Here is a 70,231-nt window from a genome sequence, read left to right on the forward strand (position 1 = left end):
ACCTAGAGGGGGGGGTGAATAGGTGATCCTGTAAAAACTTAACTTATAGCCACAAAAACTTGTTAGAGGTTAGCACAATAATTGCCAAGTGGCTAAAGAGAAGATCTTGCACAATACGACAATCACAGAGAATTCAACACAGAGGAGACACGGTGATTTATCCCGTGGTTCGGCCAAGTACAAAACTTGCCTACTCCACGTTGTGGCGTCCCAACGGACGAGGGTTGCAATCAACCCCTCTCAAGCGGTCCAAAGACCCACTTGAATACCACAGTATTTTGCCTTGCTTATCTTTATCCCACTTGCGAGGAATCTCCACAAATTGGAGTCTCTCGCCCTTACACTTAAGATTCACAAAGAAGCACGGAGTAAGGGAGGGAAGCAACACACACAAATCCACAGCGAAACGCGCACACACACGGCCAAGATTCGAGCTCAAAGACTATCTCACAGTTTCTCACAAGAACAGAGCTCGAATCACTTAGAATCACAAACGGATGCGCAAAGACTGAGTGTGGATGATCAAGTATGCTCAAAGGTTGCTTGGTGTTCTCCTCCATGCGCCTAGGGGTCCCTTTTATAGCCCCAAGGCAGCTAGGAGCCGTTGAGAACAAATCTGGAAGGCCATCTTTGCCTTCTGTCGTCGGGCGCACCGGACAGTCCGGTGCACACCGGACAGTGTCCGGTGCCCGATTCCTTTCCTTAAATGGCGAAGCCGACCGTTGCCGACCGTTGCAGATCTGGCGCATCGGACAGTCCGGTGCACACCGGACAGTCCGGTGCTTCCTTCCGACCGTTGGCCAGACCACGTGTCGCGCGCAGATTCCGCGGCCGACCGTTGGCTCGGCCGACCGTTGGCTCACCGGACAGTCCGGTGCACACCGGACAGTCCGGTGAATTTTAGCCGAAGTCGCCGGAGAAAAACCCGAGAGCGGCTGGTTTGCTCCGCGCTGGTCTGGCGCACCGGACACTGTCCGGTGCACACCGGACAGTCCGGTGCCCCAGCCCGAAGCAGCCCTCCACTCCTCTTCTTCTTCCTGTTTTCTAACACTTAGACAAGAATATTAGTACACAAAACCAATGTACTAAGACTTAGAAACATACCTTTGCTCTTGATTTGCACTTTGTTCATCCATTGCATAAATTCACATTTTAAGCACTTGAGTTGGCACTCAATCACCAAAATACTTAGAAATGGCCCAAGGGCACATTTCCCTTTCAATCTCCCCCTTTTTGGTGATTTATGCCAACACAACATAAAGCAACTAGAACAAGTGCGAAATCACTTCAAATAAAATTCAAATTGATTTTGACTCAATTTTGGCATATATGGATCATCCTTTGCCACCACTTGGTTTGTTTTTGGAAATCAAACTCAAATCTCTATCTCTATGTCAAACACACATATTGAGGCATAAAGAGAGTCATTCCTAAAGAGATTGATCAAAGATTTCAAAAACTCCTCCTATTTCCCATAATCAACATTTCTCCCCATACGAAGCCAACTTTTGACAAGAGAGACAATAAAAGAGTTTAACAAAACAAAAACTCTAATCGACTATTTTCAAAATCTCTCAAGTGGTAGCTGATCCATTTATTGCTTTGGCCTTTATTTTCTCCCCCTTTGGCATCAAGCACCAAAACGGAATCAATCTTGGCCCTTTAACCCCATTGCCTCACCAAAGTCTTCAATTAAGAGTACAAAGGCAATAAGATCTTAGAGATGAACTTGGAATAAGTTACCCTCTCATCGGAGTGCAGTGGAAGTCTTGCATGGTCCAAGTTCACCTTTCCCTTTCAATTCACCTTCGAGACTAAATCAAGCAAACTCAAGCAACTGGTTAGTCTCAAAGGGTCAAGTTGTAACACATCTCCCCCTAAACATGTGCATCACTTTGCAACGGACTTGTGAGGTCCAGGGAGTGTTGGTACAACTTGAGCACCACAATAAGCAACAAAATGCAGAATGAACCTGATCAAATGCATAAACACATGTATGCTACAATTCAATCCAAGTTCCGCGAATCTAAGACATTTAGCTCACTACGCAACCTGCAAAAGGTCTTCTCATCTAGAGGCTTAGTGAAGATATCGGCTAGCTGGTTCTCGGTGCTAACATGAAACACTTCGATATCTCCTTTTTGCTGGTGGTCTCTCAAAAAGTGATGCCGGATGTCTATGTGCTTTGTGCGGCTGTGTTCAACAGGATTTTCCGCCATGCGGATAGCACTCTCATTATCACATAGGAGTGGGACTTTGCTCAGATTGTAGCCAAAGTCCCGGAGGGTTTGCCTCATCCAAAGTAGTTGCGCGCAACACTGTCCTGCGGCAACATACTCGGCCTCAGCGGTGGATAGGGCAACGGATGTTTGTTTCTTAGAGTTCCATGGCACCAGGGACCTTCCTAAGAATTGGCACGTCCCCGATGTACTCTTCCTATCGACCTTACATCCAGCATAGTCGGAGTCTGAGTATCCAACTAAGTCAAAGGTAGACCCCTTTGGATACCAGAGCCCGAAGCAAGGCGTAGCAACCAAATATCTAAGAATTCGCTTCACCGCCACTAAGTGACACTCCTTAGGATCGGATTGAAATCTAGCACACATGCATACGCTAAGCATAATATCCGGTCTACTAGCACATAAGTAAAGCAAAGACCCTATCATTGACCGGTATGCTTTTTGATCAACGGACTTACCTCCTTTGTTGAGGTCGGTGTGTCCGTCGGTCCCCATCGGAGTCTTTGCGGGCTTGGCGTCCTTCATCCCAAACCGCTTTAGCAGATCTTGCGTGTACTTCGTTTGGGAGATGAAGGTGTCGTCCTTGAGTTGCTTCACTTGGAACCCAAGGAAGTAGTTCAACTCGCCCATCATCGACATCTCGAATTTCTGCGTCATCACCCTGCTAAATTCTTCACAAGACTTTTGGTTAGTAGAACCAAATATTATGTCATCGACATAAATTTGGCACACAAACAAATCACCATCACATGTCTTTGTAAAAAGAGTTGGATCGGCCTTCCCAACCTTGAAAGCATTAGCAAGTAAAAAGTCTCTAAGGCATTCATACCATGCTCTTGGGGCTTGCTTAAGTCCATAGAGCGCCTTAGAGAGCTTACACACATGGTCGGGGTACCGTTCATCCTCGAAGCCAGGGGGTTGCTCCACGTACACTTCCTCCTTGATTGGCCCGTTGAGGAAAGCGCTCTTCACATCCATTTGGTACAACCTGAAAGAATGGTGAGCGGCATATGCTAGCAAGATACGAATGGACTCTAGCCTAGCCACAGAAGCGAAAGTCTCCTCAAAGTCCAAACCTGCGACTTGGGCATAACCTTTTGCCACAAGTCGAGCCTTGTTCCTCGTCACCACCCCGTGCTCGTCCTGTTTGTTGCGGAACACCAACTTGGTTCCCACAACATTTTGCTTCGGACGAGGCACCAGTGTCCAAACTTCATTGCGCTTGAAGTTGTTGAGCTCCTCCTGCATGGCCAATACCCAATCCGGATCTAGCAAGGCCTCCTCTACCCTGAAAGGCTCAATAGAAGAGACAAAGGAGTAATGCTCACAAAAATTAACTAATCGAGATCGAGTAGTTACTCCCTTGCTAATGTCACCCAGAATTTGATCGACGGGATGATCCCTTTGAATCATCGCTCGAACTTGGGTTGGAGGTGCCGGTTGCGCTTCTTCCTCCATCACTTGATCATCTTGTGCTCCCCCTTGATCAAGCGCCTCCACTTGAGGTACCTGTTCGTCATCTTCGGTTGGGGGATGCACCATAGTTGAGGAAGAAGGTTGATCTCGTTCATCTTGTTCCTGTGGCCGTACTTCTCCAATCGCCATTGTCCGTATAGCGGCCGTCGGAACATCTTCTTCATCTACATCATCACAATCAACAACTTGCTCTCTTGGAGAGCCATTAGTCTCATCAAATACAACGTCGCTAGAGACTTCAACCAAACCCGATGATTTGTTGAAGACTCTATACGCCTTTGTATTTGAGTCATAACCTAATAAAAACCCTTCTACAGCTTTGGGAGCAAACTTAGAATTTCTACCCTTCTTCACTAGAATGTAGCATTTACTCCCAAATACACGAAAGTACGATACATTGGGTTTGTTACCGGTTAGTAGCTCATACGACGTCTTCTTGAGGAGGCGATGAAGGTAGACCCTGTTGATGGCGTGGCAAGCAGTGTTAACGGCTTCCGTCCAAAAGCACTCGGGGGTCTTGAACTCTCCTAGCATCGTCCTCGCCATATCGATGAGCGTCCTGTTCTTCCTCTCTACCACACCATTTTGCTGTGGTGTGTAGGGAGCGGAGAACTCGTGCTTGATCCCTTCCTCTTCAAGGAACTCCTCCACTTGAAGGTTCTTGAACTCGGATCCGTTGTCGCTCCTTATCTTCTTCACTTTGAGCTCAAACTCATTTTGAGCTCTCCTGAGGAAGCGTTTGAGAGTCCCTTGGGTTTCGGACTTTTCCTGCAAAAAGAACACCCAAGTGAAGCGGGAAAAGTCGTCAACAATAACTAAACCATACTTACTTCCTCCTATGCTCAGATAGGCGACGGGTCCAAAAAGGTCCATATGCAGCATCTCCAAGGGTCTTGATGTCGTCATCACATTTTTGGTGTGATGAGAGCCTCCCACCTGTTTCCCTGCTTGACAAGCTGCACAAGGTCTATCTTTTTCGAAATGCACGTTAGTCAAACCTATTACGTGTTCCCCCTTTAGAAGCTTGTGAAGGTTCTTCATCCCCACATGTGCTAAGCGGCGATGCCACAGCCAGCCCATGCTAGTCTTAGCTATTAAGCATGCATCTAGACCGGCCTCTTCTTTTGCAAAATCAACTAAATAAAGTTTGCCGTCTAATACACCCTTAAAAGCTAGTGAACCATCACTTCTTCTAAAGACAGACACATCTACATTTGTAAATAGACAGTTATATCCCATATTGCATAATTGACTCACAGATAGCAGATTATATCCAAGAGACTCAACTAAAAACACATTAGATATGGAGTGCTCATTAGAAATTGCAATTTTACCTAAACCTTTTACCTTGCCTTGATTCCCATCACCGAATATAATTGAATCTTGGGAATCTTTATTCTTGACGTAGGAGGTGAACATCTTCTTCTCCCCCGTCATATGGTTTGTGCATCCGCTGTCGATAATCCAGCTTGAACCCCCGGATGCATAAACCTGCAAGGCAAATTTAGGCTTGGGACTTAGGTACCCAACTCTTGTTGGGTCCTACAAGGTTAGTCACAATTTCCTTAGGGACCCAAATGCAAGTTTTATCACCTTTGCATTTTGCCCCTAACTTCCTAGCAATTACTTTTCTATCCTTTCTACAAATTGCAAATGAAGCATTCAAAGCACAATAAATTGTAGAGGGTTCATTCACTACTTTTCTATGAACATTTGCAACATTTCTTTTAGGAACAACATTTCTCCTAGTAACATTTCTATCATACACATAAGAAGAACTAGGAGCAAACATGGCATGAGAATCATAAACATATGAATCAAAAGCATCATAACTTCTATTTCTAGTTTGTCTTTTATCATGATACAGAAAGGCATGGTTCCTTTTAGCACTAGTAGCCATAGGGGCCTTCCCTTTCTCCTTGGCGGGAATGGGAGCCTTATGGCTTGTTAAGTTCTTGGCTTCCCTCTTGAAGCCAAGTCCATCCTTAATTGAGGGGTGTCTACCAACGGTGTAGGCATCCCTAGCAAATTTTAGTTTTTCAAAATCACTTTTGCTAGTCTTAAGTTGAGCATTAAGACTAGCCACTTCATCATTTAGTTTTGAAATTGAAACTAAGTGTTCACTACAAGCATTAACATCAAAATCCTTACACCTAGTGCAAATTGTAATATTTTCAACACAAGAGTTACTTGCTACTTCTAGTTTAGCAGTTAAAACATTAATTTCACCTTTTAAAGAAGAAATGGTTTCATTACAAGTAGAAAGTTCACAAGAAAGTATTCCATTTCTTTTAACTTCTAGAGCAAGTGAATTTTGAGCACTAACAAATTTATCATGCTCTTCATATAAAAGGTCTTCTTGTTTCTCTAAGATTCTATCCTTTTCATTTAAGGCATCAATCAGCTCATTAATCTTAGCTATCTTAGTTCTATCCAATCCCTTGAATAAACTAGAGTAATCAATTTCATCCTCACTAGATTCATCATCACTAGAAGAATCATAAGTATTAGCATTACGAGTGATTACCTTCTTTTCCCTTGCCATGAGGCAAGTGTGATGCTCGTTGGGGAAGAGAGCCGATTTGTTGAAGGCAGTGGCGGCGAGTCCCTCATTGTCGGAGTCGGAGGAGGAGCAATCCGAATCCCACTCCTTGCCGAGATGCGCCTCGCCCTTGGCCTTCTTGTAATTCTTCTTCTTTTCCCTCTTGTTTCCCTGTTCCTGGTCACTGTCGTTATCGGGGCAGTTAGCGATAAAATGACCAATCTTACCGCACTTGAAGCATGAGCGCTTCCCCTTTGTCTTGTTCTTGCTTGGCTGCCCCTTGTGACCCTTCAACACCGTCTTGAATCTTTTGATGATAAGAGCCATCTCTTCATCATTGAGCCCGGCCGCCTCAACTTGCGCCACCTTGCTAGGTAGCGACTCCTTGCTCCTTGTTGCCTTTAGAGCAATGGGTTGAGACTCGTGGATTGGACCGTTCAACGCGTCGTCGACGTATCTTGCCTCCTTGATCATCATCCGCCCGCTCACGAATTTTCCAAGTACTTCTTCGGGCGTCATCATCGTGTACCTGGGATTCTCACGAATATTGTTCACGAGATGAGGATCAAGAACGGTAAATGACCTGAGCATTAGGCGGACGACGTCGTGATCCGTCCAACGCGTGCTTCCGTAGCTCCTTATCTTGTTGATAAGGGTCTTGAGCCGGTTGTAAGTTTGAGTTGGCTCTTCTCCCCTTATCATGGCGAATCGTCCAAGCTCGCCCTCCACCAACTCCATTTTGGTGAGCATGGTGATGTCGTTCCCCTCGTGAGAGATCTTGAGGGTGTCCCATATCTGCTTGGCATTGTCCAAGCCGCTCACCTTATTGTACTCTTCCCTGCACAAGGATGCTAAGAGAACAGTAGTAGCTTGTGCATTTTTATGAATTTGTTCATTGATAAACATAGGGCTATCCGAGCTATCAAATTTCATTCCATTCTCTACAATCTCCCATATGCTTGGATGGAGAGAGAATAAATGACTACGCATTTTGTGACTCCAAAATCCGTAGTCCTCCCCATCAAAGTGTGGAGGTTTACCAAGAGGAATGGAAAGCAAATGCGAATTCGAACTATGTGGAATACGAGAATAATCAAATGAAAAGTTCGAATTGACCGTCTTCCTATAGTCGTTGTCGTCGTCCTTTTGGGAAGAAGAGGACTCATCGCTGTCGTAGTAGACGATCTCCTTGATGCGTCTTGTCTTCTTCTTCTTCCCATCTTTTCGCTTGTGGCCTGAGCCCGAGTTGTTGGACTTGTCATCCCTTGGCTCGTTGACGAAAGACTCCTTCTCCTTGTCGTTGATCACAATTCCCTTCCCCTTAGGATCCATCTCTTCGGGCGGTTAGTCCCTTCCTTGAAGAGAACGGCTCTGATACCAATTGAGAGCACCTAGAGGGGGGGTGAATAGGTGATCCTGTAAAAACTTAACTTATAGCCACAAAAACTTGTTAGAGGTTAGCACAATAATTGCCAAGTGGCTAAAGAGAAGATCTTGCACAATACGACAATCACAGAGAATTCAACACAGAGGAGACACGGTGATTTATCCCGTGGTTCGGCCAAGTACAAAACTTGCCTACTCCACGTTGTGGCGTCCCAACGGACGAGGGTTGCAATCAACCCCTCTCAAGCGGTCCAAAGACCCACTTGAATACCACAGTATTTTGCCTTGCTTATCTTTATCCCACTTGCGAGGAATCTCCACAAATTGGAGTCTCTCGCCCTTACACTTAAGATTCACAAAGAAGCATGGAGTAAGGGAGGGAAGCAACACACACAAATCCACAGCGAAACGCGCACACACACGGCCAAGATTCGAGCTCAAAGACTATCTCACAGTTTCTCACAAGAACAGAGCTCGAATCACTTAGAATCACAAACGGATGCGCAAAGACTGAGTGTGGATGATCAAGTATGCTCAAAGGTTGCTTGGTGTTCTCCTCCATGCGCCTAGGGGTCCCTTTTATAGCCCCAAGGCAGCTAGGAGCCGTTGAGAACAAATCTGGAAGGCCATCTTTGCCTTCTGTCGTCGGGCGCACCGGACAGTCCGGTGCACACCGGACAGTGTCCGGTGCCCGATTCCTTTCCTTAAATGGCGAAGCCGACCGTTGCCGACCGTTGCAGATCTGGCGCACCGGACAGTCCGGTGCACACCGGACAGTCCGGTGCTTCCTTCCGACCGTTGGCCAGACCACGTGTCGCGCGCAGATTCCGCGGCCGACCGTTGGCTCGGCCGACCGTTGGCTCACCGGACAGTCCGGTGCACACCGGACAGTCCGGTGAATTTTAGCCGAAGTCGCCGGAGAAAAACCCGAGAGCGGCTGGTTTGCTCCGCGCTGGTCTGGCGCACCGGACACTGTCCGGTGCACACCGGACAGTCTGGTGCCCCAGCCCGAAGCAGCCCTCCACTCCTCTTCTTCTTCCTGTTTTCTAACACTTAGACAAGAATATTAGTACACAAAACCAATGTACTAAGACTTAGAAACATACCTTTGCTCTTGATTTGCACTTTGTTCATCCATTGCATAAATTCACATTTTAAGCACTTGAGTTGGCACTCAATCACCAAAATACTTAGAAATGGCCCAAGGGCACATTTCCCTTTCACCTATATATATATTACGGGTATGTGGATACGGTATAATATTTTCATACTCACGAGAAAAAAAATCATCTAATGAGAATTAAACCCGTATTAGTATAGGGTTTTTTATCCACGGGCACGCGAGTAAAATATGCCTAGGCCTGCTAATGGCAAAAAAAATCGAACCCACGCCCACCTATACCCAAATCTAATAACTTTGATATCTATTCCACACCAATCCAATAATATTATTGACCCTAAACCAACCCGTAATTGGGTGGAAACCCCGTGGTTTCAGCTTATTGTCTCACATCAAGCCAACTGCATACACATACACTGATACACAGTGACAATTTTATAGGTAGTTTCAATGACATACAAAAACATAGTCCACGACATACAAAAACAGTGACAATAATATTATACAATGATACAAAAACAAGTTTGGTCGATGAACATTTAGGTCTCGAGAGAATAACAAAAAACATCTGTTAAAGATCCTTAATGAACAATTATCTTTTTGGCAAGAAACATAAACTAGCAGCTATGGAAAGAGTCTCTAATCAAGCTCGAAGCTAGCAACAATGGAAGGGCACATCTAGGTAACATCAGAAGCCCACGAACGACGCATAAATCTCCCTAGAAGTGAAAACAAAAGAACCTTGTGTGGAAGTGTCTAATTAGCGTCGGGTGTCAGCAGGGGCCAGGGGAGCTCCGTCCGCCGAGGCGAAGACTTGGAGAGAGGGGAGTGCCGGCCGCCGGGGAAGGAAGTAGGATGCGACAGTCCGTGCACGGGTGAAGACTTAGAGAGTTAGGGTTGAGTTGGTTATATTGGGATTTGGGACTAAATTGGGAGTCGACTCGAATACAGTCTTAAGGTCTACGAATTGGTGAAGACCCATAGAAGCCCACGCATATGCAAACCCATCTACACTCATGGGTACCAACCATTTCGACCCACAATACAAAATAAACCCACCCAACTCAACCCATTCACAATTAAAAACCATCACAACCCACCAAAACAAAATCATTTCTTAAACCCACCTAAAATACCCACTTACACCCACCTCGTTTGCAGGCCTAAATATGCTCGTTACCATCCCTCTTAGCTTTCTATGCTATCTTAAGAGCACTCTAGGTCTCTATATCAGCAAGCTTCCACTTATAAATGCTCTCTGTCTATATTACCTTATCCTTCTCCCAATAGGGACACAATTCGGTTGTTGGACCGTCCAACACTACACTGTCGGACCATAGCACATGGTCCGATGAGTGTGCAAAGAGTTCTCTAAAGGCCTTGCACAACATCTAAAGATACATTCTCGTTATGTAGAAACACAGTAACACAAGATAATACCATCGAACGGTACGACATCTTAAGAAAATAGGCCATTAGACAGAATGAATACATTATTCCACACACATATAGGATCTAAGGATCATTGGACCGGTCTGACTCCTGGCCCGATGGTCCCGTTTGACGCCACAAAAAGTAAACTTTAGCAATTTCTATGCTGCGATTTCTCTAAGCTAAGTCCCAACTTTAATAAACGTCAAAAAAGACATGGCAGAGACTAGTATATATAAGTGACCTTTCTTAAACCCTCTGTTTTTTGAAATAGTTTGTCTTGAGCTAAATATTTTTTAAGAAAATACACAATGAGAGATGAGTTTATGGTAAATTTAATAGATGTTTTAAGATGAATTGAGCATTGAACACTCCCCATATTTAAAATAACAAGACTTCCCCGAACTTCGACAAGACAAACGATAAAACAACACACATTCATACGTGATTAGAAACGAATATTAAATCTAGTTGCTTCTCAAATTTAATCCCAAGTTAAGATTCTTCTTACGCTTTTGGATGGTTATCTTAACTAGATTATACAAACCCTAGGTGTGAAGCATAATTTAAATATCAACATAATACAATGAATGCAATTTTTACAACACGAGCTTGTGATCAGGAGAAGTTGCTATGATTGAAGAATAAGAGACCATATGGCAGGGTCTCAACTCTGGTTTTTCTCTGGAAAAAAGTTAGAGTCTTGCCAAACATTTTTTAAACAACTTATCGTAAAAAACACCTAAAAGATAGAGAAGTTTTTGTACTACGAAGAAGAGGCCACAAACACTGGCACTGACTCTGACACTTTAATACAGGGAAACAACTCTGGCTTTACAATAAGTCGTTTCTGTCAAACGATTTGTGAAATGGCTTCGGCTAACAAAAAAGCAGTTTTTAGAAAAAGGCAGAGCCATAGTTGTTTTTGACAAGACGACTTGCCAAACGGACCCTAAGGGTATGTACAACCTAATTAAATGTGAGATTTTTTTAAGTGATCTCTAGGGGGTTAAGTGAAAAAATTCAAGAGACGATCTTCGTCTCTTCACGCCTCTCTATACAAGTTGTCTATTGATTGCATTAATTATCAGGAGACTCTGAGTTGTATCATACGATCTCGTAACTGTCTCTTGTATCTAGAAAATCGTTTGAAGGTCTTTAGGTTGTACACGTCCTAAGGGCATGAGGTGTCTCTTGAGGGGTCTATAATGGGCTAAGTGAACAAAAAAAAAATCAAGAGATGAGTTTTTCGCGAAGAACCTATCTCTACACTACTCTCTATACATAATCTGTGTGTTTGGTTGACTGCTGCTCGCATGCATCTGCACCCGTGGGTCAGGTTACAGATGCAGGATCGTCAAATACAGATATTGACTAGTTCCAGCCAGGCCCACACCATACACCCGTATCTCGCGTACGCGTGCGCCCAGGCTGGACACAGTCGGTCGCTACATGCAGCATGCAAAACGAGAATACATTTTGGATTGTTTTTTATTATATCTTTTAATTTAAAAGATTTGATCAACTAACTAATTTTATATTAGTGTTTTTAAGACTTTGGTGGACAAAACTAGGCCAATCATACTATATAATATTAGAGATTTATTTATACACTCACGTCTCAGTGCAAACAACCAAACAAAGTCGGTGTCTAATATGCACAAGCATGTACAAACAACCAAACAAAACCGCTTGCATGGACTCATCCTGATTCTAACGATACTGGCTAGACTCATACCGGACTGGCTAGACTCATACTGCAACCAAACACATGGAATATGTCTTGACCGCGTTTATTATCTAGAGGCTCAAGGTTGAATCATACAATATGTTAACTATCTCTTGTATTTAGAAAACCATTCTAAGTGTTTAGAGTTGTACATGCCCTAAGGTGGAGAGACACTAAACGGTTCTCTAAGCAGAAAGAGATAACTAAAATACTCTATTATACAATGGAGTGTATATAAATATAGCCTATTAATAAATACAGAAGTAGATGTGTTTGTGCAGCATCAATCGATAGAAAGAGACAACGAATTCGTACAGTAAAAGTGAGACATTTGTTACTACTTGAGCTACGAACTAGAGACGTCTCTTCACGAAGAGACGACTCGACGATGTACAAATATTTCTTTAAACATCCTAAAAACATTTATATTAAACATCACTTTACATGTCCTAAGCTTGTCTCTCAATGTACAAATGCACGGGATCACACGTTGCAAAAGGTGAGAAGGGCAGCAGGGTCCACTGGGGAAAGCACTGCACACTACCGGAAGGCCAGGGCCGGACGGAAAGCTTCGTGTCGCTCAGCGCTCAAAAGGCGGCAATGGCGGTGACTCGAGACGAGAGCGTTGGAGCGGATAAGCCTTATCTGTTATCTTCGTCCGATTAGTACGGACGGATCGGCCATATTATCGGCCACGGGCTACGTGCACCACGAACAATGGCGACCATGCCGATTCTTCCTACTGCCAGTAACTGCTCTGCTGTCAGTATATGTGTTAATCGTCAAGAACGACGGCTATCTGCGGCGTGATTTTCCCTTTCACGTCCGATTTCGAGTTTTAGGAAGCTATAACTATTTAAAAACTCATTGAAAAGATAAACTAAACTCCTTATTCATTTTATTCGCTCAATATAACTGTTACAGTATGTTAATAGTTGTCTTTAAGAAGCTTTTAAAGACTTTCTTGCGAGCCAAGCGGAGCTGTTTTTTTTTCATTCTCCTCCCTCGTTTAGCCGAGCCGAATCCCCCCACTCATTATATACCCCTTGACGGAGCCTCCCTCCGAAATCCGCCTCTCTTGTCATCATCGGCCTGCCGCCTGCCCGCCTGCTCCTCCTGCCCCATTAACGCCGCCGGCTGCCGTGCCGCCGCGTCCTGCTCCCCGCCACCGCGTTCCTCGCCCGAAGCACCGCCGCGGCCTCGCGCCACCGCCCAGAAACCATCTCCGGGCCTCGTTCGACCGAAGCGCCTTGTGTCATATCTCCGCGACCTAGCCGCCGCCCGCCGCCGACGCTGCCGTCGTCGTCATCCTCGCTGGCGGTGCTGTACCTGCGTGCAGCGCAGATCCATCCGAGCTCGGATTGATTTCTTCCTTTGCTGGTAAGGAACCTATTGTCTTTTGCTTGCACGGCTTGTTCTTTCCTTGTTCGGCAATTGGATCAGGAGTACTTGACAAGCCAAATCCGAACCTCTCTTTCCGAGAAGGATTCTCAAACCCGTCCATTTGTTTTTCTTTTGTTGTGGCGGATTCGTGCGCACCTACCAGTTTAGTTTATGTTCCAAAATGATTCGTCCGACCCTTCTTCCCGGGGTTAAAATTGCATCAATTTGCATATCTGTTTAAAGCTAGCATTTCATACCTGGCTTTGAAGAAATCTCTCTCGTATAGCTTAGTGCTCCATGTGGTTACTTTTTGAAACCTACTAGTATCCGCATTCGAATTGTGACGTATGTTCCGTGTTATTTCAAGGCGGTGCTTTGTTCTTGGTTCTCGTATAGCTTTAGTGTGTATAGTTAAATGCATCACGATGCATATGGAATATAATACACGCCACGTAATTCACCGGCACGCCTAAATTTAGATGAAACTCTTGTGGAAACGTGCTTAAAATCCATAATATGGTAAGCTCACACACATCCAACCTAGCGGCTTGTTTATTTATAGAGTTTCACAGCTTCTGTTGGTCAAGCACAACATTCACATTCAATATCAATTCTTGCTGTGCATATCTATTAGGATCAGTCATGAACCGCAAAACAGAACTGGAACTGTAGGAAATGATCTCTTTGAGCTTCATTTGTAGGTACTTGATGTAATTAAGATGTGTTTTAACTTAGAAAAGACTCGCTGAAGCTTTACCTGTATATAAAAATGATGGTCATGTCACATATGGGACCAGAGCTAATTAGAAATTTCCACGGAGCTGGTGGACAAACTATTCATCGTTTCCTGATTAGAGTACAGTAGATGCAGTTATCAAAAAGAGTAGACCCAGTGCTGGATGCTCCCACATGAATGGGGTCTGGTGAAGGGATAAACCAAGGCAAGTCTTTCCCTGCAAACGAGCTGCTAATAACTTAGTGAGACAGTTCTCACCACTGCACTAGACCTGCCCTTCTAGTAGGTGCAATTATCACTGGGTTATTTTACTTTTTGTTGATAACTAAATGTTTAAATGATGATCTTTTTAGTGTGTTTAGTTCCATGGAATATACCAAGTGTTGTGGCTACCCCACCCTTGCTGCAGTCCTCATCAGTACCCCCACCTATTGTTGTTTTTCAATGATGCTCCTTTGGAAGAAGCTCCACAACCACCAAAATATCAACATGTGACCACAAACATATATTGGAGATTAGGGCGTACACCTTGAGCCTATCTCATACTTTCCTTTGTTATTCATATCTGCTCTTTTGGTCTTCCCCAGCCGTTTGTCTGAATATAATTTTTTTAAGGATCTGTGGTAATAACTGGTAATCTGTTCAGGACCTGCCAGCTTGCCGAATCCCATGTTTTGCAAGTTTTTTTAGAACTCGAACAGTATTCTATTTTCTTCCCGAGGCAATTTCGAGCTGGCAATAATAGTTCTAACCTTGAACAAGGAGCCAAGTCTTGGAGTCAATATTTTATGCTGCCATGCACATTTCATATAAGGTAGTGGTTCCATTTCCTTGCTGACATAAGTTTCCTTATCTCTGATAGCTAGATTATTGGATAACTTGTCGATGGCACAAAAAGTAGCACGCGGATAACCATAACAAAGGGGACAGAAACAAAGCACAAAAGTTGTAGGCCCCAGTACAAAAGGGATAGAATCAATGACTGCTGCTGACGCACACTACACTACTAGGTACTAAAATATTAGAATCATCACTGCTGACTCGGTCTACTAGGAAAGACGATGGATTCTTGGGTAAAAGCGCAACCAGCATAGACTCTCATGGACATTTGCCTATTAACACGTTTTGGAGATTTACCTAACATCTGCTTCAGTTGTCACACTTGTTCAATGTATTCGGACAGACTCTCTAGGACCGGGATGGTGTGGTGTGCGCCTAAAAGCTGCTTACTACGTGGACCCCTCTATTTAGTTCGATCGTTATTGCCTATTGTCTCTACTAGCTTCGTCTCTGCCTCATAAATCAGCATATATTAAAAAGTAGAAATGTGGTTGGTGATTCGCTTCGTTGCTTCCAGTCTTCTTGAGCTCTGCTCTGGCATGTTGCTTTATCAATTGTATGTATTCCTACTGACGTCCTTTGCTTTCTCCGTCTTTTGCAGTACTGTCATAACCGAACTAAAACAGTTTCTGAGAGGAAGCATCGCGATTGCCATGGAAGCTGGGAGAATGGATCAGCCATTTATGGCTGCTATCAATAGCCAGCCTTTCGTGGAGGATATTGAGCCAGTGAAGAAAGCCAGTGGGGACATGCCTGCGACAACAGGAAGCGGATGCTTCGAATGCAACATCTGCCTTGATTTTGCATCAGAACCAGTGGTTACTTTCTGTGGTCATCTCTACTGCTGGCCTTGTATCTACGAGTGGCTGCGCCCTGGGGTGGAGTCAGCTGCCAGCGACAACAGCAGTTCGGCAAGGCGGCAATGTCCTGTATGCAAGGCAACACTCTCAACGGACACCCTTGTGCCACTATACGGCCGTGGAGGCAACTCAAAGAAGTCACTTGATGGCATGGCCATCCCGCGCCGCCCCATGGTACACCGGGAGACTGTTGAGGAGCAACAGAATGCACAGAGCAATGTCAATGACCAGCACTACCACCAGAGCATGGAAGACAACTCTCAGCGCCAGCCATTGCTGCAAGCGCACCACCATCCCATTCCCACTGGGTTTGACTTCATCTACCCTCCAGCACCAGTAGGGCGTGGCTTGATCCACTCAACTGCCGGAGGGGTGCTCGGAGGGATGGCAGAGATTGTGCTTCCCTTGGCGCTCCGTGGCCAGATGCCAGCGAGCTTGTACTACACGAATCCATACCATGCTGCGACGCAGAACGTGAACCCCAGGCTGAGGCGGCATCAGATGGAAATCGAGAGGTCCCTGCACCAGATCTGGTTCTTCCTCTGTGTGTTTGTGGTGCTGTGCCTGCTCTTGTTCTGAGACAAGACTATTCTATACACCTCTTTGTAGATATTGAAAGTGGGAGGGGGATACTAATGGATGATGCGTATAGTAAACAGGGTAATGGTCTGTGTCGACAGGCATGTGCTTAAGCATGCTGATGTAGAGTTGTAATATGATGAGACACGGAGGTGAAATGCATATTTCATTCTTCTCTATCACTGTCGGCCTGTTAGGTTGCCTACCTGACATCTTCATGTTAGGTTTAGCATCATCTGTTGTGTATTGGTTGGTGTCACTGCCAAGGGCCTTTTGATTTGTATATAAATAGAAAATGATGGTTTGTCTACCAATTTCTGCTCTGTATCCTCTTTAATCCCTGTTCCAAGATTGACACAGCAATTTTGTCCATGCATTTGACGCTGACGCTGATCAGAGTCAATATTGATTGCTTCTGTATGTGATCCATGCATCTGACGATGATCGCCCATAATTGCGTCAAAGCTAAGGACCCTTTGTTTGAAGGATTTTTTTAGGATTCACTGAGGGCCCTTTGTTTGAAGGATTTTTTAAGGATTCATTTTCTACAGGAAAATTCCTGCGTGAGTTTTTGAAACATATGATTCAATCTTATTAAATCCTTTGAAATTTCTATGGATTGCTTTTTTCCATTCAAGCTTTGGAGAAAAATAACAAGAGGTATAGACCCCCCTTTGAAATACAGGATTAGTAAAATGAAGGAATAGAAAAAACATAGGAATGGAGTTGCATGACAATTATTACAATCCTACATGAATTAAAAATACAGAAAAAAACTTCTAAATAGAGTGTTTAGATGCAATATCAGGAATTAGAGGAGAGAGAAACACAAATGAAAGTTTCTAAGAGGTTGGACCTCTTGTTAGAAATCCTTCAAAATATCACTACAATGAATAATCCCGTAGGAATTTTATAGAATTTGTAGGAACTCAATCATTTATTCCAAAGGTCCATAGGAAAAAAAATTCTATATCATTCCAGTCCTCTAAAATTCCTCTACCTTTTCTTTGTTCCAAGGGGGCCCTAACCTCTTGGAAACTTTCCTATAACTGTTATCTCTCTATTCAAATTCCTGCACACCATCCAAAGGCTAGGTGATTTTTTTTCCACATTCTTAATTCCTGTAAGATTGTAATTCACAGCTAACTCTAATTCTTTGTTTTTCTGGGCCAACAGGGAAGAACAAAAGGAAATATCAACTTGAATGCTTAAGGTACTATGGACGACCACGCTGTTCAGAACCCGAGACTGGCAATGATCTGATGCATGATCAGTAATATAAATTGACGACCAAGCTATATGCATAAAATTGTGCATAGAAACGTCGAACCATGTGTTTGCCGTCTCTACAAGTGCTTGCAAGCTTCGTACACGGCCCTAGTACAGCGCCCGTCACTTCTTTATTAGCTTGCACGCCAGAAATAAAATCCCAGTATATTTAGATGGACAACTCATTGATCAGCATACTTAAAACTTTTATCTATCTTCATCTTTATATAAACTTTATTCTGCAAATAGTGCAGTCTATAGTTTAAAATAATGATTTGTACGACTATATGGGTAAGTTTTTGGAGGCGGTCCAACAGACCCACTTCATATACTAAATAATTCAGTTGTTGTACCAGTCGAGAAAAAGAACATAGAGAATTAGAGAGTGAGAAAAAAGAGGAGGGGAAAGGTATACTGCTGCTGTTGCGCTAGATCAACCAAACACTGGCAACCTGTCTCATCACATGCAAAACAGGAACACAATCCAGTACAAACTCCTACCGTCTTGATCGCGGCATGAACGGCGACTTGCGCGATGGCTTCCGGACGATGAAAGACGACACGCATGAGCGCGGCCAGTTGGGCCTACATAGCATAGCATAGGCAAACCAACACGATGAGTCAATGAGCGTGAAGAACCGATGACAATTCGTGAGGCTATCACTACGCTAATCGGCTAATGACGGGGTGCGGATGGAGAGGCTGCAGCCGAAACTCGCCACCGTGTATCTATGGGAGAGCGCGGCGAGTCGGACGGCCTCTTTGAACTGAAGTCCTCCGTCCTGTTCCGAACTCTCGCCGTCGCCGAGGGAGCAGCTAGTAGCAGCACGCGGCATCCTCCGGTCAGATCCACGGATGCTCTTGAGCCGGCCAGATGCGCCAATTGGGACGCAAACGCAGGGGATCGGCAGGAGGAGCCGACTGCTGCACTTCGGATCGACAACAGCCGGTCGTCGTGTCATGTCTGAGCCGGATGCAGCTTCTCAGGATGTGGATGGGCAACACTAAGTGTGTTAGAGTGGGCCGTAGGCCGTGTTTAGTATTCTAATCTAGTGTCATGGGTTCTTTTAGAGTCTGTAATAGCCTGTTAAGCGAGGGGATAAATACGTTGTACTTAGCCAGTTGGCAGGAATTACGAACAGAATAATCCACAGAACAGAATCGTAACAAACTTACCCTGGTTGTTGCGTTTTGTTGGCACTCCGACGAGCTCACGTCCCGGCGGTGGCGCGCCGGCGGCCACGGGTCGTCTCAGTTGGTATCAGAGGAGTGATCCTCGAAGGTTTCCGTGACGGCGCCGTCCACCAAACCATCCGTGCAGACGCGTCTGCTGCTGGAGACAATGGAGGTCGCGGAGCAGAAGTGCGAGGAGCGCTGGGATCGGATGATGAAGATCCTGGAGCGTTTGGGCGACAAGGTGGAGGCGATGGAGATTGGGCAGCAACGTCTTCAACGTCAAGCAGAGGCGATGGAGGCGGGACAACAGCGTCTTCATCACCAAGTTGAGGCTGCTGCAACATCTGCGAGGAAGGCGGAAGAGGAACGAACCATTTTAGCGCGCCAAGTGGATGAAACCAGGAAGGCAGTGTCGCGCCTTCGTTTGGAGTGGATGGCGAAGGAGATGGAAGGTATGGAAACTGAGTCTGAGAGGGAAGGGCGTAACCAAAGGCGGTCTGAGGGTGGTGATCGGGAGTATGGTGAGCAGGAGTTTCGTGTGGATGATCAGCCGGAAGGAAGTAGAGAGCGTCGTGAGCATCGGGGTGGAAATATGAGGAACCGGGTGAATGATCCACAAGGAGGGAGAATAGATTATCGGCCTTCAGATTTGCCGAAGATGGCATTTCCCAAATTTCAGGGTGCTGAACCTAAGGTTTGGTTCGATAAGTGCTTGGAGTATTACCATATTTACCAGGTGCCTGATTTTTTGTGGCCGTCCTCAGCCTCTCTGCACATGGAAGGAAATGCAGCACGGTGGGTGCGGGAATACAAGAGAAGTCAAGGATTGGGAAATTGGGTCCAGTTTACTCAGGCAGTACAGGAGAAGTTTGGGGCAGAAGAGGATTCCCAAGCAATGAGGGGTTTGTTGCAGCTGACGCAGAGGTCCAGTTTAGAGGAGTACATTCATGCTTTTGAAGAGGCCAAGTATGCTAATACCTTACACAACCCTGGGTTGGGAGAAACTTTCTTTGTTTCTCGGTTTGTGAAAGGCTTGAAGGGGGAATTGCAGGGACATGTGTTGGCACAATTACCTCGAACACTGGATCGGGCGATACTTCTGGCGCAGATTCAGTAGGAAGTGGTGGAGATGAACAAGGCCAAATTTCAGAGGAACTATTTAGGTGGCAAAGTAATGGTGAACACAGTGAAAGGAGATCCTAGAGGAGTAACTGGCCCTACTGATTTGGCTAAGGAGAGGCAGCTGAGAGAGTTTCGGAGGCTAAACGGTTTATGTTTTGGTTGTGGAGAGAAGTACGAGCCAGGACATCAAGCTAAATGCCTTAAAAGAGGTGGAGCACAATTACATAATCTGACTGTAGAGGATATGGGGTTGGTGTTGTCAGATGAGACGTTGCAACAGCTGGATCAGGAAGATAAGGAAGTGGAGGAAGCATATAAGCTGTCTATAAATGCTATCAGTGGAACTGACCGTGAGAATTGTATGAGAGTTCGGGCACTGATCCAGAATCAAGTGTTGGTGATGTTGGTAGACTCTGGCAGCTCCTCAAGTTTTGTCAGTCAGAGGATGGTAGATCAGTTGGCTTTATCAACTGAAGTTGTTTCACCGGTAAGAGTTAAGGTGGCAAATGGTGAGTTCATGTTGAGTTCAAAAAGGGTGGCAGCGCTGGAGTGGTGGGCAGAAGGGCACACTTATGCCAGTAACATGAGAGTACTGGATTTAGAAGCCTATGATGCTATATTGGGGTATGATTGGCTAAAGAGCCATAGTCCTATGGAGTGTGATTGGGACAACAAGGTGCTGACATTCTGGGATAAAGGGGTCAGAGTGCAGCTGAAGGGGGATGGTGTAGGAAGTACAGAGGTATTGCAAGTGTCAGCGGTTCAGCTGAGCAGGTGGATGAAGGGAAATGAAGTGTGGGCTTTTGTGATGCTCGAAGCAATACAGGAGGAAGGTGCTGAAAAGGAACAGGAGCCGCTGAGGCAGATACTTAAGGAGTTTGAAGATGTGTTTGCTGTGCCCACTGGACTGCCTCCGGTTAGAATGTATGACCATCATATACCATTGCTCCCAGGGTCTATTCCGGTGAATTCCAGGCCTTATAGGTATTCACCTTTCCACAAGATAGAAATTGAAAGGCAAGTGACAGAGTTATTAACTGCAGGGCTGATAGTACCCAGTGCCAGTCCATTTGCATCTCCTGTATTACTGGTTCAGAAGAAAGATGACAACTGGAGGTTTTGTATCGATTATAGAAGGTTGAACTTCATGACCATCAAGAACCGATTTCCCATGCCCTTGGTGGATGAGATTCTGGATGAGTTGGCAGGAACTCAGTTTTTCGCAAGTCTAGACATGACTGCGGGGTATCATCAGATTCGGATGGCAGAGGAGGATGAGGGTAAAACTGCGTTCAAAACTCATCATGGTCATTACCAATTCCGAGTTATGCCTTTTGGCTTGACAAATGCACCAGCGACATTCCAGTGTGCCATGAACACAGTGCTAGAACCATTTCTACGGAAGTTTGTTATGGTATTCTTGGATGATATATTGATCTACAGTCCGAGTCTGGAGGAGCACTACAAACATATCAGGAGGGTATTGTCCAAGCTCAGAGAACAGAAGTTTTTCTTGAAGCATAAGAAGTGTGTATTTGCGAAGAAAGAGCTGAAATATCTTGGACATATTATATCCAGTGAAGGGGTTGCGACGGACCCTGCAAAGACAGCTGCTATGCTGGCATGGCCTAGACCATAGAATATCACTGAGTTAAGAGGATTTCTGGGGCTTACAGGGTACTACAGGAAGTTTGTGTGTGGGTATGGAGTTTTGGCACGACCCCTCACTCAGCTGTTGCAAAAACAGCATGGTTTCAAGTGGAATGATGAAGCTCAAGCAGCATTTGAGGCCCTAAAGAAAGCTATGACGACTACTCCTGTCTTGGCCCTACCACGATTTGATCTTCCTTTTGTGGTAGAGACAGATGCATGTGACACCGGAATGGGGGCTGTGCTCATGCAACAAGGAAAGCCCATAGCTTATATCAGCAAGGCTTTAGGAGAGAGGAATAGACACTTATCTATCTATGATAAAGAGTTTTTAGCCTTAATTCTTGCTGTGGAGAAATGGAGGCCATATCTGCAACGGTGTCCTTTTGTTATCAAGACTGATCATAAGTCACTTACATTTTTAGGAGAGCAGCAACTTCAGTCTGAGCTACAAAGGAAAGCTATGGCGAGATTAATGGGCCTTCAGTTTCAGATCGTTTACAAGAAAGGGGTAGAGAATCGAGTAGCTGATGCTTTATCCAGGGTGGGGGCTATGATGGAGTTGGCTGTTCTTTCTGAAGTGCAACCAGTGTGGATTCAAGAGATTTTGAATTCCTATGAGACAGATGTTGAAGCCCAAGAGTTAATTACTCAGCTGCTGGTGCATAGTCCAAATGAACAAGGGTTTAGCTTGCAGCAAGGTATTGTCAGGAAAGGTGACCGAATCTGGATAGGGTCCAACTCTGCTCTTAGAACCAAACTGATAGCAGCTTTACATGACAGTGCCATGGGGGGCATTCTGGCATACATGCAACTTATCAGAGAGTCAAGAAACTTTTCTGGTGGAAGGGACTTAAGGTGGATGTGACTCAATTTGTGCAACAGTGCCTGACCTGTCAACAGGCGAAACCAGAAAGGACTCATCCAGCAGGTCTGTTACAGCCTCTTCCTATTCCACATGGCATTTGGGCAGATGTCACAATGGACTTTATCGAAGGGCTGCCAAAGTCTGAAGGTTATGACACCATCATGGTAGTAGTGGACAGATTCACCAAATATGGGCATTTTCTTCCACTCAAGCACCCTTTCACTGCCCAGGGTGTGGCTCAAATATTTTTGGATCAGGTGGTGAAGTTACATGGACCTCCCAAGTCCATTGTGTCAGACAGAGACAAGATTTTCATTAGCTCTTTTTGGAAGCACCTGTTTCAACTTATGGATGTCAAGTTGCTGTTTTCCACTGCCTATCATCCACAGACTGATGGTCAAAGTGAACGGGTGAATCAATGTTTGGAGACATATCTAAGATGTGCAGTAAATGCTCAGCCGGCTAAATGGAAGTTGTGGTTAGCATTGGCAGAATTTTGGTACAATACTACTTACCATACTAGTCTGGGTTGTACGCCTTTCAAAGCACTATATGGATATGATGCCCCGATGTTGGCGTTACCTCAATCTGGTGTTCCGGAGGAGGGGTCAGTAACCGATTGGCTGGCTGACAGGGTTGCTTTCTCAACTCATCTCAAAGAACAACTCGCTCGAGCTCAAAATCGGATGAAACAAATGGCTGATCGGGGAAGGACAGCAAGAGAGTTTCAGGTTGGGGAGATGGTGCTGCTCAAGCTTCAGCCATATGCTCAAAAGACTGTGGTGAACCGTCCTTGCCCAAAGTTGGCCTTCAAGTTTTTTGGTCCTTTCAGAGTGTTGGCTAAGATTGGTGCGACAGCTTACAAATTGGATCTTCCAGCCGATGCTCAAGTTCATCCGATGTTTCACGTTTCACAGCTGAAACCTTATTATCCATCGTATACTCCAGTTTTTACTTCTTTGCCTTCATTGGTGGACCTCTCAAGGACTGGCATTGTTCCTGAAGAAATCCTGGATCGACGTCTAGTGCGCAAAGGCAATCAAGCTGTTCCACAGGTTCTTATTCGCTGGTCTGGTGTGCCAGTGGAATCAGCAACTTGGGAAGATTACTATGTGTTGAAGAACCGTTTTCCAGATGCCATCGCTTGGGGACAAGCGGATTCTGAGGCCTGGGGAATTGTCATGTCTGAGCCGGATGCAGCTTCCCAGGATGTGGATGGGCAACAGTAAGTGTGCTAGAGTGGGCCGTGGGCCGTGTTTAGTATTCTAATCTGGTGTCATGGGTTCTTTTAGAGTCTGTAATAGCCTGTTAAGCGAGGGGATAAATACGTTGTACTTGACCAGTTGGCAGGAATTACGAACAGAATAATCCACAGAACAGAATCGTAACAAACTTACCCTGGTTGTTGCGTTTTGCTGGCCGACGAGCTCATGTCCCGGCGGTGGCGCGCCGGCGGCCACGGGTCGTCTCACGCCGGCGATCCAGCGCGTAGGATCGGGCGGCGAGGTGGAACCGTCGAAGACGGGTCATCAAGACGGGAGACGTGTTCAGCGTAGGGACTAGGGAGGCATTGCCTATGACCACTGGGGGCGGTGGGGCCACACATTACATACTAGACCCACATGTCAGTGGAGTCCATGAAAAATAGGGGTACGCCACTTCCGTGAGTCCCAGGCGGCCACCAATTGCGGCACCGTCGCGAGCCGATCTGTCTCTCACTTCCATCTCGCCTCCGCGGCGCGAAACCCTAGGTTCGCGACGCCATGCCGGCCTCTGGGTCGCCCCGTGATGGTCGAGGCGCCGAGGAGGATGAGGCGGCGCGCAGCGGCAGCAAGTCGCTAGACGCTGAATGCAACGACCGCTCAAAGGGGAGCCGGAACCGGGACCACCGCGGCAAGTCCAAGCGGCGAGAGGAGGAGGAGAGCGAGTCCTCCGGAGAGGACTCCAGCGAGCGACGGAAACGGCGTAGAAAGGAGAAAGAGCGCCGGCACAGGCGCCGGCGCCGCAGCAACAGTGAGAGCTCGGGCTCGTCGTCAGAGTCGGAGTCCGAGTCGTCGTACTCGGGGTCCAGCGTGGAGTCTGAGAGCGAGTCGGAGTTGGATTCGGAGGAGGAGAGGCGGAGGCGGCGGCGCAAGAGGAGGAAGGAAAGGGAGGATGAGGAGAGAAGGCGGAGGAAGAAGGAGAAGGAGAGGAGAAAGAGGAAGGAGAAGGAGAAGGAGAGGGAGAGGAGGAAGAAGAGGAAGGAGGGGAAGAAGAATTTGGGGAAGAAGGGCGCTGTGACCAACTCGTGGGGGAAATATGGCATCATCCGTGAGCTCGATATGTGGTGAGTAGCTTCATTCCTAGTTTCAGGGTTTGGCATAAGACAAGAATTGTATGAGTTTTCAGTTGTGATTTGTTGTTTTTATGCTAGGAGATATAGTTCAATCTGAAATAAGGGAATGCCATCTCTAATTCATGTAGTTTACTGAAAGCGAAGTTCAAACATAATCAGAAATCTTCCATTGGATTTGAATGCGTGAAACAGTAGCCTTATCACTGCAATGTTAGTCTGGTAACATATTATATTGCTCCTATTCTACTAGCTTTGAAGCAAAGTCTGCAAGCTCACCTTTAGAAGTTCATAGTATGGTACAATTAGAAAACTGTAGTTATGTTTCACCATCCAGTTCACTTTTAAGCAGTACTATACTAATACTGAGGGCATGTTACTTGGGACTTTGCTAGTTTAACCCAACCTTGCAGCACCATCGTGTAGTATCTTTCACTAAACGGGATGAGGCTGGACTCTAAATAATTAATGATATGAAGTATTAATGGTATTTCTACTACATTTCTTTGATTTTACTTTGCAATGTGCCAATGTGTTTTGTAGGAGCAAGCGGCCAGAGTTCACTGCATGGCTATCAGAAGTCAAGCAGGTATATTCTTTCTGTTATTCTGTATGTGTCGAATTGTTGATACACAGTAAGGGAGACAGAGGTCTATGTAGGTCCACTGTCCACAACATTGTTAATCTATTATTTTTTGTTAATGTGAACCCAGGTTAATTTGGAGGCATTGTCAAATTGGGAAGAGAAGCAAATGTTCAAGGAGTAAGTTACTCTACTCATGAAATTGCTTCGATAATTACAGACCTTGTGGTGAACCGAGAAAAGAAATAGCTACTGTATCATTGATGTTCCAAGGTGTCTAACATATGGTGTTTGTATCTCAGATTCATGGAGGATCACAATACAGCCACGTTTCCATCAAAAAAGTAAAGGCTCTTGTATTTTGGCAGTTTGGCTATAACTTTTATTAGATGACAGTTCAGGAAAAATGATTTATGATTTCTTTCATTGTGCTCTCTTTCAGATATTATAATTTAGATGCTTACCATCACAAAGCAATGGAGAAAGAGAAAAAGAAGGGTTTAAAAATGATTGTGACAGAACGCACTGTATTTAATGATGAGGAACAGCGACGGTACGTATGAAATTGTTCTGAAAAAAACATTTTTTGGTTTCCACAGTATTGTCCATATTTCTTTTCTTAAACCATGGGGCATCAATAAAATTATTAGTGCCTTTTCTAGAGGTATCAGTTTATGGTTTGTTGGCTACTATCTTTACACTAACCTTTTGCTTGATTTATGAAGAGAATGATATGAAACTCTTGTATTTTAATTGGGTTTGGAGTTTTTGTGCCTAGAGTAGTTTCTTTTTAACCTTTTTATTTGAAAAAAAACATGCAGACTAGAATTGTTGAAGGAGCGTGAGCGCCGAAAGGAGGAAGAAGTGGAAGCTTTAAAACGCTCTATGCAAGCTGGACTGGTTAGATTATTTTGGTGTATCTTTTTTCAGTTCTGCTTTTATCTTTTAATCATCATTTAAAATTCTAGAATGCTCATGGATTATGTTTTATTCCCTTGCTGAAAGGTTTTTCTATTATTAGTTTTAAGATATTGGCCCAGTATTAAGTAGATATAGGCTATATATGTAGTTTTTCTAGTGGCGTGCATAAATTTAGCCAAAGAGCATAGCTATTCATCATGGGAATTGGGAAGTACTATGCAATGGACAAAGAATGCAATGTGTTTGAAGTGATAGATTTTTACTGGTCAGGACATAACAGCCCTTTCTTTAAATATGTATATGAAGACTTTGTATTTGACATATATTATTTGTGTGTGCCACCAAGTTTGATTTCACTGGTAGCTCAATCCGGCGTGTACAAACGTACATTTTTAAGATCTTCTATTGTATCATAGTCTCTTATGTATTTCCATTCCTACCTGAAATAAATATAGGGGCAAGTAGTGCTTTGGACCTTATGTGGAATATACTTGAGTCCATGGTACCACAAGTTTATTTTCTTTTTCATATTAGGTCCTTGTGTTTTTTTTGTAATACTACTAATACATGTTCTAGTAAATATAATGTGCATTTTTTATCTTTCTGTAGATTTTCTTAGATAATATCCCCATCATAGTATTTTTTGTGTATACATTACGGAAGGAATAAGCCATGGCATGGTAATTGAAAGCAGAATATTTTTCTTTATGTCATCTAATATGTGTCTGTCTTCTGTGTTCTGCTCATTATTAGGCTCAAGACATGAAGGAGCAGGCCCGTCTACGCGAAGAAATGAACTACCAATACAGGTTGGGCAATTTTCAGGTAGGTTCACTCTTCCTAAACTTTGCAAGCTTTGGAATTAGAAGTTGATGGTTCAACACACATTTCTCTGACTCCAACCAAACATTTCCCGATATCAGGCTGCAGCTGCAATCCAGAAAAGATTGGATCCTGATGCTCCCTTGCAGTAGCCGGTTCGTGGATAGCCCAATTCCCTGCAGTTATTCCTTGGCTTTCCTGGACACTGTAGGACGACGAGCATACCTTAGCATATTGAACGGCTGCTAGCTACTACGATGTTTTTTTTATATAGTGTGCCAGATGCTACTTTTGTATTGTATCGGCAGAATTTTGAATTCCAGTTATTCAGACTCAGTTGTTTGTTTCCCATGTTCGAACTACCATCGTCATTCATCACATGCGTCGTGCTCTTCTGTTGCATTATTTTTCGACCTGCCCTACCGGTCGTCCCCCTCGCCGCAGAAACGGGTGCTGGATCATCTCCAATAAGTTCTATATTTTAGTCCTAAAAAATAAAGTAATACCTGATTTGAAGTGTTCTATCAATAAAAACGTTTGCAGCTCCAACAGTCCTATGATTTAAAGACAGTCCTATGATTTAATCCTATACCATGCTATTAGAAAAATAAAAGGTTATATGGAGTCCTAAATTTAAAGACAGTCCTATAATTATTTGATGATGAATTTTTGTGAGAGGTAACTCTGTAGAGCAGGTTTATGGCATTAGCGTCTTATATTTCAAATACAACTTCGTTTAAGATTTTTGTTGGAGGTGCTCTTAGACGTATTGTCATGATATATCAAGATCCGTCTATACTTTTTCTTTTTTGCTTACCGTGAGACAATCAAATACTAAAAACTTCTTGCGTTCGAAACATTCTATTATTCTTCTCGTGTCAATAATTTCTGTGTGATTGTCTGAACTTTGGACACCTATAACTATAAGCACCCGATCCATGTGTTTTTGTCCTAATTTTAAGTCCGGGCAGATCAATGTTTTTTATGGCTACTTTGGAAACCTCATTTTACTAACGATTTTTATTTTCTCAAGGTAGGAAAATAGGAATCATTGGAAAAATGAAGTTCCTAAACTAGCAATTAGAGCTAGTTTGATAGGCAACAACTGCTATGCAAGCAGTCTTTATGTGCAAGCGTGCAAGCAAACCATCTGATCTATTAGATCGTGATCCAACCGTAAGTCACATTTAACACTTAAACACTTCCACCATCAGCTCAATAATCTTTATAAAAAACCTCTAACAAATCATGATTGTATATATGGTTGGATCGTAATCTAATGAATCAAATGGTTTGCTTGCACGTTTGTACAGAAACACTGCTTGCATAGCAGTCGTTGCCAGTTTGATAACCCCATTTCCATTTTACCAAGGGAAAATGATTTTATAGGAAAATAAAAATTCCTTGAAAAAATAGGATTACCAAACCTTAATAAGTACCTTTTTCTGAATTTTTCCTAGTGTCGATTGTTTCAGCGCTGCCGGTTAGGAAGCAGGCTAACAACTAAAATTTAGCGGTAGTCGGTGTTATAGATGAACATCCTGATTTCAGAGCCTAGCCGCCTAGATAAGGTGAGGGATCAGGAACCAAAGTAGGCTCAACGATGATAAAGTGATGCGGGCCCTATGTTGCATCTACAAAGATGTGGAAATTGTTTGTAAAAAAAATTCGGTGTGCGGTGAATATCCATTCCAGACTAGAGAGTTTGTTGGCACGGAAGATTTCTTTCTGTGGCTACAACAACTCGAAGAGGATCACACAGCGAACGAACAGAAGCAAAAAACACTAGGAACACACACATGCAGATCTTCACACATGATGTATATCCAAAATAAATAAGTAGATCCAACAAACAGAAACCACAAGCGCAAATCTACCACAGTCCACAACTCAGAAAACCACGCAGCAGCAGAGCAACAACGCCTAGGGCCTTTTAGCGCTTGATGCTGCTCCTGACCTTGCTCCACGCCTTCTTGCACGACTCGCCGGCCGCCTTGATGCCCTTCATCGCCGCGGTCTTGAGGTGCTTCAGCTCCTTGGTCCGCTCCTTCACCTGCTGGTCGAAGCCGCCCATCTCCTTGCTCTCCTCCTCCGCTCTCTCTCTCTCTCTCTCTCAAGATGCGAAGGAAAAAATGAAAGGCGGCGGTGGTGCTGAATAAGTCGCGTCGCGCGTTTGGATCGCAGCGAACGGGTGGCAACGAGGAGACCACTACATATAAAGGAAGCGCGGTGCGGAGTGGTCGCGAACTCGGGGGCTGATCTGTAAAGCTCTGGAAATGAGTTGTGCGGCCGCGTCGGCGGTTGACGTTTGAATCACGCGATTGGAGGATGGAGGGTGCTGCGTGCGAGCCGGTCATTATACGGAGTATACCAAGGGGCGAGGACTGAGGCGGAGTTACATGTCTGTGGGCCTGTGTGGTATGGCGCATGCCCTGCTAATTGTTCTAGATAGAGATGGCAACAGGTATCCTAATCCGATGAGTATTTACTTTATTAAGACTAGTTTAGGAACAATATTTTTTCAAGTGATTTTATTTTCTACTCTTAAAAAATGGGGTTCTCAAACTAGCCTTAGAGTATATATGTGAGCTAAATATTTATCCAATTCATCCAATGAGTAAACGGATATTAGAACATTTCGCCTTCACCTGTACTCATTAATTCGTTGGTATTATAAAATATCCAGTACAAACTTAACCCAAAAACATAAACTTAGACTTCAGTCATCCATCTTTTTTACTATTTAACAACCTTTTGGACTATAGTGTTATAGAAGGCTTAACGACTATTTGATGACCATATAATGAAATATGTAATGTGCTATGTAGTACTATCCTAGTGTTGCTATTTTATCCAAAAAATTTTAGTGTTACTGAATGAATGGTTAAATGATGCTAGATATTTTCTAATGGTATTTAGATGGATGTTTAATCTTTGTGTATACGGATGACTTGACGGGATTTTTTTGTGGTGGGTATAGATATGAAGTAGTGATATTGAGTGGGTATTTACTCATTGTTTTCTGTACCCCAGGCCAACTGTAAACTGTCCTTTCTAGCCTTCTGGATTATGTTACATTACGACTTACGAGAGAGAAAAAGGTTTCTTCCGGAAGGAAAGAGAAAAAAAGGGCAGCGATCGATGCTAGATTCAGTTACGTTACGAGGAAAAAAAGGTTTCTTCTGGAAAGAAAAAGGCACCGATCGATGCCGCTGCTTCTTTAAATATGAAAGGAAGCGCGTATACTGGTGTCCTGTGGGACTTTCGGCGGATCCGTGTGGTTAGCTAGGTTTGGGCCTGGGCAAAGAATCCATTTCCCCAACCGAAAGGAACATTGGGTTCCTTCCTATTGGCTGGGGCTGTTGTTTATGTTCGATCATCACAGAATTTAATAGCAGCCTGGAGCTGGGACGAACTCCGGGGGTGTCAACGCGCCATTTTGACAGCTCGTGCTGGGCACGGTGGATCCAGCACGAAAAAACGAGCCATTGATATCACAAACAAGCTGTTCCGACGAATCGAAATGCTTACACCAAACATGAGTTCACATCACACGCGACCAAAAAAAAAACAAATTGAGCACACGGCGACTACGAGTCTTTCTTCTGCGCCTTCCTCTTCATCCGGCTGAACGGGCCGACCGTCCGGTCCATGATGTACATGTAAATGACCTGGCTCCAGGACCTGTACGACTCGAGGCCGTCGTAGTACTCCGGCGCCATCTCCTTCACCCTGTGCAGCCGGGTGCCCGGGATCCTGGGGAAGTCGTGGTGCTCGTTGTGGTACCCCACGTGCCACGCCACCAGGTTCAGGGGCCCGTAGTACGAGTAGGTCTCCTGCTCGGGGCTGAACACGTAGTGCTCCGAGATGAAGTGGCCCGCCATGGGGTGCATGCCGCCGCCGACGAACGTGGAGAGGACAAGGTAGGCCAGCGACCTCCAGCCGCACAGGTACACGAGCCCGGCGTCGAGGCCGACCTGGGCCGCCAGGTTGGTCAGCTCCCACAGGCCCGGAGGCTTCGGCTTCAGGAACAGCGGCCGCAGAGCGTAGAAGAAGAGCTGGAGCACGACCCACGCGGACTTGCCGGCGGCGCTCCTCACGGCGCGCGCCTCCGCCTGGCTCGGGATGTCCATGTCCACGCCGTCCACGCCCTGGAACCGGTGGTGCTCCAGGTGGTACTTCTGGAACGTGATGGACATGGGCACACCGATGGGGAGGTTCGCGAAGATGCCCAGCCAGCGGTTCAGGGATGGGGTCGCGAAGGCAAGGTTGTGGCTCAGCTCGTGGATGGCCAGGAACAGGTTGTGGTTTAGAAACGACCCGAAGAAGTAGGACACCGTCAGTAGCTTCAGCCAGCTGGCGTCACGGAGGAATGTAGCAGTCCATAGCTGAAGCGACACGACCAAACCAATCTGCAACAACAGGTGAAATAACCATCAAAGAATTGACAAGTCATGGCTTCTGGCTGTACTAAATAATTAAATTGGCCAAACAAGTTTCTAAGCTTAAATTCCCAGGAGATTCCATTAGGAATTCGGACTATACCGTGTCATACAGGTATGGGCAAACAACTTCAGCAAACGCAATAGAACATATACCAATGCTACCAATGCAAATAAGAGTACAACTTATTGCTCCAAAAAGAAAAGAACTTCAGCCTATGGACAAGGATGGTAGCCCTCCTGATTTTTTTTTCTTACAAGGCCATGAGATGTGCGGATGTGCCACATGAAGGCAAAAATCCTTTACTAGGTGCTCTGGTGTAACGGTGAGAGCTGTCTCACCGCATCAACAGGTCACGGGTTCCGGGTTTGAAGCAGCCTCTTCGCATTCGCGGGGAAGGCTTAGGGCATGTTTGTTTACCCCCATGGATTATATAATCTGGATTATTTTTGGAGGATTATATAATCTGGATTATATAATCTGGATTATATAATCTGAGTAGTCCTGTTTGTTTACCCAGATTATTTGAGTTGTTAATAGGATTCTTTTGTATGAGGAAGACAAGAATGCCCTCTATATTTGTACTAGGTTGAAACTCATATATGAAAAAAATAATTCAATTGATATTGGCAAATATTGCATTAGCAATATTATCACGGAAGGCATTCATGTCACCTTCTTCATCCTCAAATTGACTAGTACTAGGCGCAAAAACGATTCGGTGGATTATAATGGCAATGGTGGGTAATTTCTAGAAAACTTGAAAGGGTAGTGGGGAAGTGGGAAAAAATAATCTAAAATAAGCACCTCCTCACTTGCTTATGGATTATCATAATCCAAGGGGTTAGATTATATAATCTGGGCAAATAAGCTGGACTGTTTGTTTGACTCTTAGGATTATTTAATCCAGATTATATAATCTGAGGGGTAAACAAACAAGCCCTTACCTCGGCTTATCTCTTCACCAGACCCCCACACATGTGGGAGCCCCTGCGTCTGCGCCTTTAGCAAGGAATGAAAACGAGATACTCTGATTCAAATGACTGCTCAGATATGGTGCAGGGCACAGTAATTCAGTAAGGATGTGTTAGTGTGCTTTGCAGGTTCAGGCTGTATTCAAGGTTTCAGATAATTCATCTTTTGATAATGTTCTCGCATATTGGCATTAAAGTCTGAGTCGATTTACATTCCTCATTAATGACCGATTGGCCTCAATATGAAAATGAATAATACGGTAAAGATATGACTGTGTCTTGTGGTTGATTTACAGTTCATAATTCCTATGGTTCTTCCCACAATCTCAACATGATAGAGGGTACCAAAGATATGATTGCCGTCTTGTGGTTGATCTGAAATTACTGTCCCAAATGTGTCATACAAAACCGAGGGTGCATTAAGATCAGTAGCAAGATATGCCGTGGCCAAAGTTGTTGGGATTTGCCTACTCTTCAAGGAAGTAGCACCCAATAACTAGTTACGGCTTAGAAAAATTAATCTTTATCGATTCTTAATGCCGCTGAAGTTATAATATTGAAACAACCAGTAAGGTTTAATGATGTCTTGAAAGAAAATGCCGGTAGCCAATAAGAAGCAGCAACTGCCATTTCAGGCACCCTTTAGGGCCCGTTCGGATGCATTGGATTTACACCCGGAACTATTCCAGCTAATCCATGTTAATACAAAATTACAAATAAACATATCATTCCATCTGTAACGGTTGGAACCGTTCCATAGTAAATGAACATGGCCAGGCTTAAAGTTACAGCTGGAAGCCTGGAACTAATTCAGAGCCAACAAGAAAGGTTCAGCATAGCACAATAAAGTGGGCAGCTTATGCCACCTAGCAGTATGCCATTAGGCTCATTATGGCTTGATGAAACAATTTAACGGAGGAAGTACCTGATTTGACTGTATTATTTGGTTACTAATTCATCTTGTTTGCGCCATAAAACCCAATCTTAACAGTTTTGCAGACATCAAATTTGCAGTGTCATAAGGAATATTAACCAGTTAGTTGACGACAAGGCAAACAAATTTACAAAACAAGCAAGTAACAGAAGAAAACTGGAAAGTCCAAAGAAGAGTGCTGCAATCTCCCTAACAAAAAAAAAAGGAAAAAAGAAAAGTATATCTGCAATCGCTTTGTCATAGTGGTGGTTCCAGAATATTTCTAGCAACGTAAGCACCATAGCCTGCACAATGTCAAACTAACCTCGCACAGAAACCGTAAAAAACAGCACATCGACCCCGAATTCAGATATGCGTAGCACTTAACTAATATCGCAGCTCTAGCTTCTAGGGATACCAAACTTTAATGGATCCAAACCGACTTGCATCTGCTCAGCAAACGCCAAACGTCGTAAAAGGGAACAGCGTGAGTCAAACTTTCTGGCGAGCTAAATCCTGGATCCTCTATTCCGCATTCCACACACAGAATCACAGGAGAGAGAAATTAACAGACGCAAAGAGCAAGCCGCAAAGAAAGCAGATCACGGCACCTTGAGGAAGGCCCACGGATCCGGGCCGAAGAGCTCCTTGATCTGCGGGTACTTGGCCAGGATCTCCCGGCGGCGCGACGCGTGCGGCTCGTCCGTGTACGACCAGAAGAAGTCCGTCGCCATCACCCCTTCCTCCGCCTCCATCCCAGCGACCATTGCTCCCTCCCACACCCTGGGCCCTGCGCGAACGGGCGGTCGTTAGCGGACGCAGCCCGATGGCACGGGGTGGCGCTGGAGCCCGAATGCGGGTAGGTGGATTCGTCGGCTCCTTTTCACGCGAACCGGCGGGGCGAATCCTGTGTGCTATCTTTGATGAAAGTATCTACCGGCTATGGCCTATGGGTGGGCGAGGCGTGGAGGCGTGCAGCGGCGGAGGGTGTGGTGTGGGCGAATTTGTCTATTTCGGGGAATCCGGAGGTGACGACGAACATGAACGTGCAGAGAACGTGACGCGGAGCTGGCACTATGGGGTCCACATGTCATCGAAGGCGATGACCATGGGCCAGGGATAGTTTGAGCCTGAATGCAGGTTGATCAGATCGGATCGACATTTGTTGGGCCATGGGCCCATGGCCCATGAAGAAAAGGAACATGAGATGGAAATAGGAAAAAACTTCAGTTTAACCTATACAACTATTGCGGTTGTTCGTTTTTCCTGCTTTATCTACAAAATCACTAACTGTTTTGAGGGATCGAAGTGTGTGTGTTTTGGAAGTCACCGTCTTGAGTTTCTTGGCAACATATTTTGCCACGGGTGTCCTTCTCTTTTTTTTTCTCTTTTTTGAAAGGAAATGTACATATCTTTTCAGTTCCACGCCTTTGCTAACTTGCATTGCATAGCACACATTGTTGAAAACCGGCTTGGATCGATAAGACAACAAGGTGACGGACATGCCAAACCATTCTGAGTTTGCACGTTCACATGGAAAGCACAGGGTCACAGCACCAGACGCATTCAAACAGATCCATCATCCTGACAACTTTTTTTTTGTCACGAACCCTGCATTCTGTTAAGTAACCCTAGTTAGGGTTATGTGGGCAAATACCTGCTTTGCCCCTGAGGGGTCTCACATCTCTATATAAGGAACATGTACATCCCCTCATAATACAGTGATCAGAAAGAGGCCAGAGGCCCAACCCTATATCATGTGTCTCGTGCGTTTCCTCTGTCGTGCTTATGGGAAGGGAGACGGGTTCTCTACAGCTTCTCGCGCCTCTACTGCTGACGGGAGGGAAGGGAGCGGATCTGGTGATCCGTGGTAACGTAGTTCTCAACACGTTATCAGCACGCTCTACTTCGACGTTGCTGCGGGATCAGGTCTGCATCAACTCTTCGTCAAGCCGGCAGGTCTCTTGGCCTTGCCGAACTGTCCTACGCGACAGGCTTCGTTCCCGTTTATCGAACCAGGAATCACGGTATGAAATCTTGAGTGGATCTACAATTTACTGTTCATCGCGTATATTGCCTACGAGCCTGTGTGCATGCTGTTGGTCGGAGCAGAGCACCATTTGATGGTTGACTGGTCTCGGTTCATGCGCCGAGATGACGCGCTGCAGTTCACGAGAAGGCCTGGAGCCACACCGCTGCCTTGTGAAAATCAAAGGCCTGGAGCCGTGCATGCCGGCACCTCCTCCAGAATAGCAGGCTTTGACGTTTTCCTTGCATGGCTGTTCACGTTTCCTTGGAACCGCATGCACCAGCCCCGCAACGTCCGCTCCCACCACGACTACCTCCACATGCACAAACGGCCACATGCCACCCCGCAAGCCGCATGAACAAATGGATGGGCTATTTACGTGAAGGCACCTCACGCATGCACAAACGGATGCGCTAATAAAGTTTCGCATGCTCGTTTGTTTGTTGCTTCATTATCGTGTTTCTTACCACCAAACATACATTTAAATAAATTCTTTATCTTAATTAATTATTCTTTGGCACGAATAATTAGTAGAAAAATGCATGCTTAGATATGAGAAAATGCATATATGCATCTGATCTGCTTATACTCATGCATTAATTCTAGTATTATTTTTCTGCTTTATTTCTCGTAATAGATAATTGGCAGAAATTATTAAAATATGTGAAGGCTATACTGTGCATACTCAAATCGCTCTAAATTTCTGTGTTGCGTTGAGCTTTTTGAACTCACATCGAGCGATTAAATTGTATGGTGGGTACCTAGACATGCCGATCGGACTAAATTAATAATCGGCTGAGCTTTGGCATTGGCTGCGCCCTGGCAACACGATGCAGTATTTGTGTCGTACGAACTTGGCTGCGTCATGTGATTGCTATATAGCACTCTCGTTTAATCGGACAGCTCCCGTTGAGTCGAACCGCCATCGCGGAGTCGCGTATTTTTCGCATGCCCTGTAGGCACTGTCTGTTTGCCGTGATCATCGAGCCACGATTGCGCCTATTGCGCACGTTGCATGGATTTATCGTGTACCCCAATTACCGAGCAATAATTTTGCCTGTTGTACTTATTACGAAGGCTTGTTGTGTTGTCGTAGCCCTGATGGTCGCACACACGTTGACGCCAGATACGCTAGAGCTTGTACTCGCGTGGATTGTGGTGGGTTGTTCAAGCCCCTAAAGTCACATTATGTGCAACCTTCGTAAACAATTTTGTTTAGCTCTATATTTTATTTGCTTGTGTTGTGTGGCATCATATATTTATTTATATTGCCAAATGGCCATAACAACTATATCAAGCTCTATAGTGCTTGAATAATCTGGGAAATTAAATTGAAATACAACAAAACATGGACAAGTTAATTCTCTCCTCTCTCCTCATGCATAAAGTTTTACCCGAAGTAACCCGAATATATATAATATAATGCATGAAAGCCTTTTTGGCATAGAAGATATCACAAATTGGGATTTTATTAGTAAGCAATAAGACCTTATCAGATGAATAAATGCTAGAATCTCAGTCATACATTGCTCAACCAGATGTTGGCACATTGCTATTTGTCGCTGAACGGCATGAAGCGAACTTTGAGATAAATAGCTAGTACCTTAGCAACACGAAGTTGCGAGTACATCGAAAGGTAATTCTGAGAATTTTTTCACAATGTTTGTGTGAAAAACCATTGTGTGTTCCCGTCGAACCAATTTACTCGTCCTATCTAGGACCTCTATGCTTGTGTTGCATACACCTCTCAGAATTGTAAATACTTATAGTCACTGAATTGACTCGGGATAGTCCTTTGACAAGTTTGGTATACACTATAAGCTAAATGGTAAAGGTCGGTCCTGAATGGACATATACCTGGGGTTTATGTAGCCGAACTACACTGAATTTCACCCATTGGCATGCTTACCATTATCTACCTCTGATCTACCAGAAGTGAGAAGAGTAGACAAATAACTATGAAATCCCACATCACCACAGAGCTTGAAGTGTAATTGGACATTAACATGTCCTTGGTCCTCGGAGCCAGAAGAGTCATATGTCTTGACCACTAGACTACTAGTGGTGATAATTTGTGATAGAAATATGAAGGTCTTGTAGAGACATGTTGTACCCTCTCTACCCCTGATGATTTCTTCGTATGAGAGCAGTACTATCTGTTGTTGAAGACGGATCCTAGGCGGATACCAGTATTGTTTCGTTCTTGCCAAGCAGTTATCATCATTTGCTTCATCAAAAGATAGTTATATGGTGATTTTTCCCAGATAAAAATAAATTCTTGGCCTTGTCTGTTCTATTCCAAAGCTTCTCTTTTTGCCGAACAACGAAGAGATCGAAATAATGCTTTATAGAACAATTTGGTATATAATACGAGGAGAAATGTTTGCCTTGCTGGCAACACCACAAATAATTAATTATTGTTATAAGTTCTCTCTCAAAATTATTATACCTAAAAATGTTGCATTAACCGATACCCAATTTCAGAACGGTATGAGTAATTGGGTAAACCATGGGCAATAATAAAATGAGCTGGACTATACATCTCTGCATATAAAAATCTTTGCTTGGCAGCATTGGCCTGATGCCGTGCACTTCACTACCAATATAAACACACACATTTTTCCTATGTGCTTAAAAGCACAATGCAACCAGTGAATGTCTTTGTGAGCGTTAGACCTAGATGGTCATTTTACTTGTTGATCTGAAGTCAACTACTGGCTCCAAACGACGAATGGTATGCATGAGCCCCTGAAGGACCCTTATGGATAAAATAGTGTTGTGCATATCAGTCTAAATCTTAATGATTGACTATGCATTTGGTAGTAATAACAATAAGTTTGCAGAATTGTAACCATGAAGCAACTTGTTGTTGCGTGTCTCGCTGGATGTTGAGACTAACCCTTCATGTTGAAGGACAAATATGTAGTATTCATGCCACTACATTAATCTAAGTCCAAAGCTCACTGCATAAAACACCTATCTATAATGTGCGTAAAGATTTTCCAAATTAATCACCACAATAGCATACATCGGCCACAACTGGATAATTGTGGTTGGGGATATTATCTGTATGCTTTTAGAACATCTCGGCATTAGGGGAGGAATGCCCATATAATGTAATGCCTCAATATTCTATTAAACGCATAAAAGCCAAACTGAACCTGTCGTTCGGTGTGTACTCCTGTGTATATGGAGTTTGCCAGAAATCGTTGAGGAGTAACCATATTGGTCTGAATGTTTCTACCTGATGTAGATGTGGATATACCCGGGATTAATATCATATCCACATTTGACTTATTGGCATTTGATCTATTCTCGGGGACGCCTGCGAATATGATCCATCAGCCTTAGTCAAAGCATATAAACTGATTGCATATTCACGTGGTCTGTGATAACTCTCCTCCGATTAATTCACCCTGCTGGTGATTTGCCTCACGAAGAGGTTCATCTTGATGATGAAGTTCCTAGCAATGCGCGCAATATCATTGTGCTGGGAATACGGAACAATGAATCTTTCGTTTTGGGAAATGACGAAGATCATTATTAAATGTGGGAGACAAATATGTCGACACCTATCTTGCCCCTCTAGATTGCAAATGGATCCAAAACAAAGTCCTAGGCATGAGTGCTTTAAGCTCTCTTATCGGGTCATTGATAAATGCAATCGAGGCTGAACCAATAATCGCAAAATGAAAGTCACGAGCTTGAAGTTCGGACATTTATGGGCACTATTGAAATAACGTGTGGTGAATGCGATGGTTCAAGTGGTCTTGTGAGAGACCCATCCCACATATGTGTTCAATAAACAATGTTCCGCTATATGATATAATCTGGCAAATGGCATGAATTAAAATATGCAGTTAATAGGATTCTGAAGATCCGTCATGAGATCCTAGGAGGACTCGTATCTTTGAATTGTAAATATGCAACATATAAATCTCGTACTGAATAATACATTCCTGACGAATGAGCACTCTCATATATAGAGAGAATATCTCATAGATGAGATTATAGTTCCTTGATGGAACCTTTCCAGAAGAAACAAAGTCTGTGTTGAACACCAAAGTTTGATAATCCCTATAAAGGGATAAAGACCCATACAGACCCAAAAAGGAATAAGATGAGATACCAAAGGACTTGAAGTTCACCAAATAAGCACATGTGCATTCCATGAGTTTTACTCATGGTAATTTCCACTAGATGTGGAATTACGGTATCCTCTAAAGCCCTGATGGCAGAAACCTATAAGGTTTAGGTGTTACTGGCAAAATATCCCCATTATGCCAGAATGACAGACTATAACGATATATCTAATCGATGAAAAATCCCTGCTGGATTATAATCTTTGATGGACTTTTGTTATACCATCATAGATGTTCCAAAGGATGAACGCCTGGAGCGATGTGTCATATTTAGAATATGTACTATTGCAACTACATTATCCCCTAAGTCCTATTGAAGGACATGTTATTTGCTTTGCACAACTATGTATAAAATTGTGGTGTAAGGTAGAAAATGATAGCATCTCAACCTCATCCATTCTTGTTATTCCAGATGAACAATGAGACATATATCTTGAAGAATATGCTTGAGTTATGAGGGATAACGACTTTGACAGATGTCATCGTCAGGGGTGTGAATGCTTATATTGATCACAATCGTGAGACAATAAATGTCATATTCTATGCCCTGAAGGCGTGAGTTTGATGATCAATATGTGAACCTTTATGGAACTTTCTATCAAATATATAGATCCAGTCGATCGAACACCATCAGTCAAAGTGGCTTATTTATATTGATACGTGCACTTACCTCGTATATCCTAGAAGTGAGTAGAGGTAAAGTTCCTGAAATAGTCCTTGCAAGGATATGCAATCCGTTTGCTAAATCTTTATGTGCATATACTTCTAGAAGAAGATGTTTTGCCTTATTGATACGGTTTTGCAAGGATCAGGGGGAGCACATTTCTAAAGTTAGCCCTTGTAGAAGATTCGATAGAATCTAGATACCAAAGGATCGAAATCTGTCCCGATGATAGAATTTAGACCCCAAAGGATCGAAATATGTCCCGATGACAGTTGTTGTACTCTTTTTTCCCTTGGTGAGTTTTCTTGAAGTTTCTCACATGAGGTTTTTAACGAGGCAACAAAGTGCAAATGCAATTTGTATCACCATGCACTCTTTCTCCATATTTTTCCCACTGGGTTTTTCGGAGTTTTAACGAGGCATGTGTTGGTCGCGGTATTCGCCCAAGGGGGAGTGTTAAGTAACCCTAGTTAGGGTTATGTGGGCAAATACCTGCTTTGCCCCTGAGGGGTCTCACATCTCTATATAAGGAACCTGTACATCCCCTCATAATACAGTGATCAGAAAGAGGCCAGAGGCCCAACCCTATATCATGTGTCTCGTGCGTTTCCTCTGTCGTGCTTATGGGAAGGGAGACGGGTTCTCTACAGCTTCTCGCGCCTCTACTGCTGACGGGAGGGAAGGGAGCGGATCTGGTGATCCGTGGTAACGTAGTTCTCAACACATATCGACGCCAAAAACACATCCACACACACACACACGAGCGAAGCAGACGCCACGATCGGGTTTCGAGCCTCCAAGGGCCGCTGGACCCGGGAGCAAGCAGCGAACGAACGCTCTCTCCTTTGGAGACAGCGCCTGTCTGTGTGTACCTGGTGGCTGGCACTCTGTGCCCGCTCACAGACTCAACTCATCCTCATGAGCATCACACATGTTCGATGCCTACGTACTATGATGGCCATGAACCACCTCCTCACACTAGCTACGACTACGATAAGATAAAAACCAAACCATACGAAGGTTGCCTGCATCTGCATACAGGGAAAACAAAAAAAAAAACACTCTGGACTGACTGATTCCTCGTTTTGCAACGGGCCCACAGGGCAGTGTCCGGGGCCGATAAAACGTGGGCCCCAGTCGCCGCGGTGGGTCCCTCCCTCGTCCTAGACCTAGAGAGACGGCTGGAAGTTGAGGCGCGAGGTGTAGGTGGCCTTGGGCGTCCAGTTCCTGGGGATCACGTCGCGGGCCGTGAGCGTCTTCCGCGCGGACAGCGTGGTGAGCCTCACGGAGAAGGGGCCCACGAGCGGGCCCCGCACCAGGCACCAGGTTGCCCCCCACACGTGCCGCATGTCCAGCCACTCCACCGAGTTGGCCTGCAAACAAGAAATGTAACTTTTGTAAGCAAGAGCAGCAGCGAGCAGTTTGTTGTTAACTAGTTAGTTAAACCAACCCCGGCGTCCACCTGCAGTCAAAAGCTTAGCGTCTGAAACTTTTTACAAAGGCAACAAAAAGCCAGCGGCACGTCTCCAAGACCAAGAAGTCACATGGGATTCCTTGGCATCTTTGGATTCCCCAGCCCAACGACGACCACAACCACAAGCGTGCCGGCCACAGGGAACAGCATCGCTGTCAGACATAACGGCTGGCCACCGTGAAGTGAAAGCACTCACTAGTGCAACGCAAAAGCAGGCAGGCGACTGCGTGAGAGCCCACCGTGAAGTCCAGCACGCCTTGCTGCCTGGCCACGCGTGGCTCTGGCTCTGGACTTCCCGGCCTGTTCCACTTCCAGATAAGGTGCTGCCTTTCATTGTGTGACGGCCTTTAGCAGTAGAATGGGTAAACAACACCAAAGACTAGTTTAGAAGCAACAAAACCGAATTAGATTCAAGGAGCTAGAATCCCTTTTTATTCAAAGATATTTTTTTAGCTGCCAGGTCTTACGGTCGGCCTCTCGCCTCTCATCTCCAGATCCATCAGATCTACCGTGACAGAGAGGACAGGATAGCGGCAACAGGCAATGCTATTGACACAAGTACTGAAAGCAAGCAACTCTGGAGCACGCACGTTCGATGTCTCCACAAGCAACTCTGGAGTAGCAGCCCCTCTTTTCCTACCGACCGCTTTGCTGCGTGCCACTCTGCTCTAAATTGTATATCAGTTCGGACCTTTTTAGTTCCAAACAACAAGTTGAAGCAGACAGATTCTAACTGTCATAATTTAGAACAGTTTTATAATTACCGTTCGCTTCTAATTTCACGTCGTAGACCTAGATAAATTTACCTGTTATTTCTATCCGCTTGAACTTTTGGATTGGAAAACTTTTGGGTTGGACTTGTTACCTGCTTTATCTGCATGGATCCTATGTCGCCCTCGCCGTCCTCGAACTCGACGAGCAGCGAGAGCCAGAAGTTAGTCGAGCCCTCGTTCACACGGAACGCGATGTTCTTCCCGCCGTACTTGCAGGCCGTCCTGGTATGTATGCATACAGGGGCAAACGACACTGCACCGGTCAGTTTCAGAAACAAGAAACAAAAAAAAAATGAAACAGAGAGTCTAACTCCAGCGCCAGGCAGCCAAATTTATTAATCGGGTTCCTTTTTGCTAGTATTGGCATCTGCTTGCAATCTATAGTAGTGTAGTCAGCCCTTCCCGCCCCCTTCCCGTCCACTGCAGAGATTCATCAGGACTCAGGAGATGTTTACAAACTCTGACCGAGGTTTACTTGAGGCAGCGGCGCGCGCGCGTTTAACCCACCCAGCAGAGCAGGGGTCTCAGACTGCCAGACAGCTGGGGCTGCATTCCCTTCCCTCCCATTTAACCATGCCTGGACAATTGAATTCACTACTACTGCACCCCCCTCCCCCTCAGGAATCAGGATCATAGTACTACTCCTACAGAGGTATACTAGTACTAAATCATAGCACCAGCCAGCGACGTTTTTCAGCACAGCATCGGGATTTACATCTACAGAGGCAGTGTTACTGCTGCTGCTGCTACTGCTATGTACCAGTGCGCGGTGCGGTGCGGTGCTCACCTCCTGTACACGACGGACAGCTGGCCCCGGTCGCGCAGCCGGCCGCCGGCCCCGGCGACGGCCATCCTGCTGAACGCGGCGCCGCTGAGGTCGAAGTGGGTGCGGCCGAACGCGCACAGCCCGCCGGGGCACTCGTCCGTGACGACCACCGTGACGGCACGGCGCGAGCACACGCCGCGGTCCAGGCACCTGACCTTGTAGCAGGCGCCGCAGCCCTCGCCGTCCTTGAACAGCACGGGGCTCACCGACCCCACCCGCGCCTTCATCGGCACCACGTCCACCAGCGTCCCGTACCCGCACGCGCCGCCTGAGAGACAGTAGAATTATTTATTTATTATCATCAGACGCACGGCTTCGGTCTCATCAACTTTTTTTCTAAAAAAAAAGAAAGGCGAAAGAAAACTGAATGACACGTGCACGGCTTCGGTGGAGGAATGACTGGCCCAAAAAAAAACTGAATGCTGCATTTATATATTGTCAAAGATTTTAGCGACGGTACCGAACGAAGACTGCATGGAGCTGTTGGATGGAAGGTCGGCGGGGTGCGAGCACAGGAACTGGCTGGCGGGAACACGAATCCTAAAGCGACGGGGCAGACAGGCGCTTGACTTCACTTGACAGCCGTACTGGGGCGCGGGCCCAGGGCCCCAGGCCCACCGAAATTGGCTCCGCGGTTCATGGGATGCGCAGAGAGAGGTCCCGCCAAAAGATGTCGCAACGGGAGGAATTGTTTATTATTCGTCTCCTTCTTGTACATTATTACTACTAGTTTACTACCACAAAAAAAAAAACATTTTCTTCCAGACGCGGTAAAGGAAATCTACTAAGAGTATATTGCGATAGTAGTAGATAGAGTAACAGCTGAAAAATCCTACTAATAATAAACTCAGCGAACGAATTAAGAATGGCAGTGTCGTTGTACAGCACTCCCTCAAGTATTCTGCTCGTATACATACTACCCCCAGACCAGAGTCCCGGAGCCCAGTAAGACCGGCATGATAGTGAGTTGAGGAGCAGAGCTGAGAGCGCTCACCGTCGCTGCCGTCGCCCTCTGCCTCGCCGTACCACGTCGCAGTGGCCGGCCGCCACTCCGCGTCGACGCCCGCCTTCTTGGCCGACTCGCCGCCGCCGAACAGCAATGTGGCCGAGACAGGGGGCGCGGGCAGCAGGGCGCAGAGGAGGAAGAGAGCGAGAGCGAGAGCGCGAGAGGAAGCCATTGAGGGATTGGGTCTGCTCTGGCTCCTTCCTCGCCCCCGTCCCCTTCCTTCGCTCTTCTTCTTCTTCCCCTAGCTGGAGGCTGGACTGGACTGGTGGTACTGAGGCTGCTGCTCTCGGAGCCGGAGGCGGAGTCGTAGTGGTACTTTGGTAGGCTTCTTTTTGGGGCTCACTCTTTTATGGCTTCGAGAAATCCCAAGCCCCAATGCTTTGCTTGCCCCAGTCAGAGGCAGAGTAGTATGTACAAATGGCAAGACGGCCAGATTTATAGCGGAAAAGCTATAGATGAAATAAATACTATAACAATCAGGAATGCAGGGTCCGCTGTCACTTGGCCGCAACTGGTTAGTCAGTGGACTCTTGTGCTATTGCAACGGCACGGTGCAATACACCCATGTTCTGCCTCGCTTGACCGTTGCCGTTGCACAGTGACAAGATTAACCTGTGGTGTACCTAACGGAAAAGCCTGTGCAGTTACCATGCCAGATACCCTGTCACGTGGTGGTGGACTGGTGGGAGACAGCGAGGCTGGACTGGATGGAGTGGGATCGCGGTCACGCTGCGTGGTCGCGTGGATATGGAGTTGTTGTCGACTCCTGGGCTGCTCGAGTGGTCGTGGTGTCTGGCTGCCACTGGCGCTAACCGGGCCGAATTTACAACCAAAAAAAAGCGAAAAAACCAAACAAGATACGATAGGTCTTTGAGCTTTCAAAAGTCAAAATATTGATTCTGTCCCTTAAAAGGTCTCAGCTAAAAAGCCAGATAAATCTCTTTCTCATGCCTATATCTATAATCTATAATCTATAATCTATAATATACTTAAAGCACCAGTTTCAACGGTCGTCATGCGTCATTTTTTTTACAAATAACCCCTCACAGCCATTTCAAATTAATCCGCTGCACGTCTATAGATGCCAAACGACGCCCGGCACGGGCTAGATACACGCGGGCCACAACTATGGCACAGGCACGTCATGCCGGCATGCTAACTGTGTCGGGCCAGCCCGTTAGCTCGTCGATCCATTTAATTAAATCAGCATAACGACGCCCGACACGGGCTAGATGCACGCGAGCCACAACTATGGCACAGGCACGTCATGTCGGCCTGCTAACTATGTCGGGCCAGCTCGTTAGCCCGTCGATCCATTTAATTAAATCAGCGTAAAATATTAAAAAATGGTGCAGGAGGTGGGGTTCGAAACTCATGCCCTAATAGAAGAGGGGTGGGAGACACTGGGTGAAACTGTCTAACCAATAAAACATCACGTTAAGATATTTTTAATATTGAATATAAATTGTATATAGGTATATACTTTTTTTGTAAAATAAAAAAATAATCGTGTCGGACTGGGCCAGCACTACGGGCCGAGGCTATAGCTCAAGCACGTCACGACGTTCTTGGCTTGTCGGCGTTTCGAGACCGGGGGGTCCCCAAGCCGACGAGTGAGTGTGCCGCGTGCCCCAGCCCAGATGGGTCGAGCGCGTGGGCGAGCGCGAAGGGGGGAAAGCGAGGTGGCCGGAGACGGACGTGAGAGAGGTGGAAATCCCGCGGCCTTCGTGTTCGTCCCGCGCCCAGGTCGGGTGCGCTTGCAGTAGGGGGTTACAAGCGTCCACGCGGGTGAGGGAAGCGAGCGGCCCCAAGAGAGCGCCTGTCCCCGTCCTCGCTCCCGCGCGGCCAACCTCTCCTAAGAAGGCCCTGGTCCTTCCTTTCATAGGCGTAAGGAGAGGATCCAGGTGTACAATGGGGGTGTAGCAGAGTGCTACGTGTCTAGCGGGGGGAGAGCTAGTGCCCTAAGTACATGCCAATGTGGCAGCCGGAGAGATCTTGGCACCCTGCTGGCGTGATGTCGTGGCTGTCGGAGGAGCAACGGAGCCTGGCGGAGGGACAGCTGTTGGAACGGTTGTGTCCTTGCTGACGTCGCCCTGCTTCCGTAAGAGAGCTGAGAGCCGCCGTCGTCACGGGGCTAGTGGGGCGCCATCATTGCCTATCTGGCGGAGCTAGCCAGATGGGACGCTGGTCTTGTTCTTTGCGGCCCGAGTCGGCTCGGGGTAGGGTGATGATGGCGCTTCCTGTCGACGTGGCTGGCCTGTGCCCTAGGTTGGGCGACGTGGAGGCTCCTCCGAAGCCGGGGTCGAGTCTGTCTTCCATGGCCGAGGCCGAGTCCGAGCCCCTGGGTTGGGCGAGGCGGAGGTCGTCCGCAGAGGCCGAGTCCGATTCCCTGGGTCGGGCGAGGCGGAGGTCGTCTTCCGGGGCTTAGCCCGAGTCCGAGCCCTGGGTCGGGCGGAGCGGAGTTCGCCGTCTTCCGGGGCTTAGCCCGAGTCCGAGCCCTGGGTCGGGCGGAGCGGAGTTCGCCGTCTTCCGGGGCTTAGCCCGAGTCCGAGCCCTGGGTCGGGCGGAGTGGAGTTCGCCGTCTTCCGGGGCTTAGCCCGAGTCCGAGCCCTGGGTCGGGCGGAGCGGAGTTCGCCGTCTTCCGGGGCTTAGCCTGAGTCCGAGCCCTGGGTCGGGCGGAGCGGAGTTCGCCGTCTTCCGGGGCTTAGCCCGAGTCCGAGCCCTGGGTCGGGCGGAGCTTCCTATGGTGCCTTTGGCAGGGCCTGGCTTCCTGAAAGGGAAATAGGCTTTAAACCTTTTCCTAAATGATTTTGGTGGTTGAATGTCCAACACAAACAATTGGACTAATTAGTTTGCTCTAGATTACATGTTCTACAGGTGCCAAAGATTCAACTCAAAACCAATAAAAAGAACAAGACAAGGTTCAAAAGGAAGGAGCAAAGAGAAACCGAAGTGCTCCCTGGTATGGCGCACCGGACTGTCCGGTGTGCCACCGGACAGTGTCCGGTGCACCACCGGACCATGTCCGGTGCACCAGGGAGGATTGCCTTCAAACTCTTCACCTTCGGGTTTCTCAGGCGCAGCCCACTATAATTCACCGGACTGTCCGGTGCACCACCGGACAGTGTCCGGTGCTCCAGAGTGAAGCGGCTCTGAACTGGCCAGCTTCGGGAAAATGGGAGGTCGCTCCGCTAAAATTCACCGGACTGTCCGGTGTACACCGGACTGTCCGGTGTGCCAGCGGAGCAACGGTCATCTGCGCGCAACGGTCGACTCTGCAAAGTGTACAGTTGAATTCAGAGTGTCAGAGCAGAAGTCAGAGGGGCACCGGACTGTCCGGTGCTGCACCGGACTGTCCGGTGCCACATGAGGACAAAGCTTCCAACGGTCGACCAGCTCCAATCTCAACGGATAGGATGACGTGGCCGGCGCACCGGACATGTCCGATGTGCACCGGACTGTCCGGTGCGCCCATCGCCAGCAGCTTCTCCAACGGCTACAAAATTGGATGGTGGCTATAAATACCACCACAACCGGCCATGTTGGGCCCATGCTTCGTTGCGCCGAAGGTCTTGTGTGAAGAAGCAGCTTCGGCTGAAATCGTCCCCAGGAAATGGCCGAAGGTTCCTTTTTATAGAGCTTCGGCGTTGCAAACCGACATAAAGATAGAATGACCTTTTTATCCATAGAGGTCTAACATAATGTTGTAAACTTTTGTAAAGGGCATAATTGTAATTCGTCACAGGCTGCGTCCTGTGTCTATAAATAGATGAACAGTACCCCCGTACTGTTCACGCGGACTTGGCATTTGCTTTTGCGTCACGCTCGTACTTTTCACCTTCTCTCAGGACCGAAGGTACATTTGTAATTTGAAATCATTTCTGTTTTTCCATGTTAATAAAATAGAAATGAATCTATGATGATGCTTATATTATATTTCATGCTTTATGTGAGTCCTTCGTCATTACCTGTTATGTTTACGAAGGTATGTCTTTCATGACCTTCGTCCGAGACTCATTATTTCCCGAAGGGACATAATGCTTCGAAGGACGAAGGACTTTAACACTTACCACTTTTTATGTTGCCTTGTTCTTAATTCTTAGCATTTGAGAACAAGTCCCCAACAGGCCACTTCAAGGTGTGGGAGTCCAAGCAACATTCCAAGTCATCTAGTTGACATACTCAAGCCCTCCCAACCACCTATATTCATTGATACATCCTATACACAAGATCTAGCCCACTACAACCAACACAAGTGCCACAAAAGAGAGAGCGAGCAATTGAGAGCTACTCAATTGAGTTTAGGCCTAGTGCCTTGTGAGATACATTGAGAGATAGTGTGTGCTTCATCCTTGTGTTCATTTGCGCGTGGAGTTTTGACTCCCATTCAAACTTCCTCCAAAGTGTTGGAGGCTTGTAAAAGCTAGCAAGAGACACCAAAGAGTGTGGTGGTCCTTGCGGGATCGAGAGTGATCCTTGAGAAGAAGAAGAGCTCACCGATCCTTGTGTGATCGGTGGAGAGAGGGAAAGGGTTGAAAAAGACCCGTCCTTGAGTGGACTCCTCAACGGGGACTAGGCCTTCGAGGGCCGAACCTCGGTAAAACAAATCACCCGTGTTCATTGTGTTTCTTGCTTGTGATTTGTTTGCTTTCCCTTCTCTAAGTTTTCTTGCGCCATTCTCCACTAACATCTTTTGATGTTGCTTCAAGTTTAATTCTCTTTTGGTGGAGCAACCCTTCGCAAGAAAGGACTTTACTTATTGCTCTTCTCATCTAAGCCTTCTTGCTTTACTATCCATATATCTAGTAGTTGTATTGTTTATCAATTCCGCATTATTTCATAGCAACTTTGGTTACAAGCAAAGGACTTAGTTCTTATACTCCGATAATCATATTTCTTGTTCTAACCACTAATCAAAGGATCTAGTTGGGGATAAAGTTTTAATCTACAGGCCTCGCCTATTCACCCCCCCCCTCTAGGCGACTTTCAATTGGTATCAGAGCTAGGCACTTCATCTTGAGTCTAACAACTCGAAGTGATGGCTCGTAGAAGATCCCAAAAGAACAAGAAGACTCCTTCATCGAACGCAACTCAACAGGAGGTAACTCTTGAAGTATTATTTGATGATTGTTCTAATTATGACTCATGGTCCTCTAGTGTGATAAATGCTTTTAGAACCATAGATCCACGATTAGAACAAATTATAGACAAGAGTATTTTTCCCTCTAATTTCAATGGAAAAATTAATTCCGAGGAGGATCAAAGATGTTATCGCTTAAACTATCTAGCTTTTGACATCTTAACTAAATCTCTTAGTAAAGAAGATTATCGTGCCTTCATATCAAATCATGACGAATCAATCCATGATGCGCATGATATTTGGACTAGAATTAGAAGCAAATTTGATGAGTCCTATTATGATAGTCCATTTTGTGCTTCTACTTCCTTTGGTATTTGTGATACTAACCCTTGCAAGGAAGAAGAAGAAAATGAACGATGGAGACCAAACGATGAATCCACCTCTCCAAAAGGTTTAACTTCCCATTTCGATTCCCACATGTGTTGTGTGGCTAATGAAAATGATAACGGAAGCACAAATGAGGATGAGGAGGAAGAAAGAAGCTTTGTGCATCTCTACGCTCGCCTAAGCCAAGAAGATAAGGTGGTCATGCTCAAACTTCTAGAAAGAGCGAGACAGCAAAGCGAAGCTCGTCAAAGGCTAGAAGATATTCTCTCCATGAAAATGCTACACTTTGACGAGTTGACTAAAGAACATGAGGAGCTAAAGTGCTCTCATGTTGATTTGGTCCAAAGGTATGAAACTATTTCAATTGAGCAAGATAACGCTTTACATTGTATTGCTCAATTAGTAAATAGGAATACCTTGCTTAAGGACCAAGTAGAAAAGCTAAAAGTTGAAAATCTAGCTTTTCAAGAAAAATATGATATGCTCCTATGCTCTCATGAAAATCTTAGAGATGATCATATCATATTAAACATTGCTCATGAGGTTGTGATAGAAAACTTAAAATCTCAACAACCTCACTCATGCACATGTATTCAAATTGATACTATATTACCATGTGCTAATGCTTGTTGTCCGTCGACAAGCAAATCTTCTTTTGAGCTAGAACTTGCAGGAACAAATGATGATACATATCAAAAGCTCAAGGAAGAAAATGAGAGGCTAAAAATGAGCTTGACACAACTAAAAGGGAAGTGCATTGCTCAACCTTCTCAAGATAACCGTGATCACATGGTGAAGAAGCTTGAGACGGGAACAACCGTGGCATGCACTACATCCCTCGAAGAAAATGTCAAGGATTTGAGGATTGCCAAGAGGAAGAAACAAAAGAAGAAATTCAACACCTCCTCCAAAAGCCTCAACCACGCCTCCACAAAAGGTAACATCCAAGGTAATGATCAAGCCACACTTCACATTAAGAGGTGTAGTGAATGCTTTGAAGAGGGGCACTTGATTAGGTCATGTCCCTACATTAAAAATGGCTTGATTATTAACAAGGATGATAGACTTTGTTTTAAATACTCCAAAAAGGGACACTTGCTTAGATCTTGTCCCCATTTAAAACAAAAAGGCATAAGGTTAGAAAAGAAAGTTTTTACTAACCATGTAGCAAACAACAAGCAAGGAAAGAAGAAAGCTTCAAAACTTGAAAAACGCCTATGCTACACATGCCGAAAGAAGGGACATCAATGCAAGGATTGTCCCATTGGTAACAATTCCACTCCTAACTTGTCAATTAATTCTCATATAACTAGGCAACCCAAAATTGCAACTTGTGCTAGAAAGGTAATGAGTTTACCTAATGCTAACACAAAGGACTTTTGGGTTCCTAGATCTTTGTTGACTAACCGTGATGGACCCATCAAGCGATGGGTACCAAAATGTGCTTGACAAGCTTTGTAGGAGAAGGAGATGGTATGAAGCCTTGGGGTGCTTAAGAGAGTCAATTCAATTTTTGTTGACTCAAGCTACCGATATCCAAGATTGACCCAAGGTTATTTTAAATTGTTATACCTTAAACTCATATCATCTCGAGGGAAGTTGTTGATATTGTAGGAAATAAAGAATTATCCTATGCCGAAAAGTCAAAGCCTACAATATGGAGGAATGCCAAAGGATGGTAACATCTATGCTTTTAAGTGCAAGTGTCTTAACTTATCATTTCTCATGTGTCTTGTGTAGTCACATAGAAAAAGGAAGCACTTAAGATATTTTTAAATTTATGTCACCATTCTTTGAAGAAATTCCTCCCATATGGTAGATTGCATATTCTTCATTTCTATATTATGACAATCTACATGCTTTAAAACTGTTGCTATTTTCCATGGCAAGGTTTACGCTAATTATTCTATTATTGCCTTGTTCTAGATATAGAGAGATATTTCATATTCTTAAAAGAATAAAGTGTCATGTAAGGAATTCAAATACTTAGGACACTTATAAAAGGAAAATTCTCTCTATAGCTAGAAAAGTGAGACAAATGTTTTTATCTAAGTAATTTAAGTAGTCTCACTTATAGGAATAAATTTCTCTTTGGGGATGCGTAATTTATCATGTCAAGAAAAATCAATCCAATAATTTATGTTGTATGTTTTATTGCTTAAATTGGATATGATTCTTCTTCATTTATCGCTCTCCATGTTATGGATTAGATTTATTCCCATAGTATCAAGAATTTAACCATGCTTGTTTTATGAGTTAAAACTTAGCATACTTATTGGAATAATCTAGTTCATATTATAAAGTTTCCATGCTTTAGTAATCCACTTTTCATTCCTTATCAAAATGATTACAAAAAGGGAAACTAGTGCTTGTGCTGCTTTTAACATTTCTCTTGAGTCTACTTATGAAAATCTACAAGAGAGTAAGTGCAAGGTTAAAGCCACAAGCCTCAAAGGGTACTCTTCACCAAAAAGGAAGAAAGGTAAAAGCAAAGGTATGGGAACTCATCTCTTTAATATAGTTCCCTTCAATGGTTATTCTCTCTAAATTATCATTCTTGAAGAATAGATTCTTTGGAGGACTAAATTTGTCTTGATGTGCATTCAATCACATTCTCATAAATGCACTTATCCATTAGAATCTATTTCATACCTTTGCTATAAATGTTCTCATATTGACTTGCTTTTAAGTAATAATTAATAAAATTCAATATGAAGAAGCAAAATCCTATGTTTGATCAAATAGGTAAATAGTGCATATTCCTTTTTAGTAATAAGCACAAATGTTAAGGATTTTACTTCATATCTGTGTGACTTGTGGATGATGAATCATGTATGTTAATTATCTAAAGTAATCATCTTTCACCATATACTCCCTTGCGCTATTAACATCTCTCTTGAGTATTTTCAATGAGCTTGGAAGGAAAAAGAGACAACTACAAAGGGAGGACACTCAAATGAAAAAGGAAGAACATCAAGGACAATAACACCTACTTGGACAATAAGGTCTTCACAACAATCGATGGTGTGGTTGTAAGCATTCCAAATCCTTTTCATTATGGAATTACCAGGCTTAAGTTGATTATTGCAAATTTCATAAGCCTCGATCAAGGTGTGTAATGGATCTCCCTTTGTGTCCTTAAAGGTGAATGCATCAAAATCAATTCTTTCCATTTCTTGATGCATATCTTTAGGGGGAGTTCATTCTTATATTTTGATTATGTTGAGACTATTGCTTTATCTTAGAAATTTCATATAGTCTCTTGCATGAGAATAGTGTTTCTCATGAAGTATGCTACTACACATCAATCCATCTTGTTAAAATAATGTTGCTTTTATCAAGGATTGTTGCTCTCATTACTAAAGTAGCATGCTTATTGGATTCTCCTATTTTAAGCTTAATTCCTATTTCAATATGTTACTCTCTTGATCGCATCCATTGTTTGTCTGATCATAGAATAACATCAAATGACACTTAGTGCCTCATATTCCTTCCAATCGATACCTCTCTTGATATGCACTAAGTTAAAAGGAGAATTCATGATTCATTTATACAATTTGTGATCCACTTAATATATGTTAACCATGACTTAGAAAAGGATCACTAGTTGTAAGAACTCTCTCTTGTGCAAAATACTTTCACACATTGTCATTGAGCATAGGTCTTAAGCAAACAAGACTAAGGACAAAAGCATAATGAAGAGAGCGTCTACAAGTAAAGGTACAAAACGGGTAAAACTTATTCCTATCATTTACATATGTACCTAAAATCTTCCTCTTACATACACTCTTTGCATATCTTGTATAAAAGGAAGAGAAAGCATGTCCTTAGCATTTATCCCTGCTTCATACCTAGTTTAACCTCTTAAAATTTCACTCATGCATTATTGCATCTTTGCTAAAACTAGATGAAGTGGTTCTATTGTCAAAGAGCTTAAAGCTTAACCTTGTAACGAGGATAAGCTACCTTTGTTCCAAAGGTGGATGGTCCTTAAGTCTCTTTGAAATCTTTAAAGGAAAATGCTTAAAATGTTTGCAACATGCTTTCATAAGTGCATAAACTGTCTTGAGCATCTCACATATACAATGCACTTCACTTTCTCTATGATATAGACTTGTTCTCATTAATCTAATTATGTGCACTTGGCATTTAAGGCCAAAATATGTATTCCTCTCAAGGCACATATTTAGGAGGAGAAATCTATATTATATAGAACTATGATCAGGCTTAATTGACATATCTCTTGATCATATCTCTTTCATTTTGGTACAAATGCATATATCCTATTATTCCCGTACCATGACTACGACTAATATGTTTCCAAGTATATTACTATGCTAAGTCGTAGATTGAAAGGGAAATGGAGTCTTCGGCGAAGACAAGGCTTCCACTCAACTCTATTGGTATTATCTCCCTTCGCCATCACTCCATACTATCTCTCCACATTGGTATAATCTTTCACTCATATATTATTTACCAAAGGAATGGGCTCTGATGACTCCGTTTTTGGCGATTCATGCCAAAGGGGGAGAGAGTATTAGCCCAAAGCAAAAGGACCGCACCACCACCTTAATTTTAAAATGAGTTCATATTAGCCCAAAGCAAAAGGACCGCACCACCACCTTAATTTTAAAATGAGTTCAATTGAAAATTTCAAATTGGTATCTTATTGTGTTCAAAAGGGGGAGAAAGTAGTATTTCAAAAATCAATATCTTAAAACCCTCTTGAACTCTAAGAGGAGGATTTAATCTAGGGGGAGTTTTGTTTAGTCAAAGGAAAAGCATTTGAAACAGGGTGAGAAATTTCCAAATCTTATGATTCATTTACCTTTGACTATTTACAAAAGACTTTGAAAAAGAATTTCCAAAACATTTGCAAAAACAAAACTTGAGGTGCAAGCATGGTCCAAAATGTTAAAAACAAAGAAGAGCATCCATGCATATTTTATGAAATGAATATTGGTTTAATTCCAAGCAATCTTTGCACCTATCCTATGCAAACTAGTTCAATTATTCTCTTATATATTTGCTTTGGTTTGTGTTGGCATCAATCACCAAAAAGGGGGAGATTGAAAGGGAAATAGGCTTTAAACCTTTTCCTAAATGATTTTGGTGGTTGAATGTCCAACACAAACAATTGGACTAATTAGTTTGCTCTAGATTACATGTTCTACAGGTGCCAAAGATTCAACTCAAAACCAATAAAAAGAACAAGACAAGGTTCAAAAGGAAGGAGCAAAGAGAAACCGAAGTGCTCCCTGGTATGGCGCACCGGACTGTCCGGTGTGCCACCGGACAGTGTCCGGTGCACCACCGGACCATGTCCGGTGCACCAGGGAGGATTGCCTTCAAACTCTTCACCTTCGGGTTTCTCAGGCGCAGCCCACTATAATTCACCGGACTGTCCGGTGCACCACCGGACAGTGTCCGGTGCTCCAGAGTGAAGCGGCTCTGAACTGGCCAGCTTCGGGAAAATGGGAGGTCGCTCCGCTAAAATTCACCGGACTGTCCGGTGTACACCGGACTGTCCGGTGTACACCGGACTGTCCGGTGTGCCAGCGGAGCAACGGTCATCTGCGCGCAACGGTCGACTCTGCAAAGTGTACAGTTGAATTCAGAGTGTCAGAGCAGAAGTCAGAGGGGCACCGGACTGTCCGGTGCTGCACCGGACTGTCCGGTGCCACATGAGGACAAAGCTTCCAACGGTCGACCAGCTCCAATCTCAACGGATAGGATGACGTGGCCGGCGCACCGGACATGTCCGGTGTGCACCGGACTGTCCGGTGCGCCCATCGCCAGCAGCTTCTCCAACGGCTACAAAATTGGATGGTGGCTATAAATACCACCACAACCGGCCACTTCAAGGTGTGGGAGTCCAAGCAACATTCCAAGTCATCTAGTTGACATACTCAAGCCCTCCCAACCACCTATATTCATTGATACATCCTATACACAAGATCTAGCCCACTACAACCAACACAAGTGCCACAAAAGAGAGAGCGAGCAATTGAGAGCTACTCAATTGAGTTTAGGCCTAGTGCCTTGTGAGATACATTGAGAGATAGTGTGTGCTTCATCCTTGTGTTCATTTGCGCGTGGAGTTTTGACTCCCATTCAAACTTCCTCCAAAGTGTTGGAGGCTTGTAAAAGCTAGCAAGAGACACCAAAGAGTGTGGTGGTCCTTGCGGGATCGAGAGTGATCCTTGAGAAGAAGAAGAGCTCACCGATCCTTGTGTGATCGGTGGAGAGAGGGAAAGGGTTGAAAAAGACCCGTCCTTGAGTGGACTCCTCAACGGGGACTAGGCCTTCGAGGGCCGAACCTCGGTAAAACAAATCACCCGTGTTCATTGTGTTTCTTGCTTGTGATTTGTTTGCTTTCCCTTCTCTAAGTTTTCTTGCGCCATTCTCCACTAACATCTTTTGATGTTGCTTCAAGTTTAATTCTCTTTTGGTGGAGCAACCCTTCGCAAGAAAGGACTTTACTTATTGCTCTTCTCATCTAAGCCTTCTTGCTTTACTATCCATATATCTAGTAGTTGTATTGTTTATCAATTCCGCATTATTTCATAGCAACTTTGGTTACAAGCAAAGGACTTAGTTCTTATACTCCGATAATCATATTTCTTGTTCTAACCACTAATCAAAGGATCTAGTTGGGGATAAAGTTTTAATCTACAGGCCTCGCCTATTCACCCCCCCCTCTAGGCGACTTTCACTTCCTTTGCGTTAAATGCTCCTGCGACTTGGCCGGTCGGTGCGGCGATTCAGTCAGGGTTGCTTCTTAGCGAAGGCAAGGCCTCGGGCGAGCCGGAGATGTGTCCGCCGTTGAAGGGGGGCCTCGGGCGAGACGGAAACCCCTTCGGGGTCGGCTGCCCTTGCCCGAGGCTAGGCTCGGGCGAGGCATGATCGAGTCGCTCGTATGGACTGATCCCTGACTTAATCGCACCCATCAGGCCTCTGCAGCTTTATGCTGATGGGGGTTACCAGCTGAGAATTAGGCGTCTTGAGGGTACCCCTAATTATGGTCCCCGACAGTAGCCCCCGAGCCTCGAAGGGAGTGTTAGCACTCGCTTGGAGGCTTTCGTCGCACTTTTTTGCAAGGGGACTGTAACGCCCCGAATTTTGCAGTTGAATTTTTTTCTTTTCTTTACTCGCCAAAATTCGGGCGTTACCTTTTCCTTTTCTTTTTCCCCTCGCTAAACCTTGACCTTTTCCAAAGTTCTAGCGGGATTCGGTTTGGAATTCCCGTACGTATAAAAACCCTAAATGCTTTATGTTGCTTGATGCACCATGCCGAACCTTGCATTTCTTTTGATTGCTTTGAAAGCGCAATTGCATTCATGTAGAAAGATCGGATTTCGAAAATGTGGAGAAGATCTTTTCTTTCTTTTTTCTCCCTCTCTTTTTCTCTCCTCTTTTTCTCTCTTTCCCGCGCCGTGGGCCGACCCCGGCCGGCCCAGCCGCCCCCTGGCGCCCCCCCTTGGGCCCAATAGGCCCAGCCGCCCCCCCCTCTTTCCCTTATTCCCTAACCCTCTCCCTCTCCCCCCTCATTTTCTCCCTCCCCACCTAAGCCGCCGCCCCTACCCCCTACCCGCCCCCTGCTCGGCCGGCTCGGCCGCCCCCTGCGCCGCCCGCCCTCCCCAGCCCGACCCCCCCCCCCCCCCCCGCGCGCCCGCCTGGCCGCCGGTTCAACCGGCCGGCTCAGCGGCTCAGCCGCCCGGCCAGCCCCGCCCGCGCCCGCGCCCCGCCTAGGGCCGGTTCAACCGCCCTAGGGCCGGTTCAACCGCCCCCCCTTCTGTTTTTTTTTATTTTTTTTATTTTATCTTATTTACTTTCTGTGATCATAATTACTGTATTTTAAGTAGGCTAATCACTGTTCATGCTATGAGAAAATAGGAAGTTTAATTTAAAATTCCGTTGTGTTATTGATTCACGTAGTTAATTGTTTACCCTGTGCAATGTTGATCAACTAAAAGTGATTAGGTTTCCATCAGTATATATAAATATATATAACAGAATTATTTTGTTAAAAACCAATTGTGTCATTAGTGCATAAGATTTAACCCCCTGCGAGACCTTTCCCGTTTCTTTCTAACCATAACAAATGCGTTATCGAATGTCATACTTGATGCATATTCGCTTTATTTCTTATCTTGTATGGTGTACTGTTCTTTTGTATTAAATATGTGGATGGATGTATGTATGTTTGCGCTCGCATAGAGAACGATCCGGTCGAAGAGCCCGAGGAACCCGCAGGAGAAGCCCCTGAGCAGCAGTCGTTTGGTGGAGGCAAGTGTCCTTTGACCTATCTATGTCCTATTCATTCTTTAATTCACCTCCCGCATTACACGTTTATACCTAAGGATTGACTAGCTTTTGTTATCCATGTCCTTGTTTACCTATTTGGGTCGGATTATTACTACTTAGTCTGATGCTATCGCTCAACTCTAATCAATGAACATGATGTGATTATCTATGATACGCTGTTTTCCCTTCTCTTATTATGATGTTGTACTTGTGGTATTCAAGGGGGCTCGAGCGGTTTCTCGAGTGCCTCTCCGTAAGGACCTGTTCTATGGATGACCGCCCGGGAAAACAGTGCAACCATGAGGGTGGAATGGGGTGCCCTTAGCTGAATAATTAGAGGATCCGGGGTGTAGTTCACTTAGCCGTCGTGCCGTCAATGGGGCTCGGTGTATGCGGCTCGCTCTGCCAAGGTTGATTTGTCCCTTGGGGAGGAGTGCGGTGCATTTAGGAAACCTAACGGGTGGCTACAGCCCCGGGGAATCTTTGTAAAGGCTTCGTAGTGAATCCTTGGCCATTCACCTCGGGAGTGAATAAGGGTCTTGCAAGCCCGGGCCAGAGAGGGAATCACGGCTTGTGGGTAAAGTGCACAACCTCTGCAGAGTGTTATGAAACTGATATATCAGCCGTGCTCGCGGTTATGAGCGGCCAAGGGAGCTCCAATGATTAGTGGTACTTGATCAGAGACATTGTGGTACAGGTGGTTATGAGATTGATGATTCTGGTTATGATTATGGTGCTGGTAAGTGGTATTCTTTCCGTTTGGAAAGGGTACATCGGGTTAATAACTTGGGTAAATGCTAAAACTTGGCTTTCTACTAGTAAGTAATAACCTGACCAACTAAAAGCAACTGCTTGACTTATCCCCACATAAAGCTAGTCCACTACAGCCAAACAGGATACTTGCTGAGTATGTTGATGTGTACTCACCCTTGCTCTACACACCAAACCCCCCCAGGTTGTCAGCATTGCAACCACTGCTCAGGCGAAGATGAAGCTGTGGAAGGAGACTTCCAGGAGTTCCAAGATTACGACGAGTTCTAGGTGTGGGTTAGCGGCAACCCCCAGTCGGCTGCCTGTGAAGGCCGTGTTATCTACGTTTCTTTTCCGCACTTTGATTTATTGTAAGAACTATATGGACGTCTCAGACGTATGATGTAATCGACTATTATTTCCCTTTTAATACTATTTTGAGCACTGTGTGATGATGTCCATATTATGTAACTGCTGTGTACGTGAATAACTGATCCTGGCACGTACATGGTTCGCATTCGGTTTGCCTTCTAAAACCGGGTGTGACATAAGTGGTATCAAAGCCGTGCTGACTGTAGGACCGCTAACCTAGAGTAGAATGGTCGTTCTAAGGATTATAGACCTCTGTCTCTTCCTTGACTTTGATATCCCTTCAAAAGTTGGTCCTACTGACCAAACCTATGTTCTACTACATATTATACCTTGCTGAAAATTATGTTTTATTCTGATCCTTCATTTATTTATGATTCATTACTTGCTGGTCATATTAATTCTGTTCTCACCCTTTTGCTTGCGATGTCTTTTGTAGATGGCTCGACTTAGACACACTGCACGAAAGTCAGTCATCCCCTTCTTACCCTCCCGCCTTGCTGAGCGTCCGCTTCGCCGTCCCGTGGCCGGACAGTCCAGCCACTTGGAGAGACTACACCACCGCCTGCGTGAGGAGCAGGAGCGTCGACGACAGGAGCAGCAGAGCTCTTCCCTCTCGCTCCACCAGGAGATAGAGTCTGTGAGGAGCTGCTCCCCTGTGCTTCCTCTGGAGCCGCCCCCTGCATCACCACTGGGCGCCCCAGCTTCTGGAGTAGCTGCTGGAGGAGACCCAGACGACGGAGGAGGCGACGACAGCTCGAGCCACGACACCGACTTCTCTGCTAACCCTGAGCCGGAAGGATGGGTTGCTCGACCCATCACTCGCGACGCTGCTCGCGGGTGTCACTTCCACGATGCGCTCGACACCCTGCTACGTCGGGCATTTGACCGGCATACTTGGTCCGTCGAGTATCGCTGTGTGGTCTACCAGCATAGTCGCGGGGTCTACCCGGACCGCTGGGAGGCTACTTGCTTGGTGCGCTGCCCGGAGGACAGTCTCCAGGGTGCAGAGGCCTGTTCAGAGCACTATTCTATCTCTGAACGGGACTCAGCTGAGGCAGCCATGCAAGATGCTGCACGGCGTGCGCTTTCGCACTACTGCTCGGTTTTCGGTGGGGCAGCTGACGGTCTTGACCTGAAGTATTACCCCCGCCGTTCATCCGGCAGCACAGGAGGCGTGATTGTCTCACCTGTCGGTGAGGGCAATCCTAGGTTGAGCAGCACAGTCAACCTAGCCGCCGTGCTAAACACGGAGCTGGACCATGCACTAGACGAGCTGAGTAGGGCTCGTGCTGAGATCGCCCTGCTGCGGGCTGAGCGTGCGGAACGTCGTTTTCTGGACGGTGGTTCCCCCGCTCCCGTTGGGACTCAGCACCCGTACCGCTCACCTCAGCGTGGACACCAGTCTTATGGCAATCCCGCCTGCAAGACCAAGATAACCCTAGAACCATAGATCGTTAGAGTTGGATCTTGTAATTAATACGAAATATATATACATAGAAGCTTCAGTCTTAGCGTTAGTCTCGGTCTTAGTTAGTTTTAGTTAGACAGGGTAGTTTGCTATATCCTGTGCATTTATGTTTGTCATGATGAACTATGTTTGGTTTGGATCTTTGTAATGATTGTCACCAGAGTGTGGGTATCCCCTGCATTTTGGTTTACATACTATGTCAATAAAATTAGTTATATAGTTGGGAAACCCATTATTCTCCTTTCCTCTTTATCTGAGAAGCTGTGTGGTCTGTGTTGGAGATCAGTGAAGATGCTCATCTGTTCAGTGCTGTTGGAGAATTCTATACTCTTTTCTTATGCTGCAAGCTTTGCCAGATCAGTTCTGATGTGTGGTTGCGTTCTGCAGATGTCAGAGAACAGGCGTAGAGGAGGAAGGCGTGCTCAGCAGGAGCGAGCCGCTCCGCAGGATGAGGTGCCCCAGCAGCAGCACCTGCCGCCCCCGCCCCCGATGTCGATTGAGCAGATGTTTCTGATGCAGACTCAGGCAGTTCAAGCCATCGGTCAGACTCTGGCCGCCATTCAGCAGCAGCAGCAGCAGCAGCAACAGCAGCAAGCACCACCCCAGCCTCAGATGCCTCAGATGCCTAGAGACAAGCGTGCTGAATTCATGAGAGGTCATCCACCAACGTTCGCTCACTCTTCTGACCCCATGGATGCTGAAGATTGGCTGCGCACTGTGGAGCGGGAGTTGCATACCGCTCAGTGCGATGACCGGGAGAAAGTCTTGTATGGTCCCCGTCTGTTGAGAGGAGCAGCCCAGTCATGGTGGGAGTCTTACCTCGCCACCCATGCCAACCCCGACACCATCACCTGGGAAGAATTTAGAGGTAGCTTTCGTCAGTACCATGTGCCTGCAGGTCTGATGACAGTGAAGAAGGAGGAGTTCCTGGCCCTTAAGCAAGGGTCATCGTCTGTCAGTGAGTATCGAGACAGGTTTCTGCAATTGTCTCGCTATGCTCCTGAAGATGTCAACACCGACGCCAAGCGACAGTACCGTTTTCTGAGAGGCTTGGTTGACCCTCTGCAGTATCAGCTGATGAACCACACCTTCCCGACATTCCAGCACCTGATTGACAGAGCAATCATGACAGAAAGGAAGCGTAAGGAGATGGAAGATCGTAAGCGCAAGATCAGTGGACCCCAGCCTGGAAGCAGCAGCCGTCCCCGTTTCTCAGGCAATCAACCTCAGCAGTTCAGGCAGAACCAGCGTCCACCTCAGCAGCATCAGCAGCGTCAGCAGTATCAGCAGTTCCAAAGGCAGTATCCTCAGCATCAGTACCAGAACCGTCAGAGCAATCAGTCAGGAGGTCAGTTTCAAAAGCAGAATCAGCAAGCACCTCGTCTTCCTGCCCCAGCAAATCAGCAGAACAGTCAGGCAGCACCAGCTCAGGTTGGAAACAGAGCGTGTTTCCACTGTGGAGAGCAAGGCCACTGGGTGATGCAATGTCCGAAGAAGGCAGCCCAGCAGCAGTCAGGCCCCAATGCCCCAGCAAAGCAGAATGTGTCTCAGCCTGGAGCAGGCAATCGCTCTCAGCAGCGCTATAATCATGGAAGGTTGAACCACTTGGAGGCTGAAGCAGTTCAGGAGACCCCCGACATGACAGTAGGTATGTTCCCAGTCGATTCCCATATTGCAGAAGTGTTATTTGATACTGGAGCAACACATTCTTTCATTACTGCATCATGGGTAGAAGCACATAATCTTCCAATTACTACCATGTCAACCCCTATTCAAATTGACTCAGCCGGTGGTAGAATTCGAGCTGATAGCATTTGTTTAAATGTAAGTGTGGAAATAAGGGGGATAGCGTTTCCCGCCAACCTTATAGTAATGGGTACTCAGGGAATAGATGTCATCCTAGGGATGAATTGGTTAGATAAGTATCAGGCAGTTATCAGTTGTGATAAAAGGACAATCAAGTTGGTGTCCCCACTAGGAGAGGAAGTGGTGACCGAGTTAGTCCCGCCTGAGCCAAAGAAAGGAAGTTGTTATCAGATGGCTGTCGATAGCAGTGAAGCAGACCCAATTGAGAGTATCAAGGTTGTGTCTGAATTCCCAGATGTGTTTCCAAAGGATTTACCGGGTATGCCACCAGAGCGGAAAGTTGAATTTGCTATAGAGCTTCTTCCTGGAACCGCCCCCATCTTTAAGAGAGCTTACAGAATATCTGGACCAGAGTTGGATGAGCTTAAGAAGCAAATTGATGAGCTGTCAGAGAAAGGTTACATTCGGCCAAGCACCTCGCCTTGGGCCGCCCCTGTCTTGTTTGTGGAGAAGAAAGATGGCACTAAGAGGATGTGCATCGATTACCGAGCTTTGAATGAAGTCACGATCAAGAACAAGTATCCTTTGCCCAGAATAGAAGATCTGTTCGACCAGTTGAGAGGAGCCAGTGTGTTCTCCAAGATCGATCTAAGGTCAGGTTATCATCAGCTCAGGATCCGACCTTCGGACATTCCGAAGACGGCATTCATTACCAAGTATGGTTTATATGAGTTCACAGTGATGTCTTTTGGTTTGACCAATGCGCCAGCATTCTTTATGAACTTGATGAACAGTGTATTCATGGATTATCTTGATAAGTTCGTGGTGGTATTCATTGATGACATTCTGGTTTATTCTCAAAGTGAAGAAGAGCATGCAGATCATTTGAGGATGGTATTGCAGAGATTGCGAGAGCACCAGTTGTATGCAAAGTTGAGCAAGTGTGAGTTCTGGATCAGTGAAGTCCTGTTCTTGGGTCACATAATCAACAAAGAAGGATTGGCTGTGGATCCGAAGAAAGTGGCAGACATTTTGAACTGGAAAGCGCCAACAGATGCTCGAGGAATCAAGAGTTTCATTGGAATGGCCGGATATTATCGGCGATTCATTGAAGGGTTTTCGAAGATTGCGAAACCAATGACAGCGTTGCTAGGCAACAAGGTTGAGTTCAAGTGGACCCAGAAATGTCAAGAGGCCTTTGAAGCGCTGAAAGAGAAGTTGACTACAGCGCCTGTCCTAGTCTTGCCTGATGTGCACAAGCCCTTCTCGGTGTATTGCGATGCTTGTTACACAGGTTTGGGATGTGTGTTGATGCAAGAGGGAAGAGTTGTGGCTTACTCGTCCCGACAGTTGAAGGTTCATGAGAAGAACTACCCAATCCATGATCTAGAGTTGGCAGCAGTGGTTCACGCACTGAAGACATGGAGGCACTATCTGTATGGACAGAAATGCGATGTTTACACAGACCACAAGAGTCTGAAGTACATATTCACTCAGTCAGAATTGAACATGAGGCAACGAAGATGGTTAGAATTGATCAAAGACTATGAGTTGGAGATTCATTACCATCCAGGAAAAGCGAACGTAGTGGCAGATGCTTTGAGCAGAAAGAGTCAAGTCAATCTGATGGTTGCTCGCCCGATGCCTTATGAGTTGGCCAAAGAGTTTGACAGGTTGAGTCTCGGATTTCTGAACAATTCGCGAGGAGTCACAGTTGAATTGGAACCTACCTTGGAGCGCGAAATCAAAGAAGCGCAGAAGAATGATGAGAAGATCAGTGAGATTCGGCGATTGATTCTAGATGGCAGAGGCAAAGATTTTCGAGAAGATGCTGAAGGTGTGGTATGGTTCAAAGACCGCTTGTGTGTTCCCAATGTCCAGTCTATTCGGGAGTTGATTCTTAAGGAAGCTCATGAGACAGCTTATTCGATTCACCCTGGCAGTGAGAAGATGTACCAGGATCTGAAGAAGAAATTCTGGTGGTACGGAATGAAAAGAGAAATCGCAGAGCATGTGGCTATGTGCGATAGTTGTCGAAGAATTAAGGCAGAACACCAGAGACCAGCTGGATTGTTGCAACCGTTGCAGATCCCTCAGTGGAAATGGGATGAAATTGGTATGGATTTCATAGTCGGATTGCCTCGCACTCGAGCCGGCTACGATTCCATTTGGGTAGTAGTGGACCGCTTGACCAAGTCAGCCCACTTCATACCTGTCAAGACCAACTACAACAGTGCAGTATTGGCAGAATTGTATATGTCTCGGATCGTTTGTCTTCATGGTGTGCCAAAGAAGATAGTGTCAGACAGAGGAACGCAGTTCACCTCTCATTTCTGGCAGCAGTTGCATGAAGCCTTGGGCACGCATCTGAATTTCAGTTCAGCTTATCACCCGCAGACAGATGGTCAGACTGAAAGAACCAATCAAATCCTTGAAGATATGTTGAGAGCCTGTGCGTTGCAAGATCAGTCCGGATGGGACAAGCGATTGCCTTATGCGGAGTTTTCCTATAACAACAGTTATCAGGCCAGTTTGAAGATGTCACCGTTTCAAGCGCTGTATGGAAGGAGTTGCAGAACTCCGTTGCAATGGGATCAGCCTGGAGAGAAGCAGGTGTTTGGGCCAGATATTTTGCTTGAAGCCGAAGAGAACATCAAGATGGTCCGAGAGAATCTGAAGATAGCGCAATCGAGGCAGCGAAGCTATGCAGACACAAGAAGAAGAGAGCTGAGTTTCGAAGTCGGAGACTTTGTTTATCTGAAAGTGTCACCGATCAGAGGAGTCAGAAGATTCGGAGTGAAAGGCAAGCTAGCACCCCGCTACATTGGTCCGTATCAGATTCTTGCAAGACGAGGAGAAGTGGCTTATCAGCTCAGTTTGCCAGAGAGTTTGTCTGCTGTGCATAATGTCTTTCATGTGTCTCAGTTAAAGAAGTGCTTGCGTGTGCCGGAAGAGCAGTTGCCAGTGGAAGGTCTGGAAGTCCAGGAGGACTTGACCTATGTTGAGAAGCCAGCTCAGATTCTTGAGGTTGCAGATAGAGTCACCCGAAGGAAGACCGTCAGAATGTGCAAAGTCAGATGGAGTCACCACTCTGAGGAAGAAGCAACCTGGGAGCGTGAAGATGATCTGATGGCCAAGTACCCGGAGCTCTTTGCTAGCCAGCCCTGAATCTCGAGGGCGAGATTCTTTTAAGGGGGATAGGTTTGTAACGCCCCGAATTTTGCAGTTGAATTTTTTTCTTTTCTTTACTCGCCAAAATTCGGGCGTTACCTTTTCCTTTTCTTTTTCCCCTCGCTAAACCTTGACCTTTTCCAAAGTTCTAGCGGGATTCGGTTTGGAATTCCCGTACGTATAAAAACCCTAAATGCTTTATGTTGCTTGATGCACCATGCCGAACCTTGCATTTCTTTTGATTGCTTTGAAAGCGCAATTGCATTCATGTAGAAAGATCGGATTTCGAAAATGTGGAGAAGATCTTTTCTTTCTTTTTTCTCCCTCTCTTTTTCTCTCCTCTTTTTCTCTCTTTCCCGCGCCGTGGGCCGACCCCGGCCGGCCCAGCCGCCCCCTGGCGCCCCCCCTTGGGCCCAATAGGCCCAGCCGCCCCCCCCTCTTTCCCTTATTCCCTAACCCTCTCCCTCTCCCCCCTCATTTTCTCCCTCCCCACCTAAGCCGCCGCCCCTACCCCCTACCCGCCCCCTGCTCGGCCGGCTCGGCCGCCCCCTGCGCCGCCCGCCCTCCCCAGCCCGACCCCCCCCCCCCCCCGCGCGCCCGCCTGGCCGCCGGTTCAACCGGCCGGCTCAGCGGCTCAGCCGCCCGGCCAGCCCCGCCCGCGCCCGCGCCCCGCCTAGGGCCGGTTCAACCGCCCTAGGGCCGGTTCAACCGCCCCCCCCTTCTGTTTTTTTTTATTTTTTTTTTATTTTATCTTATTTACTTTCTGTGATCATAATTACTGTATTTTAAGTAGGCTAATCACTGTTCATGCTATGAGAAAATAGGAAGTTTAATTTAAAATTCCGTTGTGTTATTGATTCACGTAGTTAATTGTTTACCCTGTGCAATGTTGATCAACTAAAAGTGATTAGGTTTCCATCAGTATATATAAATATATATAACAGAATTATTTTGTTAAAAACCAATTGTGTCATTAGTGCATAAGATTTAACCCCCTGCGAGACCTTTCCCGTTTCTTTCTAACCATAACAAATGCGTTATCGAATGTCATACTTGATGCATATTCGCTTTATTTCTTATCTTGTATGGTGTACTGTTCTTTTGTATTAAATATGTGGATGGATGTATGTATGTTTGCGCTCGCATAGAGAACGATCCGGTCGAAGAGCCCGAGGAACCCGCAGGAGAAGCCCCTGAGCAGCAGTCGTTTGGTGGAGGCAAGTGTCCTTTGACCTATCTATGTCCTATTCATTCTTTAATTCACCTCCCGCATTACACGTTTATACCTAAGGATTGACTAGCTTTTGTTATCCATGTCCTTGTTTACCTATTTGGGTCGGATTATTACTACTTAGTCTGATGCTATCGCTCAACTCTAATCAATGAACATGATGTGATTATCTATGATACGCTGTTTTCCCTTCTCTTATTATGATGTTGTACTTGTGGTATTCAAGGGGGCTCGAGCGGTTTCTCGAGTGCCTCTCCGTAAGGACCTGTTCTATGGATGACCGCCCGGGAAAACAGTGCAACCATGAGGGTGGAATGGGGTGCCCTTAGCTGAATAATTAGAGGATCCGGGGTGTAGTTCACTTAGCCGTCGTGCCGTCAATGGGGCTCGGTGTATGCGGCTCGCTCTGCCAAGGTTGATTTGTCCCTTGGGGAGGAGTGCGGTGCATTTAGGAAACCTAACGGGTGGCTACAGCCCCGGGGAATCTTTGTAAAGGCTTCGTAGTGAATCCTTGGCCATTCACCTCGGGAGTGAATAAGGGTCTTGCAAGCCCGGGCCAGAGAGGGAATCACGGCTTGTGGGTAAAGTGCACAACCTCTGCAGAGTGTTATGAAACTGATATATCAGCCGTGCTCGCGGTTATGAGCGGCCAAGGGAGCTCCAATGATTAGTGGTACTTGATCAGAGACATTGTGGTACAGGTGGTTATGAGATTGATGATTCTGGTTATGATTATGGTGCTGGTAAGTGGTATTCTTTCCGTTTGGAAAGGGTACATCGGGTTAATAACTTGGGTAAATGCTAAAACTTGGCTTTCTACTAGTAAGTAATAACCTGACCAACTAAAAGCAACTGCTTGACTTATCCCCACATAAAGCTAGTCCACTACAGCCAAACAGGATACTTGCTGAGTATGTTGATGTGTACTCACCCTTGCTCTACACACCAAACCCCCCAGGTTGTCAGCATTGCAACCACTGCTCAGGCGAAGATGAAGCTGTGGAAGGAGACTTCCAGGAGTTCCAAGATTACGACGAGTTCTAGGTGTGGGTTAGCGGCAACCCCCAGTCGGCTGCCTGTGAAGGCCGTGTTATCTACGTTTCTTTTCCGCACTTTGATTTATTGTAAGAACTATATGGACGTCTCAGACGTATGATGTAATCGACTATTATTTCCCTTTTAATACTATTTTGAGCACTGTGTGATGATGTCCATATTATGTAACTGCTGTGTACGTGAATAACTGATCCTGGCACGTACATGGTTCGCATTCGGTTTGCCTTCTAAAACCGGGTGTGACAGGGACCAGCCTTTCTCGGTTGCATTTGGTTCCGGTGGGTGCGCGCGAGCGCACCCGCCGGGTGTAGCCCCCGAGGCCTCGGAGGAGTGGTTTCACTCCTTCGAGGTCTTAATGCCTTGCGTAATGCTTCGGCTGGTCTGGTTGTTCCCTCATGCGAGCTGGCCGTAGCCCGGGTGTACGGTCGGGGCCCAAGTTCTCGGGCTAGTATGTTGACGCTGTCAACGGTTCGGCCGGAGCCGGGTTTGCGAGAGCAGCCCCCGAGCCTCTGCACAGGGCGAGAGGGCGATCAGGGACAGACTCGGCTTTTTTACATACGCCCCTACGTCGCCTTTCCGCAAGGAGGAGGGGGGGGAGAGCGCCATGTTACCCTCGATGGGCACCGAACATGGTGTCTCCGGTGAGCTGCAAGCGGGTAATCCGAGTGGACGTCCGTGCCCCGTTCGTTAGGGGTCGGCTAGGGGCCCAGAGGCACGCCCAAAAGTACCTGCGGGTGATCTGCCGGACCCGGTCCCCTGGCGACGGGGTCCGAGGGCTCGATGCCTCCCTCTGATGGGATTCCGTTACAAGATCGCTCTCGCTGGTCTCGGAAACGTCCTAGGGTACCTCGGGAGCGCAGCCCGAGCCTCGGTTATGTATCGAACGTACCCCTGGTCATCCCTCGCTCGGCGTCTGAGGCGACTGTGAACCCTTCGGGGGCCAGCCTTCGAACCCCTGATCAGTAATGGGCACGGAGCCCAAGTAGCCTGAGGCGGCCGTGGAACCCTTCGGGGGCCGGCCTTCGAACCTCTGACCAGTAGTGGGTGTAGGGCCCACGCGATCTGAGGCGGCTGTTGAACCCTTCGGGGGGCCAGCCTTCGAACCCCTGATCAGTAAGGAGGCTCGGAGCCTGGTTCCTTCACGGGGAAGGATCCCTTTCGGGGTATCCCCCTTTCCCGGTCCCTGTTGCAAGAGATAGAGAAAGAGGAAAAAAGGGAAAAAGGATACGAAACCGAACGACGCGGCGTACCTTTTTTGGTGCAGTTGTTTCGGCGAAGGCGAAGCGTCGCCCGTTGCTCCTGCCAGAAGCGCCACCTGTCCAGCCACGGAGTTAATGCGACGGGGCGAGTAGTTGGCGGGGCAGCCGTTGGGCGTGCGCGAGCCGTTCGAGAAACGGATCACGGGCGCGTTGTCTTCACACCGTGAGAGGGGGCTCTCTCGCTGCCCCCGGATGGGACGTGAGCTTGGCTGTCGACGGGCCCGCTGCTCCCGCGCGTCTGCCACCGTCATTACTGCCGGCCCTCCTTTGGCCGCGATGGCCACCGTGTCAGGCTGGCGCCGCTGGGTCGCCTCGAGTCGCGGTATTGGTTCCGCAATCGAGGAGGCGCGGTGGTGGCGCAGGCGATGCAGTTGCTTGCGTGCAGCATTCGGTGCGCCGGTTGCGCGACGCGTGGGCCTGGGCCTCCATGCTGGCGTGTCGAGAGTCGGAGAAGTGCGTCCACTTGGCGCGGTTGCATGCCGCCTGCATGGCTGCCCGCCTCTCTCGCCCGTTGGTCTGGGCAAAGGTGGAGGATCACTTGTAACCGCTGGGCGGTTGCGTGCACCACGCGCGGCGGTTTGGCTTCTTCTGCTCGGAGCCGGTCTACATGACATGCGGGACCCAGCCCCCGCGCCGCAGGGGAGGGCTTTGAAGCGTGTTGGAGAAGACTCAGCCCGTGACGGTTGGGAGCGCAAGCAGGGAGAGTCGCCTTTAAAAGGAGGGCGACCCCTTTCGTAAGGCGACCATGTCTTCTCACTCCCTTATGCGCCGCGCCTTTCCACCTTCCAAACCCCCGGATGGGGGGAGACCGCCATCTTTTCGCCTCATCGTTGGAGGAACGCAACTCCGTGGGAGTTGGTACCTTTCAGCCATCGTTCGGCTTCAAGGATTTTCATCACACAGCCCGGCTGCACCCCTCCACCGGCGGTCACCCAAGACGGTGACCTCCGGCTTGATGGTGGGGGAAAGCGAGCCGGGCTGCAGCCTCTGCCCCTCCCTCAGCCTTAAGGATTTTCATCACCAGGGCTGGGGAGG

The 70,231-nt window shown here is 46.1% G+C and overlaps 5 protein-coding genes across 9 annotated transcripts; 2 read left to right on the forward strand and 3 right to left on the reverse strand.

The window, feature by feature from the left end:
* The first annotated feature begins 12,897 nt into the window (after positions 1-12,897).
* Positions 12,898-16,645, forward strand: LOC100192071 (uncharacterized). Of its 4 annotated transcripts, XM_020547368.3 has the most exons (3): positions 12,919-13,304; positions 14,690-14,857; positions 15,485-16,645. In XM_020547368.3, exons 2-3 carry the CDS (start codon positions 14,832-14,834, stop codon positions 16,320-16,322), a joined length of 864 nt encoding a protein of 287 aa, XP_020402957.1. In that variant the 5' UTR covers positions 12,919-13,304; positions 14,690-14,831; the 3' UTR covers positions 16,323-16,645. The 4 variants fall into 4 exon arrangements, with proteins under 4 accessions (XP_035820391.1, XP_020402957.1, NP_001130966.1 ...); XM_035964498.1 differs by having other exon boundaries at positions 12,898-13,304; positions 14,690-16,645; NM_001137494.2 differs by lacking the exon at positions 14,690-14,857 and having other exon boundaries at positions 12,937-13,304; positions 15,485-16,631.
* Positions 16,646-24,089: 7,444 nt separating this feature from the next.
* Positions 24,090-27,411, forward strand: LOC100193500 (OSJNBa0074L08.19-like protein). Its single transcript, NM_001138614.1, has 8 exons — positions 24,090-24,733; positions 25,283-25,328; positions 25,453-25,502; positions 25,625-25,666; positions 25,765-25,875; positions 26,144-26,222; positions 26,997-27,068; positions 27,167-27,411. Exons 1-8 carry the CDS (start codon positions 24,171-24,173, stop codon positions 27,215-27,217), a joined length of 1,014 nt encoding a protein of 337 aa, NP_001132086.1. The 5' UTR covers positions 24,090-24,170; the 3' UTR covers positions 27,218-27,411.
* Positions 27,412-28,869: 1,458 nt separating this feature from the next.
* Positions 28,870-29,252, reverse strand: LOC100281113 (plastocyanin). The gene has a single exon (NM_001328137.1). It carries the CDS (start codon positions 29,137-29,139, stop codon positions 28,999-29,001), a length of 141 nt encoding a protein of 46 aa, NP_001315066.1. The 5' UTR covers positions 29,140-29,252; the 3' UTR covers positions 28,870-28,998.
* A 1,250-nt stretch (positions 29,253-30,502) lies between these two features.
* LOC103646156 (sphingolipid delta(4)-desaturase DES1-like) lies at positions 30,503-34,449 on the reverse strand. Its single transcript, XM_008670877.3, has 2 exons — positions 34,007-34,449; positions 30,503-31,477 (listed from the first exon to the last, which is right to left on the reverse strand). The coding sequence occupies exons 1-2, from the start codon at positions 34,160-34,162 to the stop codon at positions 30,656-30,658; spliced, it is 978 nt and encodes a 325-aa protein (XP_008669099.1). The 5' UTR covers positions 34,163-34,449; the 3' UTR covers positions 30,503-30,655.
* Positions 34,450-41,204: 6,755 nt separating this feature from the next.
* Positions 41,205-44,795, reverse strand: LOC100283681 (beta-expansin 3). Of its 2 annotated transcripts, none has more exons than NM_001156582.2 (4): positions 44,298-44,704; positions 43,265-43,571; positions 42,570-42,699; positions 41,205-41,603 (listed from the first exon to the last, which is right to left on the reverse strand). In NM_001156582.2, exons 1-4 carry the CDS (start codon positions 44,479-44,481, stop codon positions 41,400-41,402), a joined length of 825 nt encoding a protein of 274 aa, NP_001150054.1. In that variant the 5' UTR covers positions 44,482-44,704; the 3' UTR covers positions 41,205-41,399. The 2 variants fall into 2 exon arrangements, with proteins under 2 accessions (NP_001150054.1, XP_020403355.1); XM_020547766.3 differs by lacking the exon at positions 41,205-41,603 and adding an exon at positions 42,056-42,496 and having other exon boundaries at positions 44,298-44,795.
* Positions 44,796-70,231: the final 25,436 nt, after the last annotated feature.

This window comes from Zea mays, chromosome 2, assembly GCF_902167145.1.
Source record: "Zea mays cultivar B73 chromosome 2, Zm-B73-REFERENCE-NAM-5.0, whole genome shotgun sequence".
Classification (NCBI taxonomy): domain Eukaryota; kingdom Viridiplantae; phylum Streptophyta; class Magnoliopsida; order Poales; family Poaceae; genus Zea; species Zea mays.

Excerpts from the sequence above, each read along its gene's own strand:
- LOC100283681 (NM_001156582.2), bottom strand. The coding sequence starts at position 44,481 with ATGGCTTCCTCTCGCGCTCTCGCTCTCGCTCTCTTCCTCCTCTGCGCC. Across the intron at positions 42,700-43,264 it reads CTGTCCGTCGTGTACAGGAG|GACGGCCTGCAAGTACGGCG; the intron begins GTGAGCACCGCA and ends CATACATACCAG. Across the intron at positions 41,604-42,569 it reads GATCCATGCAGATAAAGCAG|GCCAACTCGGTGGAGTGGCT; the intron begins GTAACAAGTCCA and ends TCTTGTTTGCAG.
- LOC100281113 (NM_001328137.1), bottom strand. The coding sequence starts at position 29,139 with ATGGGCGGCTTCGACCAGCAGGTGAAGGAGCGGACCAAGGAGCTGAAG.
- LOC100192071 (XM_035964498.1), top strand. The coding sequence starts at position 15,369 with ATGTGGTTGGTGATTCGCTTCGTTGCTTCCAGTCTTCTTGAGCTCTGC.
- LOC103646156 (XM_008670877.3), bottom strand. The coding sequence starts at position 34,162 with ATGGTCGCTGGGATGGAGGCGGAGGAAGGGGTGATGGCGACGGACTTC. Across the intron at positions 31,478-34,006 it reads ATCCGTGGGCCTTCCTCAAG|ATTGGTTTGGTCGTGTCGCT; the intron begins GTGCCGTGATCT and ends CTGTTGTTGCAG.
- LOC100193500 (NM_001138614.1), top strand. The coding sequence starts at position 24,171 with ATGCCGGCCTCTGGGTCGCCCCGTGATGGTCGAGGCGCCGAGGAGGAT. Across the intron at positions 25,503-25,624 it reads GAGAAGCAAATGTTCAAGGA|ATTCATGGAGGATCACAATA; the intron begins GTAAGTTACTCT and ends TTTGTATCTCAG. Across the intron at positions 25,876-26,143 it reads AATGATGAGGAACAGCGACG|ACTAGAATTGTTGAAGGAGC; the intron begins GTACGTATGAAA and ends AAAAACATGCAG.